Raw genomic sequence first — 71,358 nt, forward strand, 5'->3', positions numbered from 1 at the left:
GCCTCATTTGGAGTCCTGTGGGCAGTTTTGGTCACCACAACACAAGAAGGACATGAAACTATTAGAGAATGTCCAAAGGAGGGCAACAAAAAAGGTGAAGGGCCTTGAGGAGAAGCTGTGTGAGGAGCAGCTGAGGACACTTGTCACAGACATCTTTTATGAAAAATCCTTTCCTTAGGATTTTTTCTCCTGAGAAGCTGAGAGGCCCTAGGAACAAAATGTAAACATTGATTATCTGCTGCTGTGGAATGCAACAGGGGGATCTGTGATTGGTCTCATTAGATTGGTTTCTAATTAATGGCTAATCACAGCCCAGCTGTCCCAACTGTCACGGTCAGTCACAAGCCTTTGTTATCATTCCTTTTCTATTCTTAGCTAGCCTTCTGATGAAATCCTTTGTTCTATTCTTTTAGTATAGCTCTAATATAATATAATTAATAAAATAATAAATCAAGCCTTCTGAAACATGGAGTCAACATTCTCATCTCTTCCCTCATCCTCGGACCCTATGAACACCACCAGGGACACTTGGTCAGTTCAGCCTGGAGCAGAGGAGACTGAAGGGAGACCTCATTGCAGTTACAACTTCCTTGTGGGGAGGAGGGGCAGACACTGATCTCCCTCTGTGTGACCAGGAACTGAGGGAATGGCCTGAAATTGTGTCAGGGGAGATTTATGTTGGATGTCAGGAAAAGGTTCTTTCCCTGTTTCCAGTTGGGCACTGGAACAGGTGCCCAGGAAAGTGATCACAGCACCAGTTTGAGTTCAAGAAGTGTTTGGACAATGCTCTCAGCCACATGGTGGGGTTTTTGGAGATTTCTTGTGCTGGGTCCGGAGCTGGACTTGATGGTCCTTGAGGATCCCCTCCAACTCAGGGTATGCTGTGATTCTGTGAGAACAATCTGATCCCTCCATGGGCTCCTCACATTCCCCCACACCTGGAGTGAGCTCCTTGCCACCCTCCCACCCCTGAGCTCAGTGTGGGGTGAGCTGAGGCACAGCAGTGAGGAAGGGCTGATCCTCCTCGTAAGGCTGGTGGGGATCCAACACCTCAGCTGCCTTCTCCATGGGGGAAATGGATACACACAAATGTCCAGACCTTTCCTGGTGTACCCATCCTACCCAGAGCCCTGGACTGGGAGGGTCTGTACCACCCTGGACTCATTTTTCATATCACAGTATGAACTCTTTACTGCAGGACTGATGATCCACCCAACAGCATAAAGCAGATGTAGACCAAATCACTCCAGTGACTCAGAGTGCTCTCAATATGTGATTCAACTCGTCCATCAAGAGATGATTTCTAGATATTTTCAGAGGAAAGAAGCACTGAACAAAAGAAACTCAACCAGACCAAAGTATTTTTAGAGGTAAAGTTTACCGTCAGAACGCAGCAATAGAAGTTAAAAAAAAAAGAAAGCCACAAAAGATCTAAAATCTTGTGTTGAGAATGTACAAAACAAAGTCATAATAAGAAAAAAATTGCTTTACAAAGTCTCAAAATGAATTTAAACAGTAAACATGTAGGAAAGCATGGAAAATCTAAACTAACGGGTTTGTGTATAGTGAATAATAAATTACAATTCAAGAAATAAAGAAAAGAAAGCAGTAACCATTCTGACTCGAGAATCTTTTATAGCATCTTTCTTTGGGGGAATGGCATTGATAGTAGCTGTAGGTCTTAGCTTTACAATTTCCACTATCATCAAACACTTTCCAGGAACTGAAAAACAAACTGATAAATAACTCCCTCAAGTCCAAGAGTGACAACAACTCAAGATTTATTTTTTCCTTTTCTTTTCTTTTCTTACTGGCTAAGAGAAAACCTATCCAACCCACCCATCAATATGAGCTTGTGTGTATATATATATATATAAATATGTATACGTGTGTGTGTAGGATGCCTTCTTAGAAAAAGAAGGTGCCATAAAGGTGTTTGTTTGCCAATGACCAGATTGATTGTTCTTTAATTGATCCTTCCTTCAAGAGTAGTTCAGAGAAGCCCGATCCAACACCTCCAACCACCCCCACCAAACATTCTAGGGGGAACTGCCCTAAGGTGCCCATGGATGGATTTTCCCCTTGTGCTTCTAACAGTGCCAGGACTCTGGGTTGTGGTGCAGCACCAAGTCTGTTGGGTTGGCCAGGTGAGGGCTGTTCTCCAGTGCCAAGGCAGGCTGCACTTGTCCTGTCTGTGTGCAAACACCAAGACGATGACCCTGAGAAGTCCTTAGGGTGCAGGTAAATCCCTGTATGTAATGTGGATAAAACAGGAGAAATGTTTATCGTGGCCTTTCTCTTTTGTCTTACACAGTCCTCTCTTGTTCTGCAGAACCTCCTATTTCTTTGGCTTGGAGTTGCCAAAGGTGACAAAGACCACTCCTGGCTCCTGAAAACTCCCATTGGTGTGGAACTCTTCACCTGGGCTCTTCAAGTACCTGCGAAATACAGGTGAGGCAGAGACCTCATACTGGGGGTGAGAGCCCACATCGCGCGTGGAGGACGTTTGTGTCTCGGACTGCTTGGTGACCGTGGTGGAGGAAGTGATGATTTTGTTTCCAAACTGGTCCATCTCCTCATACTGCTCCATGACAGTCCGGGTGGCTCCGTAGAGCTTGGACCCATCAGGCCCTGTCTGCAGCTCCAAAATGCTTTTCTGCCTCCGTGGATTTTGTGGGCTGGGGGTGTTCAGGGAGCGGTATTCCGAAAAGCTGCCTTTCATCCCACAGTGGCAGCTGTCCTTGGAGGAGTCCAGAGAACCCTTCTCTTTGTCACTGGTTGGATGGCTGGCATTGCCAAGCGTGTGCTGTTTCATGGAGCTCAGCCCAGCTTTTGTTTGGACAGGGTCTGATCTCTTCTCTGAGGGTTTTGTGTCGTGCCCAGCAGACCCTGCTGAGGGATGGTTATAGGAGCTAAAGCTGTTCTGAGCAGAAGCCTCCCTCTTTCCTGGAGAGTCAACACAGTCTGGTGAGGGGCCATCCTGGGGGCAATGAGCTGTCCTGGGTGATTCTGCTGGTTTCCTGGCAGCAGACTCAATGGAGATGTAGGAAGGTGAGGAGGGAGAGCTGACTCGGGACTGAACAAGACGGGGTACCCCTAGCTCTGCCTTGGCTGCCTCTGTCTTTTCTGCCACCTTTGCACTTTCCACAGATGCTGCTTCCCCTGTCTCCAGCATGACTTCCTCTTGCCTGGCTTTGCTTGAAACAATGCTGATCTTACGGATGTTGCTGCTGCTCACGGAGCTTTGGGCACTCCCCAGAGACTCCTTGAACAGCCCTGAGAGCCCAGCAATGTCTGACTCAGACTTGAGATTGGAAACGGAATAAATAGCTTTCTTGATGGCCTCCTCGATGTCCTGGATGCGGGCCAGTGTCTGCTCCTTCAGGTGCAGAATCTCAGCACTTGCTCGCTCCAGGTCCTCAAAAACCAGATCCACTGAGGAGACACTGTCAGCATCCCCCTTTGCCCCTGCCTTGTCCTGGTGCTTGGCCTTCTGCTGCACAACCCACTCGGGGACCTTCTCAAAGAAGCTCTTGAGAGCTTTCACATCCACTTTGCTTGTCTCCTCCTCAAACTCCCTCACTCGGGTCAAGATCTCTTGCAGCTGCTCCTGTCTCCTGAGGTTCTCAAAGATCTCCATAGCCTCTTTGACATTGCCTTTCATGATCTCCTCCTTGTGTACTGACAACCTCTTCCGACGCTCATCTTCCGTTTCTCTCATTTTTTTTTCTCTCATAACAACCACTGGCTTCTCCTGGGCAGGTGTCTCTGCCTCCCTCTCAGGACATTTCTGTTGCCTGCTGTTTGCCTGCTGGTGCTCCTCAAAGGAGGAGTTCATTGACTGCTGATGGAAGGACATTGAATGAGACGTTTGCCTCCTCTCATGCACCTGCTGCACGACTCTCTGGCTATCCCACGATCCATAAGAATTAGACACACTTTCCCTTTCCACCTTGGATGAGGCATTTTGTGCAGTGCCATCTCCTCTTTTTGGAGGGCTGTTGTGACCCACAGGGGAGGTGCTTGGCTCAGTTTGGCCGGGCACATCCTGTGCCTGTGCTCTGCCAGGGCAGGCTGGAGGTGACAGCGAGGAGCACCCCTTCTCCTCTTGGCATAGCTCTGTCTGCCTTTGATACACCTGACCTGGGCATCTCCTTGGAGCAGCTGCTTTATCACTCATCACTCCCTGCTTGACTTCAAAACCAACCCCTCCATTTTTCATTGGCTTTGAGGTCTTAGCACTGTCTGGTTCTACTTTTCCTTGTCCTGCTTTGCTGGCCTTGTATCTTTCTTCTGCTATTTGGAGAGGGGTTTTGGCAGTGTATTTTGGCATCTTTCTCTCAGGGTTTATCCCCTGAACTGTGACAGACTTCTTCACAGATGTCTCTGAATTGCAGCATTTTGTTTGAACCTCCTCATAGGCTGATTGTTCATGAACTTCCATGCAGCTTAATCCCATCTCTGTGGGGGAAGGCCTTGGCTTGTTGAAATCCTTAAAGCCTGAAGGTTTTGGAGGCAGGGGTGGAGGGATGGGTTTTGTTGATCTGCTTGTGCTGTAATTTGCAGAGGGAGAATGGGCTTCATGTAAGAGGTGCTCAGGTTTTGGAGGGGGAACAGGTTTTTTCTTAGGTGAGACAGTAGTTTCTGGTTTTGGAGGAGTCCTGGGCTTCTCTGCAGGACTCTGGTCACTGGGTTTACAGGACAGAGAAGGGAGAGAAGGAAGAAGGGTCTGGAGTAGAGCAGAACGTCCTGGGGCTTCATCTTTGCTGGTTGGTAATGGAAGGGCACCTTCTCTTGCCGCTTTAGTTGAGGGTGGGCAATGCTCTGCTTTCATCACAGCAACTGAGGGAGGAGGAGGAAAGTCATTATCAGCCTGTGACCCTGAAGCCACTACAGCAGGCTCCTTACTAGCGAGTTGAGTCTCATTTTTCTTTTTACACACAGAATAGGACTGCCCTGCATTTCTGTATATCATAGCAGCTTTAAAATCCCCTCTGGAGATATTAACATTAGACTTTTCCAGCGACTGAAGTGTGGCTTTTAAATTACCTCGGACAACGTCCTCCTTTTCTACCAGGCGCTGTTCTGTGGCGGCACTTTGCAGTGCTCTGATAGCTGTCTGCACATCCCCTCTGACACCAACATCTCTTTCTTCTTGCTCTGATTGCTCTTTGGAATCAGACTCAACACAAGGGTTTACATAGGTTTTCACGGGTGTGGCAGTATAAAGGCCATCCTTAATGCTAAAATCTCTACTGGGCACAACTTGGATTTCCTGGCTCAATAGTTGTCGTCCCTGTACTTCCTCAGAAGCACTGACCTTTTTGTGTGATGCTATGCTCTTCTGGGACACGCTTGTGTGGGTCTTGGATGCCTCCTGGACTCTGGTGGTGGTGGTCCTGATGGCAGTGCTGCTGCTCTCCTGCTTGGTGGATGAGGAGTCCTGCTGGTGTATGGTCGATTGCAGGGTCATGGTCCCCTGTGAGCTGACTGTCTGCTGCCTGCAGGCTGTGTGGACCTCCTCCCTGTTCCTCTGGAATTTGCTCTGGACGTGGTGCTGAATGTTTTTTGCTTCTGCTGTTGCCAGCCTCAGGCTTTGCATTGCAGCCTGGAGATCAGTCCCCAGAGCCTTTTCTTCTGTCTGAGTCTGGCTGGCTTTGCCAGCCACCACAGTCTGCTGTTTGCCATCCACTTCTGCCCTCTGAGCTGTCACTTGTGTTGGAAGTGTGCCTTGTATCATAGATTTTGGTTCCTTCAAATGGGCAGTGGTGGCTTCTTCTTTCTCTGCCTTCTTGCTGGCATCTGCAACCCTTTGGATTGACTTTGTAGTCACCTTAAGCCCTCCGGACAGAACTTCTTCCTTTCCCATCGCTGTGGGCAGGGGCTTCCCAAGACATTGCACAGTGGTGCCTGCCACACCTGCTGCATGCACAGCCTCTCTCTCTAACACACCCTCTCTGCCCACGCCTTCACATACAAATCCCTTTTTTGCTCCCTCCACAGCCCCTGGCTCGCCTCCTGCAATTACTTTCTCCATTTGTTCTTTATTTGTCAAGACATGTATGTTAGCCCCCTGCACAACCCGTGGGCCACTCTCATCTGCCCCCTCCTCCTCTGCTTGGGAAGAGATGAGCGATTGTATCTCTGACTCCTGCTGGAGATTCTTCAGGTAGCTGAGGTCTCCCTTCTCAATGCAGCTCGCAAAAAGTTGAACATTTCCCTTCTCGTTGTCCTCACGCTTGATAGTGGCTGCTGCTTTCTGCTCCTGAGAAGAAGCCAACAAGTTCCCAATTGTTGACTTCACATCCCCCTTGACGACTTTCTGCTGGACAGAATGGAACAGGAGGGAATAGAGAGTCATCTTCAGTGATCCTGACTTTGTCTCTTGTAGGACCATCCCCTTTTTGATGGAAGCATCTTGACTGAGGAGACCCTGCAAGGCCTTGGCTACATCTCCACTCAAGTCCTCTTTGCCTTTAACAGCTTCACTCTGGTCCAGCAGCTGCAGTGGGCTTACTTTGATCTTGCCTTCTCTGTCCTCCTCCACCAGCATGCTCTGTGCTTCCACATTGGTCCTGTGCAGGAGCTGCAGCATAATCCTTTGCAAGTGGCCTCCCACAATCTCCTCTTTCAGGATCTCTGGAGCTCCTGGGCTGCTGAGCTGATACTTCACCATCTTCACACTCTCCATATCATTAGCTTCAATGAGGATTCCATCATGCTGGATAGCCTGGCAAGTGCAGAGAGTCTCTAAAGTCTCCTTCATGGTTCTTTCTTTCAGTTCTACTTCTATGCCACCTTCAGAAGCACCAAATTTATCTAGGGGCGTGCTCTCAAACAGCCACGTTGTGCTTTTCACATCTGCACGAGGGATCTCTTCTTGGGCCTCAGTGCTGGCCGTCACTTCTGTGTCCTTAAGGGTGTCCATGGGCTGGGTTTCAAACAGCCAGGTGCAGCGTTTTACATCCCCTTTCTGGCTGTCCTCTCTCTGCACTGTGCTCATGGATGAGCTCCTCTCTGCGTCCCCATACAGGGAGTCCACAGGGTAGTTCTCAAAGAGCCAGGTGGATGTCCTCACGTCACCCCGCTGCACGTCACTGACGCTCACCATCCTCACGTACTTCTTCTGGCCCACTTGCTGGGACTCAAAGAGCTGCTTGTTGGACTGAACGTCTCCCTTCTGCACATCATCCACTGTTCTGGGCACAGACAGCTTTCCCCCTGAGAAGCAGTCGAGAGGCTCTGTCTCAAACCTCCACCGTGCAGTCTGGACGTCTCCCTTCTTGATGTCCTCTTGGGTGACAGCCCTAATCACAAACACCTCTTCTTCCTTCTTGATCTGATCCAGCGGCTTAGTTTCAAACAACCACCGGGCACCTTTCATGTCACCTTTCATGATTTCTTCTTTCTGCACTGAAGTGACCTCATGGTATCCCCCCTCTTTGTCCTGGATAGCGTATAAAGGTTGGCTTTCAAAGAGCATTGTGCAGGACTTGACGTTAGCTTTGCTCATGGTGTCTTTCTGGATCTTCTGGAGTTCTGTCTCATCCACTTTGTCATGGATTTGGTCGAGGGAATAGGTCTCAAATACAAACCTTTTTCCTCCAACATCTCCCCCCTTGGCATCCTTTTCAGGAGGTATTTCCTGGATGCCCTCAGAGTTGTCCTTCAGGGTGTCCATGGGGTAGTTCTCAAAGAGCCATGTGAACTTGTGCACAGACCCAGCCTCAATTGTTCCAGCATCCTTCTGGGATTTTGGCTTGGTGGCTGTGTCCAAGGGCTTGGCCTCAAAGAACTCTTTCACTCTGGACACTTCCCCAGACTGGAACTCCACACGGCTGGAGTACCGCATGGTTTTTTTCCTGTCAGCTTCACTGACAGCGCTGCTGCCCAAGGGTTCAGTCTCAAACAGGTGCCGGACAGTTTTGACATCCACTCCCTGCAATTCCTCCTGACTGTAGGCCTTGCTGACTTGCAAATACTGCTCCTCCTGGCCTTTCAGGGAGTCTAGGGGCTGGGTCTCAAACATCCACGTGTAGGACTTCACATCGGCTTGGGGCACGCTGCCATTCTCCTCCTGCTTCCTCTCAGCCTTCTCGTACAGCGTGTGCATGGGCTGGGTCTCAAACAGCCACCGGCAGGTCTTCACATCTCCCTTCTGGGAGATCTCCCTCTTCACTGAGGGGTGCTTCTCCCCTTCTGTGGCTTGGAGATGAATGACATCCATGGGCTGAGTTTCAAAGAGCCACTTGGCTGTCCTGACATCACCAGCCACCACCTCTTGCTTGGTGATCCCCCGGATTATGTCCACTTTCTTGATGCTTTCATCAAACTGGTCCAGAGGCCTGGTTTCAAACATCCACTTGTAGTTCTTGACGTCACCGCTGATGATCTGCTCTCTGCTTACAGAGGTGACTTCATGGAAATTGCCAAAGCTATCCTTGATGGCATACAGGGGTGTTGTCTCAAACAGGATTTGGTTGGCTTTGACGTTGCCAGCTGGAATCTTCTCCTCCTCTTCTTTGGTGGCAGGCTCTGCATCAGCCTGCTTAATGCTGTCTAAGGGGAGAGTCTCAAACAGGGTCTTGAAAGATTTCACATCCCCTTTCACTACCTCTTCCATGCTGGTGGCTGGAATTTCTTCCTCAAATGCCTTGGAGATGCTGCCAAGGGGACAGGTCTCAAAGACATGTTTTCTTTGCTTCACATCTCCCTTCTCCTCTGCTGAAAGCTCTACTTTCTTCAAACGTCCCACCTCAAAATTGTCTTTCAGGGTTTCCATTGGCTGCGTTTCGAAGAGCCAGAGTGTGGATTTCACATCACCTCCAATGACTTGTTCTTTGGCTACAACACTTTCTGAAGCTTCTCCTTTCAGGGAGTCAAGAGTCTGGGTCTCAAAGAGCAATCGTTGTTTAGTGACATCTGCCCCTGTGACAAAATCTGTCGAAGCCTGGAAGTCCTGTTCCTCAACTGTGATTTCTCTGATGGCATCCAGAGGCTGAGTTTCAAATATCCACCTTGCTCCACTGACATCCGGCCTTCCAATTTCTTCCAGTGAAATCCCACGGATTATCTGCACTTTGGAAGTGTCCTTGTTGATGGTGTCCAGGGGCTGGGTCTCAAAGAGCCAGCGAGCCGTCCTGACCGCATTGGTCTGAATTTCTTCTCGGCAGACGGACTTGATTTCATGGATAGTCCCACTTTTGTCTCTGATGGCACAGAGGGGCTCTGTTTGGAAGAGCCTGACAGTCTTCTTGACATCGCCTTTCAGCTCCTGGATTTCTGACTTGAGTTGTAGGATGCTCTTCTCCTCCACTGAGGAGCAGCGTCCTATGGCATCCAAGGACTGTGCTTCAAAGAGCTGTTTGGCCCCTTTCACATCACCTCCCTGGACAGGCTCCTTGAGAACTGCCTCCTGCACCTCAGTTTCATCTGAATACAGTTTATTTAATGTGTCCAGTGGTTGAGTTTCAAAGAGCCACCGGGCAGTGCGGACATCCCCTCTGGCAAGGTCTGTTTCCGACACCTTGGCTGATGTTGACAGATTGTACCCATTTATGGACTGGCTTTCAAACCTCAGGGAAGTGCTTTTTACATCCCCACTGGGAATGATCTCTTCTTCTGTCAGCTTCTTCGTGGCTTGATGGTCCCCAATGGAGTCAAGTGCCCAGTTCTCAAAAATCCAGCGCATGGACTGAACCTCCCCTGGGAGAACTTTATCCAGGTTCACGGAGCCCTGAGCATTGGGATCCTCGGTGTTAAGCATTTCTGCCAGGTCCTCAGTCACAGCTTCTTCCAGGTTCTTCCTGAGCTCGGGGTGCATGTGCCTGTAGAGCCTCTTCAGCTCGTTCACCTGGCGCTGCTGGTAGAACTTGGAGAAGGCTTGCTTTGGAGGAGGCACAGGGAGGGCACTGAGATCCTGAGCCCCTGGAGTGACAACCTGGACCGAGCCAACGGCTGGAGGGGGAGGCAGGTCATCTTCCATTTTCTGGATGGCAACTTTAGATGATTTCTGAGCCTCTGACATCTTTGGGGAAACAGTTTTAAACGTCAGCATCACCTCTCACCCCCCCCCATCTCCGTGGCTGTTAATGGAGTGAATGGCAAAGGGAAAAGCCAACAGGGGAAATCCATGCTCCCAGTTAGCTCCATACCTTTGGTTCAGTAGCACACAGCACTCCAAACCATCACATCACTGCACACGCTCCAGGCTTGCTGTTAGCCCTGGTTCCACAGCAAGCGAGGTCTCTAATCCAGGTGATGTGGTTAGTCTACAATTCCCAGGATTCACTCCAGCTAGAGCACAACAGAGGTGCCCAATTTGGGCTATGTGACCAAGAGAGAGTGACCACAAGAAGGATAAGGCTGACTTAGAAAAGTCAGGGAAAAGTTAACCTCTCCCTTCTGCTGCCCAGTGTCCCAGTGTCCAGAACTGTTGTGTCCCCAACTGAGGACCTGCAGGGAACAAAAGATCTGGGTGCAGGAGAAAGCCAGGGAGCTATTTGTGAAGAGGTCTCAGGAAGAAAATGGGGAGAAGGAACTAAAGTGCCAAACTGAGCTGATGAAGTTGGCTGGTGAGGTAACATGATGAGCTTTTGGTAGCACTGTGGGGTGCCCCTCCTCACTGCTCAGGAGGGAGGGCTTGGGGAAGGATGTTCATCTCATTAATGATTTCTTCTGTTGCACTCAGAAGTGTGCCCCATTTGCACAAGAGTAGATGCACATTTACACAGTTGGAGATTTAAATAAAGCTCTTCTAACTTATAGACTTGCACAGGCATGAGGCTAACTAAGGTTTGCAAACTGCTGGAATCAGCAGGCCTCATGATCTGTGCTGCCTGAGGAGGAAAAGCAAGGCTGAGTGATCAGAGGTTGGAGTAACACCTATAGCTAGGGGCCACGAAAGTTAGACCTGTTTATGCTCAGTCAGACTGATCTCATCTCAAATTCACAGCAGTCTTGGTACAGAAGTGAACAGAATGGGCTGCGCTTGTCCAGTCTCCCTCTGAGTCTCCATTTCTGCAATTTTTCTCCTCAGTTTGTGCATCCTGACCACTGAGCACTGAACTAACTGCCTGCAACCTGCACTGCCTGGGCATTTATCCACAGGGAAGGTAGCTGAAGCCTTTAATCATTGTCTAAAAGAGACTGCAGTCCTGGTGGCTTTCCTTTCAGTAAACAGATCTGTTGACCCTTGGCATGCCTGTGCAGTTACGTCTGCAGAGTTATGCCTGGAATATTATTAGTTGTTGCTCAAAGCAATGGTGCACGGTGTTATTTCACTCTGTTACACACAGATTGTCCTGGCTAAAAATAAGTTTTGAACATTAGTAAAAGAAACCCACACTCAGAACACCAAAATCAGCATATTTTGCAGCGAGTGAAAAATGCAAATCTTTTGCATGAGCCAATGTACTTGGAATGCACTTTTTAAAATAAGGGGTTTGTCTGTTTTTTTTAATCTGTGAAGTACTTCTGAATGTGGGGAAGGGCAGCTGAGCAGCTGATAGCTATATTCAGTATATAACTGCTCCTGGCTGCCTTGCGTGGGTATTTAGATCACACTCACAGGCCACAAATATTTGGTTAGATAACAGTGCTTATCTTAAACATTTCCTACCTTGCTTTTTTTCTGTCTGTGGGGAGAGTTAATGGAGTTGTCCTTCACAGTACTCTGGAAAAGATATGAGGAGAAATGCCATTAAACTACACAGCAAGACACATTATCTGCATATATATATTTATATACTTATGTGTACTAATGTGTATACCAATTACAGAGAACTGAAAACCACGCAGGTTTTCAGTTCATTGGTTCATTGGCAGTTCTGTACAGTTGAGAAAGAAGTCTTATTCCAAATTGATCATATATATGTTTCCTAATATCTCAGTCAACAAGCAAAACCCCGAACATATTTTTTTTTAAGTTAGGGGGAAAATAAAACTAGCACTGATTTCTCCAAGGTTTGATTTAGCCTATATTTTTCCTTATACTTAAATATTAAAAAATAAAACTGACCTACTGATTTGTAGTTGCATTATGAATTGTGTAATTTATTGCTTTGAAATTTTAAAAAATTTTCTTGGTTCTCTAACCAGCTATAATTTTCAAATGCAGTCTCCACTTATTTATTTTCAACTGATTCTGCTTCATCTGGACCTCTCCCTGAAAACACTCAAGAGACTGCATCTCTGAACGGAGGGCATATAAAATGTTCAGAGTGTGGGGAAACTTGAACGTGCCAGCAGGAAGAGTCCAGATATGAAATCCCATCCCATGTCACTCCTGGATCACCAGTGGAACTGGGAAAATGGGGAAAATATGCCTCATAACCCTTATAACCTGTATTATCCTATGGCCCAATGATCAGCCTGGAGTGGGGGATTAAATCCCTGTATCCCAGACTAAGGGATCTAAACAGAGAAGCACAGGTTGCACTGCAAAGTTATGCTTGAATGTGGCATATATGGACATATGTATATATGTCTCTCTGTGTGTGGCATTCACATTCTCTGATAAAATCCCTTCACCCAGGAATTTTTTCCTGGGAATCTGAGAAGCCTCAGAGAAAAGGAAAACAATTCTTATCTCATTTGCTTCTCCTTTGTTGTGCTCATGTGGAATGCGTTTGGAGATTGTTTACCCACAGGTGATTGTTCCATTGGATTCTGGTGTGAGTTGCTTTCACTCTTTGGCCAATCAGGGCCAAGCTGTGTCGGGACTCTGGAGAGAGTCAGGAGTTTTCATTATTATCTTTTCAGCATTTAGTAAGCATCCTTTCTGTATTCTTTAGTATAATATAGTTTAGTATTCTAGTATTCTATAATGTAATGTAATATCGTCAAGTAATAAATTAGCCTTCTAAAAGCATAAAATCAAATTCATCATTCCTGCCTTCATCAGGACATTCCCAGCAAATACAATATGTTTGTGCATGGGAATGGGGATAGCATGGACACATATGTGTTACTCTGTACTGATTATTTCCTCCATGGATGTATGTGAATATAAATGTGCAAATAAAGGGGAAATCTTAATATCAGTAAACTGTACAGGCTAGTGGATGTAGGGCTGTGTGTGTAATTTAATAAGTATGTGATATATGCATATGTTTGTACACATCTTACATTTGCAAGCAGCAAGGGAAAAATGGTCACTTTTGGGAAACCAAACGTGGTGTTTCCTTAGATGTACAGAAGCAGACACGTTCTGTGTCACCCTCTGACAGCCACTTGTGGAGGGGACATTGCTGGGATGCCGCTGACGGCAGGGAGGGGAGGACCCGGTCCTTACCGGCTGTGCGGGGCTGGCGCCGGCAGCAGCAGCTGTCTGTGAGAGATACAGAGCCGACAGCTCCTTCACGGAGAGTGTAGAACGCCTCCCTCGTCCTTGCTGAAGTGTGAGGCTGGCGCTGCCCGATGGGTCTAAAAGCGACCGTGCCCGATCATCTGGAACAGGGACAGAGGTGTGCAGTGAGCCACGGGCAGGAGGGCAGGGCCAGCAGCTTCCCATGGGCTCTGCTGGGCTCCTGGCACTGCACAGCAAGGTACCCCACAGCCCCCTCTCTGGTCCCCAAAACTTAACATCACACTCTTTTAGCTCGGGGAGAAAACATGGACATTCCCATCTCCTTGGTGGCTGAGGTGGATTGCTGAACCTGGATGAGAGTGACATTTGGCAGTGAGCTGATGGCCCCATTCCTGCTTCCCTAGGCAAGGCCATCACCAAACACGAGCCAGTCAGAGGACATGGAGGAGCTACACATATCCAACTTGAGCCAATTCCTACATTTTTGCTCCACACCACTTTCCTATGGATGTGCCTCACAAGCCGATACATCCACTTATTTTTTGCCTCTCTCCTGGAGCTCATTTCAGGAGAGATGAAAAGGTGAGACCTGCCACAGGCTGTACCAGGGAGCCCTTGGTAGAGCCTTCAAACCCTGCTCTGAATTTAGAGATCTGATATTTTGAGCTGCACCAGTTTCCATGGGGTGCCCCCTTTGAAAACCGAGTTCTTTCAGTTTTCAAAGAAAGAAGCAACTCCAAAATAGAGCCAAGAACTTTCTTTTTGCATTAATCTGCCAGATGTGAGGATGGTTATCTCCACCTCCCATCACAGACATACACAATATATAGAACTTTACACCTCTAGGGTGCCTCTCAGCCCTCCAGGTTAGTCAGGGCTGTAATTTCTCTGTTCCCACTGTAAAAACACCAGAAGGTTCTCCTGTTCTCTGCAGGGCTTGTGCTGCTGCATTTGGATTTAGTGAGGTATTTGCAATGTTTTGCTTTGAACAATGGGCTCTCTCTCCACAAATCCAGCTATTGCACAGGCAGGAAAGGGCTGATGTACTTTTTAATATGTGCACACTAGAAGCACTGCAGCCATTCCAGCATTCTTTGCCCTAAAACCTCAGCCCCCAGATCATGAAAACAACAAACCTAATGACTCTTCTTCTCTGTTCTCTGAATTTTAAGTTCAGATTTTGGAATTTTTTTCTCTAAAATACTGAAAGAAACTTACTCTGGTTTTATTTTAATTTGACAGGAAGCAACCCCATGCACTAAAAATGTGCTTCAAATTAAATACTAGTTCCTATAGGCACAAACATGCACCAAAAAGCCATGATGATAAGACCAGAGGGACCTCAATGAGTTGTCAGAGACCCTGCCAGCTGTGCTGCTGGAAGGCTCAAACCTCAAGATGTCTGTTGTCTTTTATTCCAGCTGCCCCTGCAGGTGTGCAGGCATTTTGATGCAGAACCAAGGCTAGATACATGGGGAAGCAGCAGGATGCAATACAGATTTAGCTGCTGGAGGTCACTAGGACACCAGAGGAGGAAATAGAAGGTATTTTCTTAATTTTTTTTTTCTAAATCTCCATCTAAATATGTCACCTCTCTCCCTGATTTCTGCTATCCACAGCTTAAACACTGAGTCAAAGGGAATTATCTGTCTACAGCCACTGCAGGCAGTGCGAGGCTGGGGCAAACCTGGTGCATCCTGAGATAGGCTGTGAGTTTGCAACCACCCTCTGGTTGCATCATTTGCCCCTAGTCTGCTCAAGACACCCCAAACTGTGACTAAATCCTGGATTTTTGAGATGAACAGCATCCAGGAAATTATAGATTGGTTTGTGTTGGAAGGGACTTTGGAGAACACTTCATTCCAAACCCCTGCCATGGGCAGGGATGCCACTCACTAAATCAGGCTGCTCTGAGCCCTGCCCAAGTGGCCTTGAACAATTCCAGGAATGGGACATCCATAACTGCTTTGGGCAACCCATTCTCACTACCCTCACAGTAAAGAATTTCTTCCTGATATCTAATCTCAATCTCTCCTCTTTTAGTCTAAAACTGTTCTCCTTTGTCCTAGGGACATCAAGAGGGTCCTTGCAGCAGGTACTGAACTGACTGCAGAAAGCTTTAGGTAATCTGAAAAAACTCCTTTTTGAGGAATTTGAAAAATCTTGTCTGGGAATGTCTTTCTTTCATCCTACATTGTTGAATTACCTACTGGAAAGGCAAAAACCAGTCCAATCAGTCTGGCAAAGAGCAAGTTTCTTCTTTGCATGGTAATGAGATTTGGCTAAGTCCTGCAGTAAGAGCAATGGGGAGAACTGGGCACAGTGAGCCTTCAAGGTAGAAAGGAAACCAAGCACACATTTTCAGCCTTTCTGTCTGGGAAAATGAACACAAGCCCTTGACTGTCTTGAAAACCACATCTAGGAGGTGGGAGCACCTCATGGCAAGGCAGGGCTGACAGAATTGTTCCTGTGTTTGAGCATTTTGGTGAGGAGTGCTTAGCAAAAGCATCCCTGTGTCCATGAGCTGGGCTGGTGGTGTTTGATGGCCTCCTCCCACCCCAGGCTCTGGGCGTTACTGCTGAGATGATTTAATTTGTACTGACCTATAGGCCTGTAGGTTCACATACTGCACAAAGAAAAGCAACATGCCCCTCCAGCCATGAACAAATAGTGCAGCTGAAGGAAGATTTGCAGTTCAGGCAGAGGGAAATAGCACAGTGTCAGTGTTGCCCGTTCCTTCACCCCTTGGATGGATGATAAGCCTCAGGGCTTGTTTTAATTACAGATAAAATTAGATACAAGGCTTTTGTTGAAGGCATCCCCTTATTGCTTCCTTTTTTGTTTTCTTCTTCCCTTCTCCTTTTTGATTTTTTATTTCAGTGCACAGGCTGTGCACAGCCCTGTGTTTGCTTATCACTTCTCACAAAGCCTCCTGCCTTGGAGAAGAGCTGCTCCAACCCTCTGTGCTGGCTCTGCGCTTGCACAAAAATCTGGTCTCTGCCTGACGAAACAGGCTGCTGCCTCCCTCTAAATCACTAATTATAGATAAGAGCCGAAGAACAACGGTTCGTTCTGCTAATGAGAGGGCTGATCTGTCATGTGTGCCGTGATAGTGACATCCCAGAGGCACCGAGGACACGCCAGAGCAAGGTGTGGCTCCACAGCATCCCCCGGGAGGGAGCGGGGAGCTGCCCGGCCAGAGATGCTGAAGCACAACTAAAGGTCGCTGTGCACCCAGGCTTAGGGTGATATTTATTGTGTATGAGGTGGAAGATAGTGTTGGGGAAGATGAAACAGGAAAGCTTTATAAATATGATTGCCTGGCAAAAGATTTTGAGAATATAGAAACTGTAAGTGAGATTGAAATGAAAGCAAGCTTTGAGATACCTCAGTTACTGAACAACTGGAAAACAATGGTGTGGCCAGCTGAAGGTAATCCCCTTTTGATAAAACTGTACCCTCTGCTTGCAGACAGGTCCAAGGGCCAGAGCAGACCCTACTAGCTTGGCAGAAGGGGCCCAAAGAGGAGTTTTTAGGGTTTAAAATGTAACACAATATGGTAATGTAATGATTCTTATAGGCTGTATCTAAATGCTATAGGATTTGTATCTTATACTAGATTGGTTAGTGAGAATTAGAATATTCAACACAGAAGAAGATTTATTGTATTGTAACGGGAACCTCGCTCTCTTACCTTTTTTACTCCCTTACTCTCTTACCCTCTCATCCTCTCTCCCCCTCTCTTCTCTCGGGCCTGCTCTGAGCTGTGTCTGGCAGCTCCCAGCAGGGCCCTGCACCCAGGCCCTTTGCAATAAACCAAAAGTTCCAAGACCAGAAGATTTATTGTATTGTAACGGGAACCTGGCTCTCTCATCCTCTTTGCCACTCTATCTCTCTCTCCCTCTCTCAGGCCTGCTCTGAGCTGTGGCTGGCAGCTCCCAGCAGGGCCCTGCACCCAGGCCCTTGGCAATAAACCCCAAGTTCCATGACCTGGCTTCAGAGATCTCTCATCTCCTTCCATCCTGACCATCCTAGCCCCTGTCACTCCTACAAGCCAGCTCTGAAACCAGGACTGGGCTCCACATTTCTGCCCTGCTGAGCAAAGGGCTCCGCTGGCGCGCTCGGCATCCACCCCAGCGCTGAGCGCTGCATCCCGCGCCGTGCTGATTGACTGCGCCACTGGGGCCCCAGAGGTGTTAAACATGATACCTCAGGCATTAAAGCATCCCCTGTGAGCTAAAATAGGAGGAAAAGATCTCCTGAATCCCCCCTCCTCCTGTCCCACACGGTGGCTGGCACTGTGCTGCTGTCCAAATGAAGGATACAGGGAACGCTCCTCCCTGCTGGTGTTTGTCGGCAAAATGTCCTTCGTGTCACTGTCTGGCGCCAGATGAATCTGCACATTTTGTGTCAGGGGCTGCAATGTTTGGACTGCTCATAAGGAGCAGCTGTGGGTTTCTTGAGTTCTTCCCATGCACAGTGTATGTGCAGGTCGGGCTTGGTTTACAGCCTCTCTGCCCTGTAAGTCACACCCCAGGCAGGCAGGGAGGAAACTTGCAACAGGGGGAAATAATTCCTTGTATTCTTTTGTACTCACTGATATTTCTAAACACAGTAGGCAAGGCAATGGGGGAGAAAAGATTCATAAATATTCATCTGAAAGTTCACTCACTTCCTCTCCAATTATTGCCCATAAATCACTCAACTGCTTTGTCTCCTGCTGGAGATAATATTGCAGGTCTCTTGAACCAGAATCATCTTACACCTGGCAGCCAACTCCTAACAAGTGGAAAAAAATCACCAACAAAACCTCTGCCCCCTCCCTCCCCCAAGAAAACCCCATCTCAGCAGTAGCAGAGCAGCTCTGAATCACTCTATTTTCTATTTAAACCACTTTATCCAATGAACAAACAACGCTACCCACCTGTTGGTGTCCACCACCTCTGCTGCTGGCACTCCTTCACAGCCCGGCTCCCACCACCAACCCCAGTGAGCTACCGAGCGCCTGAGTCACCTATTAAAAAAGGAAGCTGCAAGCTCAGCACCAGTCCCCTGGGTCGCCTGGCCAACCACATGTCATCAGCTGTGCTCCCAAAATCAGCCACCCTGAGCAAACACAGCTGCTAAGCAAAGCCCTTTGTGCCGCCCCGCGCACCCCACGGCGCTGCGGGAGCTGGGCTTGTGTAACGGGGCCTGGGAGCAGATGGGGGCTTGCACAGGGCTTGTAAAAGTCAGGGATGGGCCTGTGAGGCAAGTTCTGCCGGGGTTCTGTCTTTTTCCATTGCTCACTGATGGGAGCAGTGCTGCAGAGAGCATCTCCTTCCAAATCCAGCATCCTCTACCCCCTGCTCAGTGTCTGCTAATTTGTTGCTCTGCAGGTCAATTTTGGGTTTGCTGTTTTGGCTGCTGGGCCTGGCCTGTCCTTGCCAAGGAGCACAGATGTGTTGGGGTTTCATGCCTTGGCTATGCCATGCCTCCAGTACCACAGGACATTTGGTGCATATCCCATGGTACAGGACCCAAACCCAGTTCTCAGGGGCCAGTAGGAGCAAAGGGACTCCTGTCCTGGAGCTTCTCAGCACTGGGGCAGTCAGGGCAGGAAAACAAGTGAAACCTCAGATTGTGAAAGCAACTTTCTATTCCAAGAGGATAGAGGTGAATTAACAAGGAAGTGTTGCTTTGTGTCTCTCTAGGCTGGTTGTTTCCTGGGAATTTGGGGCTGGTATTGCCCCCTGTCTGGGATCAGCCATGGGTTACCTCCATCACACAGTCACTACCAGCTCAGCCTCCTGACTCAGGAGTGTGTGACACCCCTGTGTGACTGGACATGTCCCCACCTGCTTGTCCCTGCTGTTCATTCCAGTGAAACATTAGCACCCCACTGACCTGTCCCAAAGCTGGAAGCACATCCCTACAGATGGGGACCCCATTTCTGAGTGCCTCTGCCCTTGGAGGTGGCGGCTGCATGTGCAGAATCACATCTGTCCCATCCTCCTCCCAGTTCTTCTCCCCAGAGAATCAATTTCCTGACCAAAGTGACTCCTAAATACCAGCACAGCTCCATGGCTGAGCTGGGGGAATTTGCACAGTTGGGTGAGCACCCATAAAACCCGGCTGGGAAACCAGTGCTGCTGCTTAATCCAGGAGCCAGGCAGCCCATTGGGGCTGCTCAGCCAGCAGAGAAAGGTTTAAATCCCTGCCCTAACCCCTCTGCCAGCAGCCCTGGTCCACAGGGAAGCTCTGCCAGAGGGGACGCATTCTGAGGGAGGTGTGGGAAGCAGGCCAGGCTCGCTGCTGCCCCAGTTTGGAGGCTGCTGAAAAAGTAAGTGGTTCTGGGAGGCTTCAGTGATGGGTGGGCAGGGAAGGGTGGTCCTGGGACAGAAAGCATTTGGGCAGGAGAGTATCTCTATCTGCTCCTCATTGTCCTCATGACCCACTCATGAGGCTTAGAGAATGTTAAAATAGCACCTGTTTTTTTCTAAAGGAAGGGGAAAAAGAGGTAGGACAAAGATGTAACAGGAAGCATGGATGGGATTTTAGAATCTAGCAGAGACTGAGGACAAGTCATGCTCTAAAACACCCTGCTCACCCTCACGGGTGCTCCCCCCTGTGATCACACTTTGTTCTCTTTTCAAACCACAGTACTTTCTCTCATTTTCAGTCCTACAAAGGACCGTGGGTGTTTGAAATTCAAGCTTTTTCTTTCTGCCATTGATCAGCCCATTATGTGCCAGAGTGGCAATTGTAAACATGTTCTTTTACATAGAATTCATGTGCTTTTTTTACATAGAATTCATGTGGTTTGGTCCAAGAGTACCTGTTACAGCTATACATTCTAGGAATTGACCTTCAAAAGTAAGTACTGAGATTTCCTCAAGCTCTCCTACCAACTCAGATATAAGAACAGCACTGATTAGAGCTGGATGATTAATAAAAATCATACAACCTAACGAGGCTTTTTTTTTCTGATTCCAAACTTTCATGAGCACACCTTGTCCTTTCAAATAAATTTGTCCAGCATCACTTACAATAGATCCCTGATTTGGAGGTGGGGAATTCTGCTGCCATAGAACATAAATGTAATGACTAACACATATCAAATAAACAGAAATTATTCCCTTTTGAAAGGGTTTAAGAGAGATTTTGCCCTGTTTGCAAGCCATATCTTGCAATTATTAGAGGAGCTCTGGTACACAGAATTAAAAGGTGATTTCTGGGGTGGGAAATGGGCTGAAAAGAAAAGCACCAGAAACAGAGGAAGGTGCTAGACAAAGAGGTAAAATAACATAATGTAACTAAAGACCAACTGTGTTGAAGAGGAAATAAGATTTAAATTATCATTTCATGCTTTTAGGCATTGTCCACTAATTATAGTAAAATAATTAATGTTTTGCACACATGTAAAGTTGCATTTGCAAATCTGAGAGGGTGGAAAAGGGTGAAGGAAAAAAAACAGTTATTGAGAAACATCTTGTTTCCTGCCTTGATTTTCAAAATCAGATCTCTTTGCAATTTCCAGCACCTCCAAACTGAAGGTTCATGATCTTTGGTCACTTCTGCAAATGTTTTTGGCTCTTTGGTATCAGCTAGAATGTCCTTTGCAGGAGCAGCATCATGACCCCCCAGGTAATTTAGAGAGCTTCTGACCAGAGCTGGGAAAATTTAGCCTCAGGCAGAGCTGAGTATCTGCCCCAGGGCGGCTTGGGGCTATTTCTGGGCATTGCAAAAATCCAGGAATGTGGAGGACTCTATTCTGGGCACCAAAAAATGCCAAGAAGCTCTGCTGAGAGACAGCTGCGAGTGGCATTGCTGTTTGGGGACGTGGCCTTCCCGCGTGGGCCAACTGCTGCGGGCTTGTCCTTCCTCAGGGAGGTTCCAGCATCACCCCAAGGTCTGGTACCAAGGGCCTGGGGGAGGTGGGCGCAGCCCTGACTGTGCCCTGGGCACAAATTGCCCTGTGCCCTGGGAATTGCCTCGTTCTCCGTGTCCCTCTGCTGTCACAGACATATTTTATGAAAAATCCTTTTATTAGGATCTTTTCTCCTGAGAAGCTGAGAAGCTTCAGCTTCTCCATGTTTTGCTGACTTGGAATGTGATCTGGAGAACTGTTTACCCAGCATGTGAAATTGTTTTTACTTGATGACCAATGACAGCCACCTGTGTCAAGGCTGTGAGCAGTCACAATATTTTATCATCATTCCTTTCCTTTTCCTTTCAAGGTTTCTGATGAAATCCTTTCTTCTATTCTTTAGTATTGTTTTAATATATCATTTTCTTTTAAGATAATGTATATCATAAAATAATAAATCAGCCTTTTGAAACATGGAGTCAAAATTCTCATCTCTTGTCCTGGGACCCCTGCGAACACCGCCACACTCTGCTGACTCGATAAAGGGTTAATCAAGGCCGCGGGATGTTTAGTGACTGTCCCTGTGTGTCACTGCCCCTGACACATCGTGGGTCACGCCCTGCTCGTTCTCGTACCCTCCAGTGATTCTTTATCTGCCATTCACAGAGGGGTTTTTCACTGCAGTCATGACAAACACCCCTGCTCAACATCCATTTCCCCACTTCTCTGTCTCCTCTATCCCACCATCAGCACTGGTATGGAGGGGCTTGGCATGCAAGCAAAGCTGAGTTAATAGAAGAAATAACAATTGATGATTTTCCAGTGTATGCATAGCAAAGGAGAAAAGGCTGTTAGCATAGAAATAGATTAGAAAAGATACAGGAAAATTTTTGTAAGCTAGACTACCTGCATATGTAGATGTGTACATTAAATAGTAGATAAGTAGATGTGTAGATTAATAAGTAGATTCTTTATTAAATTTCTGTAAAACTTTTACTGATTATATTGATGCTAATTGCTTTGCACCAATAAATATAATAAATTATTGTGATGCATTTAATGACTTAAGATCACGCTCTTTGTTAAGAGCGTGATCTTGAGTTATTATATAATGTTATTATATAATATAAAATATAAAATATAATATAATGAAAATATAACATATAAATATAAACATAAAATATAAAATATAAAATATAAAGTAATTATATAAGTAGATGTGTAGATGAATAAGTAGATGCTTTAGTAAATTTCTGTAAAACGTTTACTGATGATATTGACACTAATTGCTTTGCACCAATAAATATGTTATTGTGAAGTAGTTAATAACTTAAGATCATGCTCTTTGTTAAGAAAGAAAGCTGGAGAACAAAATAAAACCTTTTTTCTTCTTAGACTCTGATCACATGTGTGCATATCATGCCCAACCCAACAGTAACACACTACTTTTATCCCTAACCCCTCTCCCAGGATCTGTTCCCTCATCATCCCAGCATCTCAGCCCCTACAGCCTGGAGTTCAGGATGGCCATCCATGACAGCAGCTCCCCTCCCTCTAAACCCCCCTTCCCCAGGAAAAGCAGCTCCCAGCTCCCACTGGAACAGCCTCAGCCTGGGGAGAGGGCTTCTTGGCATGCCACACATACCAGGCCTTTTAAGGGAAGCCCTCTCTCACCCCTGTGGAAAGATCCCTTGGGAATGTGTGTGCAGGCATCCGTGAGCATCCCCAGCCCCACGTCGTGCCTGGGATGCAGGGCCCAGCTGGGATCAGGGCTCTGCGTCTCTCAGCACCTCTCTGCCATGCCACGGTGTTTACGTGGGGGCATTGCAGGGATGCCACGTGCCCTGAGGAGCTGCAGGGCCCTGCTTTGCCTTTCTATTCCTGTCCTGGTGTTTCCATGCTGCTGGCAGCTCGGCATTGCTGGCAGCCAAGAAAACTTAAAGCTGTTTTGGATGAAGGAGTCACACCCCAAACCAGTTTGGCAGTATTCTTTAAAGAGAAAACCCCAAACCCACTTGTAGCTACTGAGATTTCCCAGGGATTTCCATTTATTTCTGAGTGAGGCAAATTGCCAGTGAGAATGTGGAAGAGGAGAGAAATGGTTGGCTCGGAAGTGTAGGATACCAGTAAGGCACAGTACTTCAAGGAAAGATTCCTATTACTCTCTTCAGACCCAGTCCTGAGATTTTCACCAGTGCTAAAGAAGGATTTTCTCCCTCCCTGTTACTACAGGTTTAGGGTATCCTTGCCAGGTTTCCCCCCAAAAGGAAGCTTTTGTATCCTGTAAAATACTGAGTCTATTCAAGGGCTGAAAACAACTTTTGCAAGATGTTCCTACAAATTTCCACCCATGCTGAATCCCTTAATTGCCACTAGTGAATAATTTACCACTTTGCCTGAACAAGAGTGTGGATTTTTAATATTTTGCCTCTTCTCACAAAGTGATACCTGTATCTGAGGCCTAGGGAAAGGAAGACAACTCCACCTTTCTTTCCCTAAATTTTTCTAACAAAAGTCTGAAGATAGTTCATGGTTGGTTTTTTTTTTTTTTTTTTTTGATCCAAAGACTGGAGACCTGGAGGGAACTGGGGAAAGCTACAGAATTTCTCTGAAAATCACAGAATTACAGTTTTACACTGAATTACTGAATTTCTGTTATTCTCACAGCCATCATCTGGACAATAATCTCAGAAAGAAATATTGGCCATTGATGAATACATGAGCTGAAAAAAATACAACTTTCAGCTGAGGTCAGGCCCTTCCCATGGTGACTGAGGGGCATCCCCAGGGCTGGACCTGAAGTCCTGGCTCTCCTGGTGACCACGAGACAGCCCTTAGAGCCAAAAGGCAGATGGATGATCAGGTGGGAGGCACACATATGCACACACAGGGGCACATTTCTGCTCCACCTTAGAGTGACACAGCTTTTTGGAGTGTCCTTCCACAAATGTGAGCACAAACAGGGAGTGAGGTATGGCCACATTAGTGCTGCTGACCCCCTCCTGAAGCCCTTTGTTTGGTTTAGGGACACAAACACATTTTTCCACCCTCTCTGGAGACAGAGATTGAAGAAAGAAGGAAAGAAATTCCCCCCTTAACTAATCCTCCCTATCTCCTGTTCTCCAGGGATGTAAGATGAAGCAAAGCTCATTTCCTTCTGAGCACTTCACATTTTGCTTCCTACCTACTACCAGCCCTGAGCAGGATTTGGGTCTGCAAGGTGTCCCCTTCACCTCCAGCATCTGGATCCCATACAGATTCTTTCCCCTATTTGTGCTCAAGGTGATCATAAATAACAGTATTTTTGTCTGGGAGAGAGTAGACACTAAGATCTGTCCCCATGAATTTAAGCTTCAAAGCTGAGATTTTCAGTATTTTAAGAATTTTTTTCAGCATTTATAAGAAAAGCACACAGTTACAATGCTCTGTTTCTGTCTAGAACACACCCAGGTGCCCTAAACCATGGTCATGAACCAAACCAAAGCCACCCTACATGGAGCACACCTGCAGCACAGAGCAGGATTTACCAAAATCCAGGCCAGCAGAATAAAATCCAGGCTTTGCATGAGCTCCAACCCCACTTTCATAGCATGAAGCACTAAGCATCCTCCTTTCCCCTGCTTTTTAGGATCAGTCTGAGGTTCATATTCATGCAACACTTCACCCCATTCTAATCTACCCCACGATTACTTACAGGGAGGTCTCTGCAGTCCCAGCAGCTGAGTGGTGTCTCAGACAGCCCCAGTGGAAATTCTGTGTGAAGCCCAGGGCCAGGCAGCCCTTTGTGTATCCCAAAAGGAGCCCAGCTCCACACTCCACACCCTCAATCCTCCTCACTGCCTCCCAGTGGTCTCTGGCAGCTGGTTTTATCTCAGGGAGCTGGGCTATGTTGAGAGGATGAACTACTTGGGCTATTTTTAGGGAACAGTGAAATGGCTCTTCCACCAGGCTGAGTCAATCATGAGTCCCAGCAATTCTGAGCAGGGGTTTGGGAAAGGCTGGGGCCCTGGCTTATTTTCAGAATTTATTCATTCAAAATACCCCTGGTGTAACCTGGTAGGAGACGGGGATGCAGCCAGGCAGTGCTGCAACGGGGACGAGGCATTTCCCTGACTCACTGTCATGTCCTCAGGCTGTGATCCTCACAGCCAGGCCCCCTGCCACCTCTGGCCACAGCCAAAGTTTGAAGAGAAATGCTGGGAAGGTGAGAGGTATTACCTACAATTTCTGGTTCCCTATTTCCTCATCAGTTCCAGCATTTTAGAAGCAAGAATGAAAAAAAAATTTCTTTGGGAAAGTGACTAAAGAAGGGCAACCATTCTACCTGCTCTATGGTAAGCTGGGAATTGCTCCTGTTGTGGGGGACACAGGTGGCTGCTCTGGGAAGTGTTTGGAGAGGGATAATAATAATAAAAGCACTCAGACCTGGAGGACTCTCGATGCCCTCAAAGTCCAGCTGGGCAAAGGGTACTATTTTAGCTTGTTAATGGTGTGCCAGAGCTGGTGATGCTGCCTAGCCAAACTGATTCACAAATACAAACATAACCAAACACTCTGGGCGTGGTTTTCAGAGCCCAGCTTTAGCAGGCTGAGACACAATCTGACTGATGTACCCAGTAATATTGAATCAGGCCCAGCTGTTCTCTCCTTGGTTTGCTTTTCTGACACCTTTAGAGTGTTTATGTTTGAGAACATCACCCCATGGCAATGGAAGATGTGGGTTGGCTGTGCCAGTGCCACAAAGCCCCATCACCTGAGATAAAATATCCATGCTCTTTGTTGCAAAGGGCCAAGCAACTGATACTGATTTTCCACTTTCACAGAATCCCAGAGTGGTTTGGGTTGGAAGGGACATTAAAAATCACCCAGTTCCCAACCCCCTGCCATGGACAGAGACTCCTTCCACTAGACCACGTTGCTCAAGGCCCCATCCAACCTGGCCATGAGCACTTCCAGGGATGGGGCATCTACAACTTCTTGGGCAACCCATTTCAATGCCTCACTACCCTCTGAGTAAAGGCTTTTCCCCCATAACATCTAATATAAATCTCTCCTCTTTTCGTTTTAAATAATTCCCCCTTGTCCTCTCACTATGCCCCACATAAAAAGTTCCTTTCCCTCATTTTACAAGCCCATTTTAAGCACTGAGAGGTTTAAGGCTTTTCATGCACTTCTCCTGAGTAGTTCTGTTGGACTTTTCCTTTTCCAGGGGTGTTTGGAGGGGCTGCTGCCCCTCTCTTTTCTGTGGGTCCGCAGGTATCAGGAGGGAACACCACACATCACCCAGACTGCAGCTCAGCATGAGGCGTGGTTTCCTTGCCAATATCATGTGGCATCACCTCCATCACAACCTGTCCAGCTGCGGATGAACATCTGTATTCATGAGGCTCCTGGAAGGGCCCAGCTCCTGTCTGCCATCGCCCAGTTTCTTTCACCATCCTGCAGGGCCATGAGCTGCTCTTCCCCTCTGTCTGTGCCTCCGGAGATCATCACTCCTCCTTCTGAAGTGGTCTCTGCATTCTTTGTTGCTTCCCTCCGTAATGAGGGTCAGAAAAGGAGCTGCCAGGAGGGTCATAGCAGGTTCTGGATGGCCAGCCAGGTTTTGGGGCAGAGGGTTGGGGGTGGCAGGGGCTGTCAGCAAGCACACACCTGCTCAGGTAGCACCAAGTGGGTGGCAGTGGTGCCTGCAAACACAGTGGTGCCTGCAAACACAGCAGCACAGTGGGAGCTGAGATATCTTGTTCTATTGCACTAATACAACAACATATATATATATGTATATAGTATAGATATAGATATATAGATATGTATAATATATGTGTATATATATATATAATAACAGCCCCGGGATACATGGATTTTACAATATCTTATTTATTCCATGTGCATGGAGGGACATGAATGCAGGAGGCAAATGGCAGAGCAGATGAGCTCAGTCAGCAGCTGGCAGTGGGTATTTGTGTGTCATGGGCTGCCTATGCCTGGCAGGAGCACACAGGGGGTGTGTGTGTGTGTATTTGTGTGGAGTTCTGTTCTCATCTGCCACATCCGTGTGTTGTGTCCACACACAAGGCTGGCTGTCACACTCCTGCTGTCCCTCTCCATCCCCAGGTGAAGGACCTGCTCTGCTCTGGGCTGTCACCTCCATGTGTGTCCCCTCAGTGCCCCTGCAGCGCTGAGAGATCTGAGCTACCTGGCAGCTCTGCACAGCTCCTGGGGAAAGGGTTTTGTCCTCCTGTCTGAAAGACAGCAACTAATTAGAAGGCAGGAAATGAGAAAAAAATAAATCACAGAGGCACTGGGGTGTTCTGAGAGGCACAGAGAGTGTGAGGGGAGAGATGAGCAGCCCCAGGGTCTGGAGCAGAGGGCAGCCCTGAGCCCTTGGCCATGGGGTGGCTCCTGCTGGAAGCCCAGGGAAGAGGGCATGAGGGTCTCAGCAAGGGAAAGGCTCTTTAGGTTAGATTGAGTGAAAGCAGAGCCTGGGGCTTGCAGGAAAAGCCAATTAGGAGGCACAAGCCTGTCTGCTTTGATTGTTGGCAGACCTCAGCCAGGCTGAGCAGCAGAGGCTGATCCTCCCCTGCCCTCCAGGAATCCCTGGGAACTACTGTGTGCTCCCATGGCAGCCTCCCCAAAAAATGCCTATGATCCCAGCTCCCCTAATGGGTCACAGGGGCTGAGAGAGGTGACAGGGATGGGTGGCATGTCCTGCTGCCCCTCCTTTCTGTGATGGGGCACAAGATGGATCCCGTGCTTGAACCCCAAGTTTCCCTCCTGCCTGAGTCCAGCAAGGGCTGGACAGATTGGCCATTTACATGAGCCCTGACATTCAGCTCCAGCTTGTTGTGCCCATGAAAAGCAACTGCTGGAAGGGAAATGAGCTTTTAAGGATTATTTTGATTGTACCAGCCTCTATCATGGCAAATGCCGGAGCTTCCTAAAACTCTGGCGTGAGCACAGCCTTTTATCTTAAATCGGCATTTTCCCCCGCCTTTCAGGGAGCATTTCAGACATTTCCAGTTCACTGGCCATGTTCTCCCAAGCCCATCTGCTGAGCAGCACGGTGCAGAGGGCGGAATGAGGGTTGCAGAGCCCCGGGTCAGTCACCGTGACAGGGAGGGCGGCACTGCTGGGACGTGGAGCCCGCAGCATCCTTGTGGAGCCCGCAGCATCCTTGTGGAGCCCGCAGCATCCTTGTGGAGCCCGGAGCATCCTTAAGGAGCCCGGAGCACCTTGTGGAGCCTGGAGCATCCTTGTGGAGCCCGCAGCATCCTTACAGAGCCCGGAGAATCCTTGTAGAGCCCCAAGCATCCTTGTGGTGCCCGGAGAATCCTTGAGGTGCCCAGAGCATCCTTGTGGAGCCTGGAGCATCCCTGCAGAGCCCAGAGCATCCCTGCGAAGCCCGGAGCATCCTTGTGAAGCCCGGAGCATCCCTGCAGAGCCCAGAGCATCCCTGCGAAGCCCGGAGCATCCTTACGGAGCCCGGAGCATCCTTGCGGAGCCCAGAGTGTCCTCGCATAGCCCGGAGCATCCTTGCGGAGGCCGGGTTTGGGATGGAGGAGAGCCGGTGCCGCTGTCGCTAGATGGCACCGCACCCCCTCGCAGGGAACGAGCGGGGCTGCAGGGGATGGAGCCTCCCCGTTTGGGAGCTGGGGTTGTTTAGCCTGGAGGACAGAAGGCTTAGAGGTGACCTGAAGGAATTCAGGACATTCCTCTGGCTGTCCTGGATTGCCAGAACCCCTGCCAGGGGGCTCAGAGATGCTGGCACAGAGCCCAAGATGCCCCTGTGAGTTTGATTACAACCCATGGAGCAAGTTGCTAACCTCATATGAAGATCTGCAAGCCACAAAAGTATAAGTAGAATAATAATTAGTTTATCACAGGGCGAAAAAATAGATTTTTGGGGTTTTTGGAATGGGGGTTCAGGGGGCAAGATGGAGCAATCTGGGCATGTCCAGCCTTTCTCCTTCTTCTTCTTGGCCTCCATCTTCTGCTGTGATGTTGGCACTTTTAGATTGGTTTAGAGTAGAAGCTCACTGTCTAACATAGGTGATAGGTATTGGAAAATAATTGTGAATATTGTACATGTAGTTTTTAGTATAAAAAGATAACACTACCTGGAAGCAGGCAGAGTGTTTCTGTCTGACCTGCTGAGCAGATCTCTGCAGGCCAGGAGAAAGAATTTTATAGATAAAAAACAATAAACAACCTTGAGACTGAGAACTGAGGAGTTCTGACTCCTTCTTCGACTGCTGGGCTGGGAAAAGAGACTTTCTAACTTATCTTGGGGTCACTCTGACCAGCAGAGTCCTGAGGGTGACCTTATTGCTCTCTACAACTTCCTGAATGGAGGTTGTAGACAAGTGGGGTTGGTCTCTTCCATGAGGCAGCACTGACAGAACCAGAGCACACAGCCTCCAGCTATGTCAGGGAAGGTACAGGTTGGATATTAGGAAGAAATTTTTCACCGAAAGAATAATAAAGTACTGGAATGCTCTTCCCAGGCAGGTGGTACAATCACCATCTCTGGATGTGTTTAAAAAAAAGACTGGCCATGGCACTTGGTGCTAGTTGAGGTGTTAGGGCATAGGTTGGACTTGATGATCTCAGATGTCTCTTCCAACCTCATCATTCTGTGACTCTGTGATTCTGTCAAGCAAACCCTTGAACCAAACCCGAGTCTCCCTGCCTGCAGTATGGGGATCCCACTGTTTCCTGCCCTCTCCTTCACCTCCTCTCCTTGCTTTGAAAATTCCCCTTGTGCAGAGGTCGAAATGAACATAGAATAGAATAGAATAGAATAGAATAGAATAGAATAGAATAGTATAGAAAAGAAAGGGGGAGGAGGGGTTTGCAGGTGGGTTTGAGGCTGCCTGGATGCTCTGTAATTTGCAGTCACCTCAGGCTCCTGTTTCATCTTTGCACTGAGGTAACATCCCTGTGGGCCCTTCAGCTGGAAGCCCTGGATAATGGAGCAGTGTTAATACACACACACACTCAAACCTGTGTGCATGTCCCTCTTCCCTCTTTCTTGGCCACAATTCCCTCTCTCTGATTGCCAAAATTCATCTAGAAGTTGTTGATTTTTAAATCCAGAGTACTCAGAAGATTCCACCTGCAATAAATTTGCTGGTGCCTTCTCCTTTTGAATATTAAAGGACTCAAGCTTTCAACTATTTCCCTTTGGGAAAAAATGGTTCCTTGATTTGCCATCTTCCTTCCTAGGAAGAATTTTGTTCTGCTGTGCAAGTCTGCCAGCGCTCAGTTTAATCTCATTACTGCAGACTACAGCCACTTGGACCTCTTTAATCAGTGACTTGGTGACGTCCTTGGTGGCAGCTTCCTCCAGATCATCTGATATCACCAGCGTGACCAGGGGCACACAGCCCAGCTGGTTTGGCTGTCTGGGAATGTACTTTTCTAAGGGGTATAAAAGCCATCCCCTGGAGCAATGAATGCTCAGGCCTGCAGCAGTGTTTCAGGTGTGACTGTGCTGTGCCTGGAAAGAGATGCAGCCAGTGGTGCTTAGACTTTTTGTGCAGTTATTCAGCTCCACACTGACGTGTGTTTGCTGATAAACCCAAGTCAGCAGAGCTGTCTTGAACACTGCCAAGCTCTATATCAGACATCCTAGCCCCTGAGAACTTTGGTCTGTGCTTAGCTTGTGTTATTGTGTGGCTTCAAACCACTTGGCACTGCTTTCCCCATCCCAAGTTGGGGCTGTCCCCTCGTGTTCCAGATTACAAGGCAAAATGTATCCTATGACCATCTGTATGGTAGTTGTCTTTTGTCAAGTAGGCAGTTTTCCTTATTTCTTCCACAATCACTCCTCCCTTGGGAGGGGACATTGCTGATAACAGCTATTGAATGTCACTGCATGACTGATAAGAACTACAGCATGCCACTGGGAGATGTGAGCCCAGAGGGAGGGGCCAAGCATTCCTACTTGGATATAATCTGGAGATTCTGGAACACCGGCACGGCTTCTCCACTGGATTCCCCAGAGGAACAGCAGCTGCCTCTCCTTCCACTGGATCTTCAGAGGAAGAATCCATCCTTCTGTACAGGATCCCTGCTCCAGCAGAACCACCCCTGACACTGCAGGAGGGCTGAGCCACAATTCCAATGAGACTGCTGCCAACACCCTGACCCACAGGGTGTCAGGTTGGGTTCTGACTCTGTCAGTGTTGTTTTGATTTACTGCATTGTTTATTTTATCCTTTTATTTTCTTCCCTATTAAAGAACTGTTATTCCTTCTCTCATATCTTTGCCTGAGAGCCCCTTAATTTAAAATTTATAGCAATTGGGACGGGTGGGGAGGGTTTACATTCTCCATTTCAGGGGAGGCTCCTGCCTTCCTTAGCAGACTCCTGTCTTTCCAAACTGAGACACCTCCTCACCCCTCAGGAAGGGCAGTGGGGCTGCCCCTGTGGGGGATGAGGAGGATCCCATGGAAGATCTCCCTGGTCACTGCTGGAGCTTGTGGAGCATCAACACCTCTCTGGCTCCATGGGAATGACAGAGCACAGCACAGGTACAGCCTTGGGTGTGTCTGGTCCCTGAGAGATTTGGGACAGCTGGCTCCTGGACTTTTTTAGGAAGCATTACAGCTCCTGTCTCGAAACAAATCCAGCACCCACCTCAGCGGGAGCTGTGGCATTCCCAGCTCCCTGGATGGAATTGCCTCCCCAGAAGGACCTCACACACAAAGCCCTTCCAATGAAGCCATGGCTATTACAAGGCCTTTGAGTCAGGGGCTGGGGAGTGGTGTAAGGCTCTAAGATAGGCCATGATTCACCCCTGGCCAGCCAGGGAAAAGACATTCCTGGTGCTGGAAAAGGCACACAAAACTGTGATAGTGTTGAGCTAGATAGTCTGGTGACATCATGTGCTCTGATACTAAAAAAAAATCCCAGCAATGCTGTGGAAACCCAGCAATGCTGAGGAAAACTCCATCATTTGTGTGCTCCTGTAAGAGACTGCTTTTCCCATGCAGCTGGGTAATTAAATACAGGGTCTCAAATCCAGGCAGTGTGTGATCCTTTTCCTCCTCTTGTGTGAAAGGCAAGAAAGAAATGGAAAGAAAAAAGAACAAATCCTAAATACATGGTCTAAGGGGACCCTGGATCAAGGGCCAAAAATCCTGGGATGGCCCAGAGGTCTCTAATCCAGTCATTATGGGATTTTTTGGAGACCTGTTTTTTTTTTCATGATGGGATTTTTTGGAGACCTGTTTTTTTCAGCACCAAGTTAAACAGCAGACTTTGGTAAAATTCTGCTCTTTCCCATGCAAAGCTTGGATTTTTCACTCTTGACAAATGCCCTTTGCCTTGAAATATCCCTGACCTGCTTTAGTCCTGATGATATCATAACATTAGGGATCACTTACATGCCCTATCTTAAGCCAAGGATGACTCTCTCTCATACATCACTGCTGCCAAATTCAAAAAGGAGCCCGGCCAAGGCTCCTTAGTTAGGTACAAAGGAACCTCTCCCTCTTCCTCTCCTCAAGGCTTGAGGTGCAGGGACATATTACTCATCCCAAACTAAACATGGATGTATTTCTTCCTTGGTATTTAATAGCAGCTATTTTTAACTGCTGGGATAACAGCACAGGGGGAGCCAGCATGGCTCTGTGGACTCATCACTGGCCCAGATCCCAGCTGTGCTGGGATTTGCCAGCTCTGTGTGGTGGGACTGATCAGGGCTGCAGCCAAGGGCTTGTCTGCTCCCTGTGCTCCCTATCCTTGGCCACATTCCTGAGTGTCCAGCCCTGGCAGGACCCCACGTCCCCAGGCAGCATCGCCTGCTCAGTGTCTGCTGTGGGGTTCTGTGGGAAACACAGGTCCGTGTAAAGACCAAGCAGAGCCTTCCCAGCTGCATCTCTAGAGGTGGAAACAGGGTAGCAGTGATGCCTGGAAACCAAAATAAATCCAACTCACAGCTCCTGCCCGTGGCTGAGTCATCAGATGCATCCGGCACCGCGGAGATGATCCCCTGCCTGTCCCGGGACTCCTTCCCTTCCTGTGTGGGAGCAACAGCAGGGAAACAGGTAAATTCCCAGAAATAGAGGAGAAGAACTGCACAAAGACCCCGTGAGGGGAAAGTGACACCACCTGACTTTCCAGAGACAAAGGTGGCTTTTTTTTTCCCCTGCAGGACCCAGCCTTGGCTTTGCTGTTCTCTCTAAGGGCGGTGCTTCACAGTTTTTTGATGCTCTGCCTCATTTCCAGAGCTAAGTGGTATTTTCCATGCCTGTCTTTGATTTCTGAGACAGGATTATCCATCCATTTCCTTTACCAGCTCCCACAATGATTTTTGTGCCTCAAACCCAGTAGTGATGGGAGTTGCCCTTTGCTGTTCTCCCAGTGAAGGACCAGTCCCTCGTGTGGGCTGATACCATACAGCAAAGAGATGAACAAGATAATTTCTGATAGAGTCTCATCCATAATTAATATTCCAGATGATATCAACATGGTTGATAGACTTTCCCATGTATTCTGGGTGTAGATCTCTCTCCAGGCTGCCCATTCCTACCAACCCCTTCCAGGAAGAGGATCACCACGAGGAACAGTTTGTTAACATCTGACCCCTGCCCCTGGTGCCATCAAATCACCCAGGGCTAGATGGCACTAGAAATAAACATCCACATGGAAACCTGGGCATAGGGGGTCACATCAGTGGGTGATGAAACACCACCACGAAATCCAGGATATATAAGGATAAAATGCATTTCCAGAGCTTTTTGAATCACCTACTGACCTTTGCGGCGGATTCCTTCCCTGGGGTGGTGGCAGGGCTCCATCGTGCCTTCCTCTGGATGCTCTGGAGAGGGGAAGGGAAGGCTGGGTCTCTGTGGGCTTTGCTCTCCAGGCTCAGGGGCTGGACTGTGGTCAGGATGCTGGTGAGATCAGCCTCCCTCTTCCTCACAGGGCCTTTGGGAGATGGAGCCTCCAGTGGGGCACAGGGTGAGCTCCTACAGTGTGGGGTGGTTTTAGGGGTGTCACAGCTGGTCAGGAGCCCTCTGAAATTCCTTGCTGGAGCACCAATCTTAGGGATGGGAGCACCCTCCATGGGCTTGCTTGGGCACATGGCACAGGGATGGCTTCGAGGTAAGGTACAGTTTTTCCCCACTGGAGTGGCATTGCTCTGTGATGCATATCTTGCTTCCATGAGCTAAAAAAAAAAACGCAAAAAACCAAACCCAAAATATCAAAATAAATTGTTATATAATTTCAATAATAAACCATGTGAAATATTTATTTCCGGCTCTTCTACTTCAAGCATCACATCTGTTGATTTCTGGAATGAAAGAGTATCCACCCTTTCTATTTACTCTGAAATAAATGTTGTTGAAGGGCACAATAGCTTGTTTTTTTCACTTTTGTTTCAGGTGAGCCCTTCTGACTTGTCCATGAACATGCAAGAAAGCCTTGGAGTCAAAAATATATGGCCAGTGGTTGTCTCTTCTCTTGGATCATTGCTTTATTCCCATCTCCATCCTCCTAGTCTATGAAATTGTGTTTTTAAACAGGAGAAAATCCCTCTCTCTATCATTTAATAAGAAATCTCCAGTTTCTTCTTAAAAACTTGGACTCAAAATAAAAAAAAATCAGATTATGCCTTTTGTTTAATTAGGTGGAATTCATTTTTCTGTGGTCAGTGGGAATCAACCCCATTTTTAGCACAAAAGCTAGATAAAGTCCAGAATATCTGGCTTCTGGTGTGTTATCTTATCTTTTTTATTCCGGGTTGCAAGGGGCCCCTTATCACAAATCAGGGTCAAATGAGCAAACACAGAGCTGAGAACTGCAGATTATGCCAGTGAGTTTGCAATCAAAATGTGAGGAACACTGGCAGGTGGGAGGGTGTCCCTTGGCCATGATGTGAGAACAGCAGTCACAGCTTCTGGCTGGGGGGAATTCCATCTAAGATCCTGAACTGCAGACCCTTAAATGCAAAATCTACCCATAAACTTGGTGTCAAAGTCCAATTACAGTAAAAATAACACCAAGAAAGTGCTAGAATGGTGGAGTAGAATGGCAGAAATGACACTAACATCTAATCTGAGATGCAGAGGGCAACATCAATAAACCTCCAGCTGGTGATGGAGGAGGGCAGAGATGTCCCAGAATCATCCCTGCCAGCCCAGTGTGGCTCTCTGGGTGCATTCATGACATTCAAGCCAGCACTAAATCCTCTGCTGGGTCCTTACTTCTTGATTGTCTTCTCTATCTCCACAATTTTTTTCACTCCGCAGCAACCTGAATATCATACATGAAATTTCCATCCTGGAGCATCATATGTGTGCCAGTTCCTCTGTATATACTAAGAGGCAATTGGGTCTGACCTGTTCTGGGGTTTCTCAGAACAGCACTGGTTATTGCAGAAAATTCTGGGATTTTGTTTGTCTCTCATTGCCAAGAACTGCAGCTCTGTGTTGTGAGGAGAGTCTTGACTCTCACCTTGGGATGTTCTTGCTTGGTCATGCTTTTTTCACCGTTCAGGATGTGCTGGTACCTGCAGGGAAGACAGGAGATGGCACCTGAGTCCCTTTGCAGCCTGAGTTTATTTTTGCATATTGTGGACGGGCTTGTTCTGCCTTCCCCTGCCCTCTGGAAAATATCAAAGCCAACAGATCCCAAAGGGAAGTTTGAAGAGAGACAGAGAGGTGAGAAATCTCCCAGACAGGACTGGTTTTAGCTCAGGGCTGTGCTGCCAGAGCCATTGTGAGCTCTCTCCTCCCAAGCTCCATGCAGAAGTGTCCCTGGAGCATCCATGTCCCCACTGGTGGGGGATCTGTAGGGGGTTTACATTGCCTGAATGAGGTGTATTATTGCACTTTGCTGATTTATAGCTTGGAGATGAAGTCAGGCTTTCCAGGAGGTTGATTTATTCAGCTTTAACCTCATGTAAAGGGATTTATCAAGTCAGTACCTGACCTATTATAACACCAGTGGTGAGTGAGACCTTTGCAGAATAAACCTCCTTCCTGCTCTTCCGTGCTCTGGGGAATGCACTCTCAGCTTTCTCTAAAGACCCTGTCAGAGAGATGGCTATTTGCAGTGGAAATGAACCAATTTTGGGATATTTGGAACTAAACTGTCCCAGGGGGAAGTTCAAGAGACAGATTTAACAGCTGCTCTGCCACTCTTACATGGAGGGAGATGTACTTTGGGTTCTGTTCCTAATCTTGTCTCACGCTTGGCAGAGCTTTGGTCTGATCTCAGTTATGGGTTGTAACGAGAACAGAAATCAGCCCTTAAGAGGCTTGGGCTGAAATGTGATTCTCCCTGGAGCTTTTTGGTAAGAGACAGTTGAGAGAAAGCAGGAGGGGATGCAGTGCCCATACCCCTCTCTCCTCCCCATCAGCTCATCTCTCCAGCATTTGCTCCTTTCCCCTGTGGCACCTCACAAACTACCAAGATTAAAAACTTAAATTGTCCACCTGGGAATGCTCCAGTCCTCGGGGTCAAGGGCAAATTCCTCTGTGTCATATTATTTAGTGAAGATTGCTGACTGTGTCTGGGTTTTAAATCAGGATTTGTCTTCTATGACACAATAATGCACTGGAAATATAGAACAGAGAGGAGCCCTCGTGACAGAAAACACACAGCTCTCACTTGAACCTGGCAATTCGGGGTGCTGTGCTTGGGAAAGGTCTGAGTGAGATTTGTTTGTTACAGAGGTGGAGAGGGAAAGGAGAATTCAGATCTGGAGCCCCCTCAGATTTGACGTGAACTTCACCCACAGGTTAAACAGCACCCACCTGGCCACCAGCTCTGAGACAGACACAGCTTTCCTCAGGAGAACTGCCCTGAGCTCTGGGTTGCTCCTTGGAGAAGGGCACAGGGAAGGGAAGGACTGGGCTGGCCTCAACCTCTCAGCTTTTTCCATGTTTTCTGTCTGCTGGCACTGGAACAAGAGAGCAAAGGTTGTGGTGCTGGATGAGAAGGCTCAGGGAAAAGAGGCCAAAAATTGGTGTGTCCATCTCCACTCAGGGCATCAGCAAAGGGCTGTGGAACAAATGCTGCCTTCATCTCCATCTGCATCTTCATCTGCAAACCTCATCACTGAAATGCACTTTTGAAAAACAAAATGGGGTTAAAGCAGACACAAATTAAATTAAATCACACTTAATGCAGGGAATTGGTCTTTTCTACTCTGTCTACCACTTATCTCATTCTCTTAGATCCCCAAGTTCATCTCTATGACAGTGAGAGATGTGAAGGAAGAAAAGACGTGAAGAAAATTAGCTTTAAATAATTTAAAAGTTGCTTAAGATAATTTGCATATGCATCTTCAGTTAAATTTTTCTGATGTTTCCAGTGTCACACAGACCTGAACCAGCTCTGGATTCAGACAGTTACTGAAGATTTAAGTACCCCTTGGCCTCTTCTTCCAACAATGTTCTTGTTTTCCAGACTTCAAAAATGTGCAGCAGAAGTCTCAGGCATTGTATTTGCAGTGACTGATCTGACACTTGGAAGTACATTAGGTCATCTAGGGTTCATTTTCTGAATGTAGACACAGCTCTGGGGACCTACAAGTTATATGTAATTGCTTTTTAATTACTGACACAGACATTTGAACTACAGGATTATTAAGTACTTGTATTTACATTTTGAAAGTATTTGTTATAAAAGCCACGTTGCTCGCAAAAAAAAATGTTTCATCAGCAATTTCCATGGCTCTGGCCTGAATATTATTTATTCGGTGTCCAGTCATTGTCCACCCATGTTTGGGTGTCTACTTCCAGATGCACTCAAAAGGGACAGATTTTTTGGGGGATAAGAATGTAATTCAGCAACTTGTGAATATCTGCTTCCATTCCCATGCCTGTTGAGACATCTGAAATAAAGATCAGAGGGAGGGAAATACGTCTCTCACTAGTTGATTTAAAAATTTCTTTTCCTTTTTTTTTTTTTTTTTTTTTTTTTTTGTTTTGTTTATGTTTTTGGGTTCTTTGGTTTTGTATTTTTTGGGTTTTTTTTTTTTTGTTTTCCCATGGTCATTCCCCATGGTGTTAGAGAAGAGACAGATCTGTCAGATCACAGGCTCCCACCTCCCATAGTTAAAGGGTTATTTCCCATTTTTGTGGTGGTGTCTAACATTGAACAATTCCAGGTTAAGGGCCCACCAGGGATTTACTTTGTGGCAAAATGAGCCTGTTAGGGAGAATTATTCCCTATCCCTCCTTTCCCTTAAATACAGGCAGCAGATGAAAATACCCTTCTCAGCCCACCCTGCACAGTTCCCACAGCCAGCACAGCACCCCCTCAATTGCTAAGGGTTTATAGGATTTTTCTGATATTAATTCATTCCATCTCCTGTGATCTGGGAGGGGTTTTTGTGTAAAATCACTTACATGCTAGAGCTGTTCCCTCTGCCTGAGATCTGCCATTTGATATTCTCCTTGGGGCTCTCCAGCACCACGCTGCTGCCTCCTTCCTCTCCCCCTCCTGAGCACGAGAGGAGGCAAAGTCCCTTGGCAGAGCTGCAATTAAATATTAAAAGCTGATGTGCAAATGGGGATGGTGTTGAATTGGAGAGCTGACACTGAGGAGCAGAGGATTTGAAGCCTCCTCCCTCCTCCTGTCAGCTTTTTGCCAATTATTGAGGTCTCATTCCTCCCCTAAAATCATCAGGTAAGCTCAGACCTGGCTGGGCACCCACAGCCCAAAGCTGGAGTCTGATTTAGGTGGGAAGGTGCTGGAATCTGTGTTCCCACCTTGCCTCAGAGTGAGCCACGCTGAAATAAGGGGATTCTTTAAATGGATGTTTCTGGCACAGGTCACACACCCACACTCCAAACCAGAGAATGTTCTCAGTTCAATTTGTAGTCCCCTGGGCTTGTGGCTTTGCTGGGGAGGCTCTGCAGGAGCTGCAGGAGAGGGTTTCTCTCTGGGTTGTTGAACACACTGCTCCTCCTGGCAAAAATGAAAGGCAGGCCAGGGTCCAGATGAAATGAATTGAAATAATTCACCATTAGTGGAAACAAAGGGCAGGACTGTCTGAGGAGATTTGATTTAGCCAAAGTTAAAGTTTGATTAAAGTCAGAGTCTGGCAAAAGTAGCCTCCTCTTCCTCTCAAAAAGCTCTGTGGCACAAAAAGAGCTGATTTTCACTGGGTTACTGCAAAGTTCTCCCTGGGATTTATTCTGCTCACGCGGGAAAGTTGATCAAGCAGCAAAGCCAATGCACAAATAAGAGCAAATCACTGTGTTGCTTTATAATGAACAAGAAAAGCTACATTTGACATCAAAAGCTGGAAAATAATTTACCCAGAAATGACTAAGTTAAGCAAGAAACCTTTGAGATGGGAAGCCAGTGAGTCAGGGCAAGGCAGAGATCTGGATAAACAACTGGAGTGTCCCTGTCATTGCTGTAGGAAATAATAGCTTGCACTTCTCCATCTGCTCTGATTCAGCTCTTACTGGAACAAACCTCCTTACTGAGCTTTTATTTCAGCATCTGAAACAACTGAGAAGCACTAATGGTTTCAATTCTCTGTCCTGTGGGTAGATACAAGTTTGGTTCCACATGGTGGACTCTGGTCATGGTGTCAGTGCTGTTCCTTTCAGCAGTGCCTGGGACCAGCCTGGAGCTCAGCCCTGGCTTTGTGCAAGCCCAGGTTTGGGCCAGGCATTCTCCCAGGGTTTCCCTGAACTGATGGGCAATTTTTCTTGGAGGACTGTGCAGGATGCCCTGCATGGTAATGGGAAAATTCCAGTGACTCTGGCAGCTGCTGCGTTATCAAGAGACAAACCTGATGGAGGATGGAAGGATTTTAATTTTGTGGGCAACCCAAAGCTCTGAAGCTGGGATGCATCCTTGATAGTTATTTATTTTAGTGGATGAGGATTTGGCTGCCAGAATGAAACAATGAGCACTTCAGTCCTTCCAATAGTGAGTAATAGAGGCTGCTAAAAGCCTCATGAATTATTTTGGGGACTACTGCTCTCCAGCTCCTCTCTCCATAAAAGGCCTGCATGAAACAATTCCCTGCACAGCTCTGAGGCACCCTCACGAGATAAAGTGTGTTTTGGAGCTGTTTTTGCCAGGATTACAGAGCCCCAGGCTGATTCCTCAGCTACTGTCTCTGCTGGGAGCCTTGCTCATCCCACAGAGATTTCAGCCTTCATCATTAGTGGTGCTCTGGGTTTGCTCTGCTGGCAAGGATCTTTGGGAAGATGGGAAGGAATTCTTGATGCTGAGATGTTACTAGGAAGAGGGGCCTGAATCACACTGAATTGCCTCCAGGTAGCAAATCAAGGCCATGGGGGAATAGTTAGAGGGTGGAGGGATGGATGCACCAGCCCCCAAAACAAGTTTTCTTCCAACATCCAAGGAAGGGAAAGAATCACTCTTGAAGACTCCTGGGGTTTGTGTCTTGTCTTGTGAGAAGCTGGAAGAGATGCTCTGAAGAAACTGGAAGCTTTGCTGGGATGTGATTTTTGAGCTTCAGCAGTTCCCCCAGGTGGAGGACAAGGGTTAAGGAGATGCTGTGAGGATCATTCAGCAACCTCTGTGGTCCCCAAATTCTCTTTCCAGCAATCCTTGGCATATCTGGGACACAGATTGTGTTCTGGCTGCTCTGCTCCTGTTCTCCAAGGGAAGCAAACAGTTCAACACTGCCTTTCCAGGTGTCCTTAACTCTAATTAAAAACTGGTGGCTGAGACAGAAAGAGCAGCCAACCTCAAATACCTCCTCTGTTTCCAGCAGAAAGGTGGGAACCACCACGCTACTTCTGTGTATCTCTATCCTGATGACACCTGGACAGAAAAGGCAACTGAGAGGTTTTAAGAATCCAAGCTTCCTTTTCTCTCCTCTAGTGACAAAACAGCCAAATCCCACCCTTTTCCCTCAGACAATGGGGGTTTCCCTGCAGAATATGAGAAGGGTGATAAAAGTCCTCCAGGTGCTTCCACAGGCAGCAGATGATGCCACTTCCATGCTCCTCCTTTGGATCACACCTTTACCTGTTAGAACCACCCACCCTTCCTTGTCCTGTGGTTTCATCCCAGGACTTTTCCAGGGTAGGGTCTGGAGTTTTATTCCAGGCACTCTGAGGCCTCACTGCCTGCCCAGGACATCTCCTCACCACTACACTAAGAAGAGCAAACTCTGCTTTTTGGTTTTGTGTAAAAGCCAAAATGAGGGATGCAGGACTCCAGGCTGCTCTTCCAAATGCAGTTTATTACATCTCAGATGTTACAGCAGTCCAGGGTCATGGGTGACAGAGCTGTGCCTACAGCTGTCAGCTCCAGCTGCAGGCAGGCCTGGACACCCTTTGGTTTTGGTTACAGTGCATTATAGACTTTTCTTTGCTGAGCATCTTAATACAGAAGAACCAATCTATCATCGCAGACATCTTTTTATGAAAAACCCTTTCTTAGGATTTTTTTCTTCCTGAAAAGCTGAGATGCTCCAGGAACAAAATGTAAACAATGGTTATCTGCTGCTGTGGAACGCAACAGGTGGATCTGTGATTGCTCTCGTGTGGATGTTTGGATTTATTGACCAGTCACGGCAGAGCTGGCTCTCTGTCTCTGTCTGAGCCAGCTGCCTTTGTTACCATTCTTTTCTTTTCTATTCTTAGCTTAGCTAGCCTTCTGAGATAAAGCTTTTCCTTCTATTCTTTTAGTATAGTTATAATGTAATATATATATCATAAAATAGTAAATTAAGCCTTCTGAAATATGGAGTCAAATCTACGTCTCTTCCCTCATCCTGAAAACCCCTGTGAACACTGTCACAATCTATACCTTAACTATTATCCATAGCCTATCATAAGTACTATAATTACCATATTGATGTTACTATTCTCCAATCACTAAAAGTTAGTACATTACAGTTTAGGCTAGAAGTTGTTTTTCAGTTTTCTTGCAGTGAAAAATTCTGAGACCTTTTTTCTACTTGAAACATTGTCAGAATTGTTTGCCTTGTGCTATCTTTCTGCTTGGTAAAAACATCTTCTTGTTTGGGATGGGTTTATCTTTTGCTCTAAGTCCTAAAAACCCCTTCTAACTAACACACCCTTTGCCTCCTTGGTTATCCAGTGAAACTGGCTCAGCAATTCAAAACTTCAATATCAAATATCAATATCAAAAAACTTCAATATCAAAAATTCCATATCAAAACTTGCTTCCATCTCTATTCCTTCATCAGACTCTACATTCAAAAATCTTTCTGCCAAGCACACATATCTGTGAGACTTTCGTGTCAAACTTTCATCCTTTCCAACAGTTTTGTTTGCTATAGTCAGATTCTCTGTGGGGAGCATCCAGGCTGGAAGGGGAGGTTTGGTGCCTCATTCCCTGCTGGAGGGCTGAGCTCTGGACATGGACATGGACATGGACAGGGCTGGGCAGTGCTGCCTGCATCTCACCTGGGGCAGACACAGGGAGCAGAGGCAGCTCACAGGGAACTTTGAACTGGGAGCTGCTAATGGTTAACACAGACAACTATTTCTAGCTGTGTCAAACACACTGACCTAAGCCCACAAGAGATTTGTGCTGACCAGACAGGGACCGCAGTTTACATAATCACCTCTACTTCTTTTTTTTTCGTTTTGTTTCTTTTTTTTTTTTTTTTTTACTTTTTTCCCCTTAATTGTATAATGTTGTTTTGATAGCTGTATTCCCACTAAAAACCTGTGTGTTCCTTTCTTTCCTCCCCATGTGCCCAGCTTTGCTGCACACAGATTTGTACTCTGTTTTTCTGAGGGGTGGGGAGAGTGAGCAAGAATGAGAGAATAAATCAGTTTGGGTGTGAATAGGGATCTGCTATTTGTTACAAATAGATTGATGCATAAATGGTTTTCTGAAAAATACTGATGGTGATGTTTGTTTCCTCCAGATCTGATCCCCAGCCAAGGAATTCACAGCAAACTAACTACAAGCAGTTGAGGGAAGAACCAGATTTTGCATTCCTTCCAGCACATTCTCCACATTTTTTGGGGGTGAGGAGAGCCATTTGCCTGTGTGGCCTCAGGGCTGGATATGTGACTGCACAGCCAGATTTTAATCCTGCAGCTGAAGGCCCTGTGCAGCTCCAGGGAGATGAAGCTCCCAGAGCCAATTCCTCTCCTTTGCTCTGCTGAGTGGGGCTCTGCACCAGCAGTTTGCTGAGGATGGCTGCATTAAGGGAGGAAAAATCCCTGCAAAGTCTCTGGTATTGCTCACTCTCCCTGTCTCTCCTTCTTCTTCTGGAGACTATCTGGATCCTCACACTCATTTCCATAATTATTGGTTTCACATTACGTAACACAGAAAAAAAATTATCTATCAAACGCACATGTGGAACTAATGGGGCTTATTTGAAAGGACCTGTCTTTGCATTTGCAGCTGGCACATTTCTTGGTCCATTGGAATGAGTTTTCACAGTCCTGGCACGTGATGGGGAGGGACCCAGGGTGATCACCCTGTGCCCCGTGGGACTGTGGGGCTCCAGTTCCACCCCAACATGTAGGAACACAAATTCCCTGTCTGTGGGAAGCACAGGAAAACTGCTGCAAGAGCCTTCATGAATGCACATTCCCTTTGAATATTCCCTGATTGCCAAGTTTTTATTCTGATTTTCCTTCATGCAAGGTGGAAAGCTTGGATTTTTTTGGGGAGGAACTTTGTAGTTGCTGGGTTTTGTGGTGGCAATTTCCACTTCAAGAAGCCCCTGGTGCTTCCCCAAGGAAATGAAAAGATACAAATTTTGAAGATTTGTGGACTCCATGCTCTCAAGTTCAGGTGGTGGTTGAGTTGCAGAGGTGGCCAAGGACGGAGGGCTCGGGGTATGGGTGCATCCCAGGCCAACTCCAGCTCCTGTTTGGTCTCTGTAGGTGAAATACAGCAAATCTTGGACTTAGTGGAGCCAAGATGTGGCTCTCAGAACATCAGTGATAGATCCACTCACCACCACAGGGTGTGTGAAATAAAGTTCATTCTGTAAGAAATGGAACTCTGAAAGTGAAGGCTTCTGGTGCCCTTAGTTCAGAGTTTTAGGGTCTGGTTTTGAGAACAGTCCTGGCATAGCCTGTAGGACCTGACAGGGTTTCTGAGTAGATAACACCCTGAAATGCTGCCCAAATTTGACTGTCTCCTGTGTGGTGCACAAGACCAAGCTGTGGGACAGCAGCAGGTCTGTTTGGTGTTTGATGGTTTTGGTGTCTGATGGTTTTGATATTTGATGGTTATGGTGTTTGATGGTTTTGGTGTCTGATGGTTTTGATATTTGATGGTTTTAGTGTTTGATGGTTTTGGTATGTGGGGCTGCACTCACACAGCCTCCACCTCCCAGAGGAGCAGAGCTGGCCTTGAGCAGCACCTGACGATGTCTCTCCTTGCGACAACAGAGCCTCCCCCTCTGAATGAAAGAGAATTAGAGAATCATTCAGGTTGGAAAAGACCTTGAGAGCATCAAGTCCAGTCACCAACCCAGAACTGCCAAGTCCATCACTAAAATGTGTCCCTAAACGTCACATCCACACAACTTTTAAATCCCTCCAGGGATGGTGACTTCACCACTTCCCAGGGCAGCCTGGGATAATCCTGATTATCCTTTTGGTGAAGAAATTGTTCCAACCACAACCTCCCCAGGTGCAACCTGAGGCTGTTTCCTCTCATCCTACTCCTGTTATCTGGGAGAAGAGACCAATCCCCACCTCTCTGGTGCTCCTTCCAGGCAGTTGCAGGTCAGTCATCTCCACCATGGCCAGATGCTGCACCTCGATGGGCTCCTCTCAATGCTCACCCACCTCCTGTGGTGCAACTTAATCCCAGGGGTGTGAGCTCCCCTTTTAGAACATGAACTTAGAACTTAGAACATGACTCATTTCCTCAAAATGCTGCTGCTTAGACCCTGCTTTGGGTTTTAAGCATCCTTTAAAGCCCAAAACTCATCCTCCCAGGTGGATTTGTGCCCACCTCCATGGCTGTCTCCATCTGGGGGAGTCCTGAGCTGAATCCTCCCCTCCTGGATCCACTGATTGACCATGGATCTCCCATGCTGATGTTGGGAAGGGGAGCATCAGCTTTCCTCCACACAGCAAGATCCACTGCTGCATCCATGTCTGTGGATCAATGTCTCAGTACAGCACAAAATGAACGAAGCTCACATGCTGACATATCTAAGGTAAAAAAAGATTCATTTATTTCTGGATCTTGATATTTATAGAATTTTAAAAGTTAAAGGATTAAATTGCTACCTTTCTAACCACACTGGTCAAACTAACAGTTCATCAATACTCTCTTCCTCCAGAAAGGAATGCAAAACAATGATTATTTACATGAAAAGTGTGCAAGAAACTCCATTGCAAAAATATAAACATCAGAAAACTTAGAAGATCTCTAAAAGAACAACAGATCAACTCCCCACACTTTCCTGAGCTGCTTGCAAACTCAAATGACTGTCCCCAAAATCCCCTTAATTTCTCACATACCTTTCCATTGGCACAGATCACATCCCCTAGGTCTTCACCCACTTAGCCGGGAAACTGCCTGTTAATGTGGAAATAAGGAAGAAAAGAAGGGAAGGAAGAAAGAGCTACAGCTACCTTTATTTTTGAATGCAATAAGCCCACACAGCTAAAAGCTGGGTGACTCTCTTATGCTGAGTGCTCTGCTCATCCCAGGCACTGCTTTCTCTCAAGGGAAAACCTCATTTTTTCAATCTTTACTGTATAAACCATCATGCTCTGACTGTATGGGGCTGCAGTGTCCCTTCAGGCTGATCAAGTTTTTATTTCACAGGCTTTTTTCCCTGTGAAAAGGTGGGGGTGGGGGGATTGCCTGTGATGGTTTTATGAAAGTGGTTGGAGGTGGATGTTCCTTCCACCCTCTTTCTACCCAGCAAAATGAGAAACCACCGATTGTTCAGGCTTCAGTTTCTCATTGAAAAGTATCTTTTTTTATTTCCCCCCTGGGAAGCTCTGGAAATTAAAACCAGCAAAAATACATTTCTTGTGAGGAGGAAATATTTCCTGGCTGCCTCTAAGACACCATGGGGACTCTGTGTGTGTGTGTCTGCAAACTGCACAGTGCGCATACCCTGTGCTTTTGTACTCTCTGGGCAAATATGGGGCAAAAGCCACATAATATGAAGCTTATCCCTGTTTTGTTTAAGGGCCTGGAGCACACACTGCCCTGATTGATGCTAAAGGAAGGGAAAGGCAACAGCAGTCTCTCAGCATACCTGCTAAACACGCCCTTGTGCACAGTTTGCAGTATATTTTTGGGTTGTTTGAAAAGAGCGCAAAGGTTTGGTGTGTTTTTTGCACTAGAAACTCTTGGCAGCCCAAACTCTTGTACCTGAAAATGCAGACTCAGAGGAAAGGGAGCAGCTCTGGGAGATCTGGCTGAGCGGCTGCTGCCTGCCAGCCCTGACCACGAGCCTTGCAGGAGAGAGGTGAGAAATCTGTGAAGATCTGCCTGGGGAATGTGAACAAGGAGGAATCTGGGTGAGAGGGAGCTGCTCCCCACCCCAGGCTCAGCAGAGTGGGCAGGGAGCCCAGGAGCAGCTCAAGCCCTGCATCACTGCCCTGCTGCTGAAACCCCGGCAGCAAATGCGGCTCCCCTGGTCTCAGGAGGAGGGAAATTGTGCTGCTCCACTGTTCTCAGCTGGGCTCTGCCCTGATGCATCTGGAGCACAGGGGCTGTGTCAGCAGCCAGGGATGCTGGGGCACCTCCCCAGGGCCCAGCTCAGAGCCCTGCTCCATCCTCACCTCCCTCCAGCTGCCACTGCCTCCCTCCCCTGCTCCTCGGGCTCAGCTCCCTCCTGCTGCCTGGTTAGGAAAGGGATTTGGGCCAGAGGATGGGAATGGGGCAAAATTACATCAGTTCTCGATGTGGCAGCACTCCTGTTGCAGATTGCAATGCAAGTTGTTTTCCATTACCATCTGTATGGCGGATTACCTTTGTCAAGTGGGCAGTTTGCCTTATCTCTCCCTTTGAGTGACCACAATCACTCCTCCCTCGGGAGGGGACATTGCTGATAACAGCTATTGAATGTCACTGCATGATTTATAAGAACTACAGCATCCCATTGGGAGATGTGAGCCCAGAGGGAGGAGCCAAGCATTCCTACCCAGATATAATCCAGAGGTTCTGAGACACCAGCACGGCTTCTCCACTGGATTCCCCAGAGGAACAGCAGCTGCCTCTCCTTCCACTGGATCTTCAGAGGAAGAATCCATCCTTCTGTACAGGATCCCTGCTCCAGCAGAACCACCCCTGACACTGCAGGAGGGCTGAGCCACAATTCCAATGGGACTGCTGCCAACACCCTGACCCACAGGGTGTCAGGTTGGGTTCTGACTCTGTCAGTGTTGTTCTAGTGGACTGCATTGGTTATTTTATCCTTTTATTTTTTTTTCTTTTCCCTATTAAAGAACTGTTATTTCCTGCTTCCATATTTTTGCCTGAGAGCCCCTCAATTTAAAATTTATAGCTTTTTTTTTTCTTCTTCCATCAAGCCTAGTTTGACCTTCAAGATCAGACATCAGTGGAACAGTAAGGTTGAAAGGTGCAGATGTTTGGCTTTTTTGCAGTGGACTGCAAGGGCTTTCAGATTATAGATGAACTGGGTGGGTATCAGTTTTATTTCACTTTAATGCCTGCAAGTCCTCACTGAGGAGCTGTGTTCCTGAATCCTATGTAATTATCTTGAAGGTCTTTGCATGCCAACCTTATGCAACTGTTAAGGAACAGATCTGGTTTCATATCTGCATGCATCTTTGGAAAGATGCAAATAAGGAGGGAGCATTTGCATACCAAAGTAGGCTTCAAGTGAGATTTATTCAGCATTATTATTATTATTATTGTTAGTATTAACAGTGGCATGCTTCTGCGAGTCTCTGGAAGGCAGAAAAGGTAAAAATAAGAGATTGCTTCCAGCTCTTATTTTTTTCTGTAAATAGATTTGTGAAGCCTGAAACCACCCAGCCCGGGGTGCCACCATTAACTCAAAATACACAAAGTGCTCTCTGGCTACAGGAAATGGGGCATTGAGGGATTTGGGGGCTCTCTTGTGCATCCGACAACTGCCAAACATAGATCCTGGGCTTGTCCCCACCAGGAGAGAGTGTCTGCCTGCAGCCATGTGGGGACACATGGAGCAGTATGCTGGCAGGCTGTGCAGCCTCTGCCTTCAGGAGCTTGCTGTGCTTCTGACAAGGCAAAAACCCTCTGGGCCATGTGGGCTGTGGATGGAGAGGGGTCAGAGAGCCCAGAGCACACACAGCAGGGGAAAGGTTGGTGTTAGGGAAGATGAAACAGGAAAGCCTTATAAATATGATTGCCTGGCAAAAGATTGTGAGAATATAGAAACTATAAGCGAGATTGAAATGAAAGCAAGCTTTGAGATCCCTCAGTTACAGAACAACTGGAAAACAATGGTGTGGCCAGCTGAAGGTAATCCCCTTTTGATGGAACAACACCCTCTGCTTGCAGACAGGCCCAAGGGTCAGAGCAGACCCTGCCAGCTTGGCAGAAGGGGCCCAAAGAGGAGTTTTTAGGGTTTAAAATGTAACACAGTATGGTAATGTAATGATTCTTACAGGCTGTATGTAAATGCTATAGGATTTGTATCCTGTACTAGATTAGTTAGTGAGAAATAGAATATTCAACACAGAAGAAGATTTACAGTATTGTAACGGGAATTTTGCTCTCTTACCCCTTTCACTCTCTTATGCTTTTGCTCTCTTGCTGCTCTCACCCTCTCATCCTCTCTCCCCTTCTCTTAGGCCTGCTCCGAGCTGTGCCTGGCAGCTCCCAGCAGGGCCCTGCACCCAGGCCCTTTGCAATAAACCCCAAGTTCCACAACCTGGATCAGAGATCTCATCTCCATCCATCCCCACCATCCTATCCTACACCCTGAAGCTCTTACAGGTTGGGTTTTCCTTCTGCTCAACCACATATTTCTGCTGTCAGCATGGAAAACTCATAGTTACCTGTGGACAGAGGCTGTGAATAAAACCCCAACTGTAGAGCCTCAAAGCCCTGATTCATTCTCCCTTCTCCTTGCTTGTGACATCTTTGCATTTCTGAGCTTTGTTTCTCTCTTTACAGCCCTGTTCTCTGTCTTGTCTTCATGCTTGCAGAGGCAAATACTCTAAACAGAGAATTTGTAATGAGATTTGCCCACATTTTCCACAATCAATATTGGTTTGTTACAGTTTTTTCACCTCGAGGGACTGCTGCTGTTCACTGCTGTTTACTGCTCCCCTGACTTCAGAGGGCCCACTGTGAAATAGCCAACGGTGCCCCAAAGTGCATTTGGAAAGTTGGTCTGTTCAAGAAGGCTGACAATTGAAAATGGTAGGTTTTTAGGTTTTTTAGGGGATATCAAAGTGTTGTTTTCAGGTAGGTATTTTTCAAATAGATTTTTCACTGTGGGGGTTGTCCTAAACCACCTGCCCAGGATTTGCTTCTGCCTTTGCATGGAGACCTGCACCCACCTGCACCTCCTGATGCATCTCACTGAGCACAGGGCACAGAGCCCAGTTCATGGCTCCTCCACTGATGCTCAAGAGTCCTGCTTGCAAAGGTGTCCAGGTGTGGGAACTCAGCACATCGCTCCGGATGTCCAGAGTTGCCGAGATAACCCTTGGGGGACTCGAAAATCCTGGAATGTTGCCAGAAGTGCTTGGTGGTTGGATTTTGACCCTGCACGGGATGTGCCACCTGTATGAGGACAAGAGGATCACTTGGGGATAAGTGGTGGAGGAATTGATAATTCACAGGGTGAAAACACAGGTTTTGGGATTTTGGTACAGGGGGGTTTTTAGGAGACAAGATGGAGGAATTAGGGCATGTCTTGTCCTTCTCCTCTTCTTCTTGTCATCCATCTTTGGTGGTGATGCTGGCACTTTGGGATTGGTTCACATTAAATCTGCACTTGTTAATAAGGGTAAAAGGTATTGGAAGGTAAAGGTAAATATCTTATACGTAGTTTTTAGTATAAAAATAGAAGACCGCCCAGTGGGAGGTCAGTGTGCCCATGGCTATCTTGCTGGTCAGACCTCTGTCAGGCTGGGAGATGACTTTGTAGATAAGAATTAATAAACACTATTGAAGACAAAAAAATCTGAAGAGTGTACTCGTCCTTTCGAGCATGGGCTTCCCCAAAGCCATTCTGCGCCTAACCAGGCAGAGACAACAGGCCGAGAACGGAGATCCAGGGGCAAGTCAGAGCCTTGCTCAGGGCCTTTTCCCCTGCCCATCAGTGTTCCACACCTCCCTGCTCTCCCTGCACTTGAAGGAGCATTACACCAAGCAGAGAGTGGGGAGTGGGAGGTACCAGAGCAGCTTGGTTGGTTCAGGGCATAAAATCCTCCTTGGCAGATGCCCTGAGCCAGCCACCCACCATGTCCCACTCTGGGAAGGATTTAGAAGGCAAAAATACTCTGAAAACATAATTGTAGTTTATTTTTACATTCTGTGCGGTTTGTTTTCACAAATCCCCTCACTGCTGTCCCCCATCTGGCACTTTCCCGCCCACATTCTCTGCCTGAGTGTGGTGGGCTCCTTGCTGGCTGTCTTGATGTTGTGACAGAACCCATTTCCATTCTACCTCTGCACGTTTTTTCCCACTACTTTTCCAGTAAGAGATGGAGCTTTGCTTCCACCACACTGTGTCACACTGAGAGCACTCCCTGTCCTCCACCTTCTGAACTTAAGTAGCCAAGGTGTTTCCTACTTCTGCAAAACGATCTGAAGAGAACATCCACCCACCGATTTTTGGATAACGATCCCACGCAGCCTCCTCCAAGAGCACAAGAGGGCGCTTCCACCTCATTTTTTGGGAGCTTTTCTCCAGCAGGATTTTCTCTGCCTTCGCCCCATCAGCTGTGGAAGGTTGGGTGAAGGTCCTTGGAGCAGGGAACTTGTCCCTAAATGTGTTTGCAAAGCCCTCAGCTGAGGGGAGCTCCATCCTTGCAGCATGCCCAGAGCCTCACACAGAGCAAATGAAATCATATTTATGTGTATGAAACAGGGATTGTTCCACTTCAGGATCTGGTGGATTTTCAGAGGATATCTCAGAGGATCTCAGCACTGAGATGTGTCATTGGTTTTGATTGTTCACTGTGAGAAACACAGACGTGTCAGGGCATCATTGCTGGCATCCTCTCTGACTGTAACAGAACTGACAGGTCCAGGGGAAATCTGATTTAAAAACAAGAGCTGGGAGCCTTTGAAGGGAGAGAGAATGGATTTTGTGCTCACAGCCCCACTGGGTGAGGCAGCAGAGGGTGAGCAGTGAGCACATCACACATCTGACATCCCCCCACCAAGGAGGAGGCAGAACAGGTAAGAAAGCTGCCAGAGGCTGGGGAACCTGCCTGAATCCATTTAATCCATTTCCTCCTAGTGCTCTTTTCCTGAGAAGGTTGTTACCTGCTGGTGGCTGTACCCAGCCATGACCAGGGGATGGAGAGCACAGGACCCCTGAGCCCCACACACATCATGGCATTGGCACTGAAAGCAACTTTTTATTTTTGCTGCTGGGCCCAAGAGCTCCATAGCTGGAGTCTGAACAGGAGCCTGAAAGCCCAGGCTGTAGCACAGGGGTTGTACACAGGCAGTCTCAGGATTCCCTTCCTGTGCTGGCTCACTCCTGCAGCTTGGAGTCTGCTTTCCCTCCTCCATCATCCTTCAAGGCTGTTCCTAGAGAATCAGAGTTGAGGGATATCCATGAAATAGGAATGCATCCCTCATTGCAGCCATGACTACTGCAGCTGCACCTAATTACTGGCTCATAAATAAAGCCTAATTAGCCAGCACCCAACTTTCCTTCTGCACCCTTGTCCCAACCCTGGGAAAGCAGTTTTCCCTCCAGCTGTTTGGAATGGGATGTTTCTGCTACAGAGCTGGCAGAGAGGGACAAAGTGACCTGGAGAAGGCACAGAGTGTGCTGCCAGACACATCTCCTCATACAACCTGCAGGAGAAAATCAGAGTGCTGATTTTTCATCACAACAGTAGAGCTTTAGGATTTCCTGGGGCTTCATAATCTCCAGGATGTGGAGGTGGTGGGCTTTTGTGCTGGATGACATTGGATGGGTTACTGCCTGGTATTAGTTTTTTTTCAAAGACTATTGAATCCAGATACTTTTAAGATGTCTTTCAAAAACTGGTCTATGGGAGGAAAGGTCTTTCCTGCAAATCAGACCATTTTCTGATGTGTGAGCTGTGCTCTGGAACAGGATGTTCCCCAAACAATAGTTACATGTTAAAGGGTTTTTTCCAAGTGTTCTACTTTTTAAAAAGCAGCAAACGCCATTAGGAGAAAAAGGAACTGAAAGTGCTTGGCACCTTTGAAAATCAGAGTGCCTCTGTTTGGTTTTTCAAATATGGAGCTTGACACAGGCTCTGATTTCCAGAGCATCTGTGGATCCTTGGGGGCAGAGGTGGTGAGGGAGCTTCTGAGCAGCATTGCTGGGTTCTGAAATTGTATGTGTCTTTTTCAGCCACACAAGTGACCTAAACTGGACATTCCTCTCTGCTGCCCCAGTGGACTCTCAGACTCATGGACTGCTCTTAAAACCATGCTTAGGTGTCTTTAATGTGCATGCAAGGGTCCTGCAAAACCTGAACCCTTCCACTGAGTAGCTGATCCTTTCTGAAACAGGGTTGGAAATCTGCATGTGAGGAATCAATGTGGGGAAGAGCTTTGTCAATAATTAGGCAAAAACTGCCTGGGCAACCCTTCAGATGTATCTTATGCATGAGGTGTTGGTATTTAAAACTCCAAAATTCTCCATCAGCAGAGAAATGTGGCAACATTTCCCTCTTTATATTCCTGATGCTATCTGTTGGAAGGATCTCTGTCCATTTTTCCCTGGAGAAGTTGTCTGAACCCTCCTTCTTCCTCCTCAGCCTTCACAATTTCAAACCTTGACCTTCATATCAGACAAGAGGATGTTGAAGGATTTCATTAGGGGAACCTGCACCTATTTGTTTTAGTAAGGACTGGTTTCCTTCTGGGTTCTTTGAGGATCTACGTGCCCCATTTTAGTGACTTCTCCAGGAGTTGGCTCTGCAGTGTTTTCTTATTGTTTTTTTCACATTTGTGAGTGAACATTGAGTTGCCTTTTCCCACTGGGCTCCAGACTTGCACAGGAAAACATCCCAGATCAGAGACCACAGAGCCAGGGAGCAGCATTGCTCACCATGACCCATTTTGCAGTGTTTCCACCCATATCTGCTCACCCCCCTTTCACAGCAGGATGGAGGCATTTTGCTCCTCAGCTCTTGGCTCTTCCAACCTCTGCACTCCCAAGGATGTGCTGCCAGGCTTAGCTGAGCACAGATGTGACAATGCACTGCAGATATTCCCCAATTCTTCTTCACCATATAAGGGAATGTTGTCCCTCCTAATGCTGGGTAACAAGGGTAGTGTGAATAACTTTGAGAATTAAGGATGAAATCTGGAGTTTTTCTCCATTTCTACTCACGAGCTTGTGGGCTGGAAAGGATTGTTACCATCTGATGGGGTGGTGAAATGGGCTGGCTCCTCACTGCTCAGCTTTCCAGACTTGTTCCTGCAGTTGGCTGGGCTGAATGGATCTGGAGATCCAGCCCGGATGGAGTGCTCCAAACCAGGGCTGGAGAGTACTGAGACAGCCTGCAGACAAGATCTCACTGCAGCCCCACTAAAAAGGGCACTCAACTCTTCAGGGCTGGATCCATCTGGCCCTTCACAGTCACTTAAGCAGAAGTTTCGCACACAGCTGCCAGGACACCTCTCCTCTGTGCTTTGTATGCCCAGAAAGTCCAGACCTGCAAGGGACACGAATTCAGTGCCTACAAACCATCCTCAGCAGCTGTCCCAGCCAGGGAAACCTCGTGGATGTGGGGAAAATGTGGGGAAGGTGGTCCTGCAGTCCTATCTCTGCCCTGGGAGTTAGTGCAGGAGGGATTGTCACAGACACATTTTATGAAAAACCTTTTTTGCTAAGATCTTTCCTCTTGAGAAGCTGAGAAGCTTCAGCTTCTCCATGTTTTGCTGCTTTAGAATGTGATTTAGAGAATTGTTTACCCAGCATGTGAAATTTTTACTTGATGACCAATGACAGCTACCTGTATCGAAGCTGTGAGCAGTCACAAAATTTTGTTATCATTCCTTTCCTTTCTATTCCTATCAAGCCTTCTGAGAGAGTAATTTTCTTCTATTCCCTAGTATAGTTTTAGTATATAATTTTCTTTTAATATAATATATATCATAAAATAATAAATCAACCTTCTAAAACATGGAGTCAAGATTCTCATCTCTTCCCTCGTCCTGAAACCCCTGCAAACACCACCATAAGGGATAAGCTGGGAAATGATTTTAACAGCATCTGGGAAGTGAGTGAGATTCTGCCAGAACATGCAGAGCTGCTGCATCAATGAGAGAAGAACCAGAGATCTTGGACACTGTGTTAAGATGGTATTTGGAAAGGTTCTCCAAGGTGTTCCAGAGGGAGCAAAACTCTTCGGCACTGTGTTGGGATGACTGAAACAAAATTTAAGGTGTTCCAAAGGGAGCAGAGCTCTTAGGAACTCTTGGGATGACTGAAACAACCTCTGAGGTGTCCCAAAGGGAGCAAAACTCTTAGGAACAGTTGGGGTGACTGAAACAACCTTTGAGGTGTCTCAAAGGAAGCAGAGCTCTGAGGAACTGTGTTGGGATGACTGAAACAACCTCTGGGGTGTTTCAAAAGGAGCAGAGCTCTTAGAAATTGTGTTGGATGACTGAAACCACCTCTGGGGTGTCCCAAGGGAAGCAGAGCTCTGAGGAACTGTGTTGGGGTGACTGAAACAAGGCTGGATGACTGAAACCACCTCTGGGTTGTTTCAAAGGGAGCAGAGCTCTGAGGAACTGTGTGGAACTGTGTTGGAATGACTGAAACAAAATTTGAGGTGTTCCAAAGGGAGCAGAGCTCTTAGGAACTCTTGGGATGACTGAAACAACCTCTGAGGTGTCCCAAGGGGAGTAGAGCTCTTAGGAACTGTGTTGGGATGACTGAAACAACCTCTGGGGTATTCCAAAGAGAGCAGAGCTCTTAGGGACGTAATTGGGGTGACTGAAACAACCTCTGGGGTGCTATGAATGGAGCAAAACTCTTAGAAACTGTGCTAGGACTGTTTGAAACAACCTCTGGGGTGTCCCAAGGGGAGCAGAGCTCTGAGGAACTGTGTTGGGATGACTGAAACAACCTCTGGGGTGGCCCATGGCAGGTGAGAGGCTCAGCTGTGACTCCAGGGTGCTCCTGGTGCTGGGATTTCAGCGAGGTGAAGGCTCAGCCCAGGGCACCTCAATTCAAACCCCTGTGACCCAGATTTACCCCTGAGGCTGGCCACGTGCCTGCTGTGTCCATGCTGCCTGGTGTGGGCAACACTGCCAGCTCATGCTGAAGCTGGGCCACTCTCCCCTGGTTGTATTTTATGTCTGATTACTCTCCAGCCTTCTCTCCTTTGTGCTGTCAGTTCACCCCTGCTGGGAGCTGAACCTCTTTCCAAATGCCTGGCTGCTCTCCCAGAAGCAGCACAACACCATTGTAATGTGTAATTAGGCTGGAATTCTCCTCCAACCCCCTTTTTAATTTAAATTACACCAATCCCTGAGTATGCAAGAAGTTATAAATGTGAGAAGAGGCTCCTCACACCTTTTAGAATTTAGTATTTTACCTGAACACAGGAAAAATATCATCACTAATAAAGCCTAACACTGAAAGAGGATAAATTTTGGAAAGATGGAGTAGGGCAGTGCTCCTCTTGTGAATGAGATGCTGCAAAAGAAGTGTTGAGTGAGTTTAGCAAGGCCACCTGGCACAGGGAGAGTAAGAGGGATAAAAAAGTGGCACTTCCAAGGCCAGTCCTAATCCTCTGTCCCCTGTCCAACACCTAAATGACTCCAACATATGATCAGGGCTGCATCTTTCATGGACACTCATTCAAAGCAGACTGTAGTCAGACATCAGAACAATGCAAAATTCAGTGCAGCAGTGCCAGCCTGGACCTTGCCTGTGGTGGCCAAAGTCCAAGGAAAGCACTGAAGGATTTTCAGATGTTGCTTCAGACAAATCCCCAGACTCTTAAAGTCTCTGGACCATCTCTGACAAACTCTTCCACCAGCTGGGAAGTGGCAGCTGAGCCTGCAAGGCTGGTTAGTTACTGCAGTCACCCCTTCTGAAAACAGCAACTGCTCAAATTCATCAGGTGCTTTGACCTGATGTAGGACAGACAGATCCCATCAGAGAGCCCAGGACATTTTCAATGCCCTACAGGAATAATTGCTCTCCCTCTTTGGTATCCAGTCTGCACAACTGAAATGCTCCACACCAATCTCTGCCATCACAAAGACTCCAAGCTGCATCTGCAATGAAATCACAGAATCATGGAATGGTTTGGGTGGGAAGGGTCTTCAAAGATCATCGAATTCCAATATCAGGCTATGGGCAGGAACACCTTCCACTACCCCAGGGTGCTCCAGCCCCATCCAGCCTGGCCTTGGGCACTTCCAGGGATCCAGGGGCAGCCACAGCTTCTCTGGGCACCGTGTCCCAAAGTCTCCCCACCCTCATTGTAGAATTTCTCAGTGTAGCTCCATGTGCTCCAGTTGATGATGTGACCCTGGAGACAGAGGGTACCTTAAAAGAGAAGAGGTATTTCTAGGAATTTCCCACTTTGGCTGCAGATTTTAAGGGTACGTAAATGCTTGGGAAAAATACAGATATAGGCCAAGATGCCTGGAAATTGTCAGGTTCTGCTTATTCCCATTGCCTTGGGTTGGCCCTGTCCTCCACACTAAAGAAAACCAACATCCCCTCCAAAATGTGCTGGTTGGTTTAAACATCACCAGAGCAGCTCTCCAGCTGCCTGGCATGGTTGCACTTCATCATGTTCCTTGTCAGTGTTAATCTAATCCGTTTTAGCAGCAAGGCAAGTTACTGTGAAGATAAAGCCAAAGTGCTAAAGGGTGAGAGCCACATGAGAGGTTTTTTGTGTGTTTCTGTAGCAGTGACAGATTTTGGATTACAGCTCCAACTCAGTGTCTGTCAGGAGAAGGTAATTCTTGAGCATCATCTGACAGCAAGCACAGCTGAGATCCTCCTGAGTGTGACCCCTGTTTGAGATGTTCACACATCCCAGCGCCCTCAGCAGACCCTGGTGCTCACCAAGGAGGTGGTGGTCACACCTGTGGGGACTATTTGGGGGACTAACAATATCACCTTGGTGTCCCCTCTGCAAAAGATGTGAGTGTCTTGTGCTGCCTGTTTTAGGGTCATGCACGAGAAAGCCCAGATCTTCATCGTGATGAAGTTTGTCATCTCTATCAAACCTCAGAAAGTCCCAGTGCTTAGGAAATGTCACCCTTCCCCTCACTTAAATCATGTGCTGTCACTGTGGATTGGTACCAAACCCAGGGAAGGGCACACTGGGAGTGGAAGGGAGGGAAGTACAAGGTTGGTTCAGTCTCTTGGGTTGCTGTTGATAATCGCTGCCCCGAGATGTGCAGGGTGTCTCTGCTTCGGCCCGCGCAACTGAAGAACGAGTCTGGACCCTTCACTTTTTGGTCTTGAGGTTGTTTACTAATTCTTATTTATAAAATTTTCTTTCTGCCCAGTGGAGATCTGCTCAGCAGGGCAGCCACAGGCACTCTGACCGCCCCTGAGGCGGTGTTGTCCTTTTATACTACAAACTATGTATAACATAGTTTATTAATTATTTAGTTTATTAATTATTATTATTAATTAAGTAACACTTAATTCCCAATACCTATCACCTATGTTAGACAGTGCACTTCTACTCTAGACCAATCCCAAAGTGCCAACATCACTGCAGAAAATGGAGAACAAGAAGAAGAAGGAAGGCTAGACACACCCAGATTCCTCCATCTTGTCCCCATAACCCCCATACCAAAAATCCTAAATTCTACATTTTCACCCTGTGATCATTTTGTTATTACACTATTCAAACTTCTGTGACTTTCACGTCCTCATACAAAGTTGGCAACTTGCTCCAGGGGTCCAAATCAAATCCCCAGGTGTTCTGGGCAGCATGCCAGGGTCTCTGAGCCCCCCAATGGGGTCCTCAGCAACTTTGGACACCCAGAAGGATGTACTGAGTTCCGACACAGTCCTCCAAAAAGTTTCTCATCATCCAGGGAAGGAAGAAAGAAGAGAGTTTGGGAGGCTTGGTAACTTTTTGTAGCTCCCAGATGCTGCTTAGCGGCTCATGGCACTCAGTGACTTTCAGAAGCGCCTCACCTGGGACATCTGGACATCCCACAACACAGCCTGGTCTCTGCTCCATCCAATAGAACCTAAAACAGGACCTGATCCAAGCTCACCTTAGTCTGTGGACTAAGGTGAATGCATCTTATGCATCTTAATGCATCTCTGGATTTCAATTTTTTTGCTGTCTTTGACAAGACTCTCACTGAAATTAGAGGGATTGCCTTGCAGTGGTGTTTATTACAGACTTTTGCTGAGTGCAGGCTGTATCTGCAGCATGACTGTAGCATGTTAGAGTGTGTTGACCCTGACTGGATGCCAGACACTCATCAAAGCTGCTCTATCATTCTCCTTCTCAGCTGAACAAGCTTCTGTGGCTAGGCCTGGCAGAAAGGAACTATGGCTGGAAAGTGCTCAGCTGTAATGCACATTTTTGTCCCTTGGTGCAAACCAGACTGGTTTTTCAGTGTGCTTGAGTTATGCATCACCCACAGCCAGGCACAAAATGACATTGGACCTTTCCCAAGAATAAAATACTTATCTTTTAGTGAGAAGTAAGTGTTTTTGCCTAAATTCCTGCTCCATCAAGCACAACTCCCGAGCTGAAAAATGGGACTCACCCCTAAGAAATCTTCTTTCCCAATGTATGAGGCAATTCTTTGTTGGGTCTGATAAGAGCAACATGGACATATTGGTGTCATGAATGGATCAGGACGATGATATTGCTCTTTAGGGAGAGCTGGCTCTTAGTGGGACCTCTCTGTGCAGGCAGTGCCAGGTACATGTCCCCAGAGGGAAGATAAAAAGGACATTGAGGCACATGAAGCTGGCAGAGAAAAAAATGTGAAGGTAGAAGACTGACAAAGTAAACCCCACCCAATATGTGCTCCAGCTGGGTGAATTTAGGCAGCTGTATTTTATTTTTGAGCTACTGTAAGTGGTTTTGAAGTTGAAATGTGATTCTTTAGTTCTGAGAAGATGCTTATGACAATCTCCCTTCTTTACAGCCTAAATAATTCTTAGGGCTCTTGCTCAGCAGGCAGAGTATCAGAATATCTCAGAGATGTAGCACATCTATTGAAATTCCTGCTATCTCCAGGAAAGCAAAAAGAAATGGAAAGCCCTGCTCTGATTATTTTTTTCCAAGCCATATCTGGGACTATTTCCTCTGTTACAGTTCCTGCTATAATGTTTATAATCATGTCATAAATGGGGATGAGGATTTATTGCAGGGTGGCTGATTTGGCCGGAGCTGGTTCCATGAGACCAAGGACCCACCATCCTGAAAATAACCCTTGGGGTTCTTGGTTTTAGTCAGGACATGAACTTTCTCCTGTATCACTTGAACTCACCCCTGGGAACCTTCCCATCACAGCAGAGTTCAGATGTGGTGTTGGGTCCATTTCTAGGCACATAATCTGATAAAGTGTGAGCCCCATGTCCTGGCACCTCGTGTGGATGTCATGGTCCATGTATCTCCACTTTTTAACAGTTTCAATCTGTTATAAACCAATCTAAAGAGATCAAACCATTTTGAAGTGCCCATTGTGATTGTCACTGCTTGTTGGCTCTGCTCTGGAGAAACCACCCTTGATAGCTGAGGCAATTACCTATTTCTTTTTTTTTAAATCTATATGGACCATGAAGTGGAGCAGAGAAAAGTACTCCAGATAGGAGCAAAGCTAATGATTCTGTGTTTGATGGCTTAATGACAAAATCAGCTCTCCCTATCTGGGGGTGACTGGGACAGAAAATGTGGCTGTGCTGCTCCTGCTGAGGGGTGTGGGGACATCCCAGGGGTGTGTATGGCTGGGTACACCCCCACATGCACCTGCTGGAGTGACAGATGTCCCAAAGCCCTGCCAGCCCCACCAGGGCTCAGTCTGCTCACGGAGAATCCATCACCTTGCATGGGGAGTTCTGCTGCCATCCATCAAGTGATATCTCAGCTGTGACTACTTGTCAGAGAAATTTTACTGAGGATGCTTTATCCCCTTACAACCTCCAGTGGACACCTTGATTTACAGCTTCCAGCTCTCAGTCCAGACAGAGGAGGGGATGCAGCCTGAGCAAGCTGGGGAAATGCTGCTGTCACCCACTCCTGGGAAGGCAGCAAGGATTGCCTGCTTTCCTTTGTGCCTGGGACCATGGTGGCTCAGAAGGGCTGGACTGTAACAGGAGGAGAGAGGATTGGAGCTGGGGACCAGCTCTCTGCCTGTGCCTCATCCAGCAGGCACCTCCTGTGTGGGAACCCAGGAAATTCCTCTGGCTGTCCTGGACGGCTCCAGCCCCTGCCAAGGGGCTCAGATGCCTTGGCACACAGCCCAAGACCCCCCTGTGCCTTTGATTTTGACCCATCGAAAAAATTACCAACCTTACATGAGGATTTACAAGCCACAAAAGTTTAAGTAGAATAATAGCTAGTCTGTCACAGGGGTGAAAAGTAAAATTTTGGGGTTTTAGAATGGGGGCTTGGGGTGCCAAGATGGAGGGATTTGGGCATGCCTTTCTCCTTCTTCCTAGCCTCCATGTTCTGGGTTATGCTGGCACTTTTGGATTGGTTTAAGGTAGAAACTCACTGTGTAACATAGGTGATAGGTATTGGGAAGTTATTGTAAATAATGTACACATGGTTTTTAGTATAAAAAATAACACTGCCCTGAGGGTGGCCAGTGTGCCTCAACCCAACCTGCCAGACAGACCTTGGCAGGCCAGGAGAAAGAATGTTATAGATAATAGCAAATAAACAACCTTGAGAATGAGAACAGAAGAATCCTGACTCCTTCTTCGAGTGCCAGGCTGGGAAAAAGAGGCTTGTACATATGTGAGAGTCACTGTGACCAGCGGAGATCTTGAGACTCCTGCACATCGATCCTGTGCATAGCATTACAGCATTTTTCCCTGTGGGCTCTGGAGAAAGGCCCTGCTCCCTTTGCTGACCCTGTTCCCTGTCCAGTTCCTGCTGCGCCCTTTGGCAGAGGGTGACTGGCTCTGCCTCTGACTCCTCCTCCTGCCTTGAGGCTGCAAGCACAGGGCAGAGCTGCTCCCTCTCTGCATTCCCTGGGGATGGATGTGGGCTCTGGCATCCCCACACATCCCTGTGCACAGCAATGGGCTGGGGAGGGCAGCCCCACCGCAGGCACCAAGAGCCTCCCTGTGCCTTTGCATATCTGCAAACCTCATCCATCTCTGTCCCCTCTGGCACAGCTGATCCCACACATGCCTGTGACATCTCCTGGTGTGTGCTGGTTTATGCAGGGGCTGGAGCAGGCTGAAATAAACACGGGCAGGAGACCTTTCTCCTTTTTGATGCCTTTATTAAAAGTGATCAGCTCGGGTGGAGAGAACCCACAGGTCCACACTCATGCAGCCACTGCTCCCAGGAGGGACTTGGAGGAGGAGGAAGAATGCAGCTTTGACCACTGGTGTGTGGGCAGAGCCTGGTGTTCCACCCTCACACCTCACAAGACCATCAGGAGATTCCCTTGTTTTCTGCTTTAACATTTGAGGTTCTGTGTCTAGCTGACATCTTAGGTTAGTGTGAGGGGTAAAAAGGGTCTTGGTGGCTACTGGATTCTGTTCCTCACGTCTAGACATTGCTTTGATTCATCACTTTTGTGTTGGCTAGTTGTTTTTAGGGGTTTTTAGCTAGGTTTGGTGAGGGGTCCCTCATGTTGCATGCTGGATCCGACGTCATTTGCATGTCGACTCAATGTCCCTTCCCCTTCATCGTCTCAGGTGCCACCCTTCAGGAAGCAGCAGGGTGTCACTCGACAAAAGGGGGAATTCTTAACCATCAACGACAGGTAGTTAATGAAAACAGTGATTACAATAACAGTCAGAACTCCATCCTGGCAGCAACTGGCCCGACCTGTGAACTCTGCAACCTTTTAAAAAAATGGGCAGCTTTTCTACTCATAACAAGGCTGTGAGGATGTGGCTGGCCAGGGCAGGCAGGGAGGAGAACACCCCTTGTATTCACAGTCCTCTGGGGCAGGTAGGAAGGAGATGATTTTCAGCCAAAGTGTGGTAAATATTAATTTCTCATTGGCCAGTGATTAGCACAGTGTTGCAGGCAATTTTTATAAAAAATCCTTTCCTTAGGATTTTCCCTCCAGAGAAGCTGAGAGGCCTCAGGAACAAAATTGATTGTCTGCTGCTGTGGAATGCAACAGGTGCATCTGTGATTGGTCTCATGTGGTTGTTTCTAATTAATGGCCAATCACAGCTCAGCTGGCTTGGACACAGAGCCTGAGCCACAAACCTTTGTTATCATTCTTTCCTTGCTATTCTTAGCTAGCCTTCTGATGAAACCTTTTCTTCTATTCTTTTAGTATAGTTTTAATGCAATATATATCATAAAATAATAAATCAGCGTTCTGAAACATGGAGTCAACATTGTTGTCTCTTCCCCAATCCAAGAACCCCTGTGAACACCGTCACAGCACAGTGTTTGCAATTCTCTAAAACCACGAGGCAGATTTTCTGCTCCTGCTGGAGGTGCAGAACAAGCCCTTGTTAGCACCTCTGGGCACAGCCTGGCTCTGTGAGTACCCCTGTATGGCTTGTGGTGAGCCAAAAGCCCCACAGAGAGGCAGGAGAGGTTAATTCAGCCCCAGGACAGGTTAATTCAGCCCCAGGATGGGTTAATTCAGCCCCAGGACGGGTATTGCCACTGTGCTGGCTGTCTGTTTGCCCAGACCTGGCTGAGAGCTGTTTATGAGGCACTGTGACCCTCTGCCTGCAGAATCTGGGCTCTGCTGCACTTGTATCAGCCCTGAAGGACTCCTGAGAGAGGGGCCAAGGCAGGGGGCAGCTGGAGAGGAGCTAACAGGAATGACCAGGTTGTATTGGTAATCAGCACAAACCACATCAGGTATGCAGGATATGGAGAGCAGGGCATTGATCATTATTAAAAATCCCCATTCCTTTGTTTCCTTACCCAGGTGCAGGGTGTGAGGAAGAATTTCTTGGCTGGTGTTTGGGCCATCTCATTATTCAGGAATGACAGAGTGAGGCAAAGGGAGTGAGTTATGTTGGCCTTTGCAGACAAGTGGCAATAAAATAAGTTTATGGCACCGCCTCCTGTACCATCACATATTTATGTCCCATATTTATCTTGCTTTTTTAGCTGTTTGTGCTTGCTTGTCTTGCAAGGCCACCCCACCTCCATTCCCTGAGACCAACAAAGGGATGAATTCTGATATTGCAGCTTGTGTTAGGCAGCACTGGAGCTCCCAGGCAAAAATTCTTGTGGCATCAGTAAGGGACAACTGAATTTTATGCTGGCTCCCTATAGGTTCAATGTGGGATATGGATTTTTAGAGAGTTCTTAGGGTCTGACAGAAGGCCTGCACAGTATGCATCCATATGTAAACTTTGAGACAAGAAATGCTGATTTAGAAATGCTAGGGAATAGGACAGATATTGTTGAGAGAGAAATGGAACTAGAAAAAAGCCAAGTGGCTCTGCAGGCCCTTGCTGGGGCTGAGCCCAGCCTCTCCCAGCAGTTTGGGACAGGACCTGCTCAGCAGCCTGATGAGATCTTGAGCCACAACTAGTGCAGCCCATGGGTCCCTGCTGTGGAAGGAAGGGATTAATTGAATATTTGTGCCTTATTGTGTCCCCATGGCCAAGGACAGTTTGGTTCCTTGAGATCTGGCAGTACCAGAGTTTTTGCCTCCTGTGGAAGGTCCAACATCCATGTGTCAAATCTGCTCAGAGGGAAAAGCACTGAGGGAAGAGGGCACAATTCTGTCATCTTTAAAGCCAACAATGAGATTTTGGCCATGTGCCCAGCCAGAGGGGTCAAATGCATGGTTTTCATTATAGATCCCAGCTCTGTTTCCCCCCCAGTTCTCTGTTGCCTGGCTGGCCCTCCATGTGCAGCAGCAGCACAAAGACATGAAAGCTCAGCCCTTTGTGCCTCTGACAGCAGCACACAGCCCCCATCTGTCCCCTGGGGTCCCTGTGCAGTGTGACCCTGCCATTGTGCTCCAGCCCTGTCTGCAGGGCAGTGGGCTGGCTTTGCACTGATGGATTACCTGTGGAAGGACAGACATCTGTAAGATGCACAGTAAACACACTAAATTCTGATAAACAAAGCTTTTGGTTTCACTTCATGTGGGTGTAGCAATGACTGTTCTCCAAGTTGTCTCTGCTTCCCTTTTCTGAGTTATTGACATGTATTTCCTTTTGCTGCCAGCTTTGATGGCTGCTGCTAACTCAGCCAGCACTCATCTCTCAACCCTGAATAATCAAGTGACTGGGACAGCTAACAGAAGGACAGTCTCCCTCTAGGACATGATGGTCCTGATGTTCAAATGTGCTCATGCACAAAGAGCTTGAAAAGGAGAGGACCAGGTGAGCAAAATGTGTATTTTGTATGATAAAATTTCTGCTGCAATATTAATCCTCATGACTGCCTGTTTCAGCCCTGCATGCTCAGTGTGGTTCTGCTCTGTCCAGCTCATCTGCATCCCCTTCCCAGCCACAGGAGAGGCTGCAGGAGAGCCAGATTTATCCTTTCCATGCCAGATTTGTCCTTGCCATGCAAGATTTGTCCTTTCCATGCCTCATACAGTGGTTCTGGACAAACAAAATAGTGCAGTTCCAGTTCCTCAGTGTTCTGTCAAGAGGAAAATCCCATCCCACCTGCAAGGATAAGCCCTTGGAGAGCAGGGATTTAGTAGCATTTTAGTAGTGACTGCCTCACTCACTCCATCACACCAACCCATCCTAAGTCTTAGGTCCTGCTACTTTTTACCAAAATGCTGAATGATATATCTAGATAATTGGAAATCCTGTGGTGTTTCCTTGCTGTTGTTACCGTGGAAGACTCAAGGAGTGTCACCAGATTCTTATTTCATCTTGCTCCTCCCTTGATGCTGTCTCTCATATTTGCACTCCTGCCAGCCAGCTCCAGAAATTCTGCCCTGAAAGAAGTCATGGATGTGCCCAGCAGGACTTGCCTACACACAGCAAGTGGTTATGTGCCTGCAGGAGCCAAAATATTCCCTTTCCCACCGAGCTCCCAGAGTGCGGAGCCAGGCGGCTGCATCTACCTGGAGCTCTGGAAATTTTTAACATAAAAAAATTATTTGATTGATTTGGGGAGGGAGAAAGAAACACAAAAGGCCTTAAGAGTTCACTGATTTCTCCTGGGACTCTTTTCTGTACACAAAGAGTTTCCTGCTCTGTTCTTGGAAGCATTACCCTTGGCTGGGCCTGGCCTTTAAAACATTACCAGCTGTATGCAAAATAGAGTGCAAAGCGCCAAAAAGCCCCGCGAGCTATTTACATTTGGCTGGGGCTTGCTGTGTTGGCCAAGCTACAGAGATACTTTGTTCATCAGCCTTGCAAGGAGAGCAGCTACTTCAAGCTGTTTGGTGCTGTTTATACACAGAGTTACCATGGAAGGCCCCAGGCCCCACAGCTTCGCACACTCACATCTCCAGGGTGTTTTTTTCCAGGACCTGATTTGTGTCCCCTCTCACCTGGCCAGCATTTGGTTGGAAGTTCTGGGATGGGATGCGGGATGTAAACCAATTTATTTATGTCTGTGGTGAAGGATTCCCTGGGTGCTGTGTTGATCTTTTGATGCAAGCAAGAGCAGGTGGAGCAATGGGATAAGAAGAAGAAGAACATTTTTCTAGGGTGAATTTGGGGAAAAATAGCACTACCAAAAAAATTCATCACAAACTCTTGCAGCTGTATGGAAAGAATAACTTATAATTGTATTGGGTTTTATGTTTACAATAAATAGATATACATTACCTAAAGTGTGATGATCAGCTGAATTACAAAAATACATAAAATCAAGGAAGGTCTACATTAATTTCTTCAAGATAAATTGTTATGCCCATGTATCAGTGCATTTTAAATATTATACTCCTCTTGATGCAAAAAAGAGCAGGTGGAGCAATGGGATTACCAAGAATATTTTTCTGGGGTGAATTTAGGGAAAAATAGCACTACCAAAAAAATTCATCACAAACTCTTGCAGCTGTATGGAAAGAATAACTTATAATTATATTGTGTTTTATGTTTACAATAAATTGATATAAATTACCTGAAGTGTGATAATCAGCTGAGAGCACCCTGAATTACAAAAATGCATAAAATCAAGGGAGGTCTACATGAATTTCTTCATAATGAAGACAATTTATAAATTATTTATTATTATTTATATATGAAGATATATTTATGAAGAAATAAAGATAATGTCTTTATTTTAAATTGTTGTGCCCATGCATCAATGCATTTTAAATATTATATTGAAGGCTCTCTCTCAGAGTATTTATTATATTCTAAAAGCTCAATCTAGATGAAACCTCCATCTCATCAAAGTCAAAAGTATGAAGCGCGTGGCAAATCCCACAAAAATGGGCATAAGAATAGCTAGGGTTTTTTTGGGAAGAGTTCAGGGTAAAGGTAACAACCCTTGCAATATTTCTGGTTAAGATTGTTGAGGTTTTCTTGAATCCTTGGGCTACCACCTCAGCTAATAAGGATGTGGCTTCCTTGACTTTTCTTTCTGCTATTATTTGTTACTTTGGCTGTTTTATTAGATAGACTTCTCAGAGCTGAACACTTGTCATTAATCACCTCTTGCCAGCCTGTCACAGGCACACTGACTAATGGCATGGCTGGATTTGAGGGTATGGCTGGAGATCCTCTCCTGGGTAGCTCTGGCTATCCAGGTTTGGGAATTTCACATCTCTGCCCTGGCAAGCAGTGCTGGGGAAGACTAAAACATTGCTTCCTTGGCCTCATACCAAGGGCCAGGATTATCCTGTGTGCTTGATGGAGTAGTTTGAATTTGTCCTTCTGTACTTAGCTCTCAGTGAGTGTTCAGAGGGGAGAGGGGACACATCATCCTCACAAGCTGATGGTAAAAATCCACTCCTCCCTGTGCCTGAGATCTGATCTCAGAACATGAGTGAGGTCAGTGGGGACTTTTCCCACTCATTTTTGCAGGGCAAAGGTGTTACAAACATGTGGAAGGGGAGCAAGGCTGAGCCAAACTTTCCAGGCTGGCCAAAGTTTCCAAACCCAGCTGGCTGAAATACAGCCTGGACAACACAGCTACACCTGTGCAATGAAGGTTCTCCTTCTGCTTTGGCTTTCAGACATCCTCACTCAGGAGCAGAAATGCTTGGGAAGCAAACCAGCAATGTGTCTGCTGTCTGTGCAATTGCTCTCTACCAAAGAGGGAGTCAGCCAAGCCTGGAGTTCATTCTGCCTTGGCCAATAGTTAATAATAACCCTGCAACAGCCTTTTTTTTTTTTTTGGTTGTTGCAAATCAAGGGCGGATGAATGGCCTGGATAAAATTAGAAACTTCTTCCTGAAAGGCTGAACTGAGTTTACAAAGTTGTAACTCCACTGATATCCCATTGCAGCTGGGGAGTCCCAGCTGCTCTCTGGAGGGTGAATAGCTGATAACAAAGTGCAAAAGTGTGCCCTGGGTCACAGGGTCCCCCTCTTTGTGCTGGCTTCACATCACAGCAGCTTTGAGGAGGTGGATGGGGGGATTCCTGATTTCACATTCCTTTACTGCCAAGACAGGCAGCAGCTCTAGCAGGGAAGTACACTGTGGGGTATTAGGAGATGGGGTTGGATGTGCATTGGGTGGACCAGACCACAGGGGAGGAAAGAAATTCAGGTTTAAGAAGGAATTTGAGTTCCTTGGAAGGTAATGCCCAGGCACCTGCTGGATAGGGAACTTTCTATGTGTGGATAGCCAGGCAGAAATTTGGGAGGCTGTCCCTCATCCCATCTAGTAAGTACTGTGACTCCTCCCAGGACTTTCTGCATGTCTTTGATCCACTCTGGCCTCTTATCCTTGAGGCTGCATGATGGAGTGGTGCCCATGTTTTGAGTGACCCCGACCCTGATGGTCTTTATAAAAAACAGTTTCTTTCATAACTGTGAGACCCAGAGCTCCCAAGAGTCTCACCCATGAGAGACGTGAGCAGCAAGAGCTTCTTTGTGGAAAACCCCACCTTTATTCCCATGTCCTCTTTGGGTGAGGGCTGTAAGGTCACAGCTGGGTATGACTGAGCTGCTGTGACAGACCAGATGTCCCCTTCAGCTGGCTGCTCCCACATCATTCCCACCAGAGAGGCTGAACACATGAGCTCAAACCAGCCTGACTCAAGATGGACAACAGCTGGCAGCAGCTGCTTAAACCACTGTAATTCCCATTTGATGGTGCCACCACAGCTCTGGTGAACGTGGACTCTGAGCCATTGAGTACAAGCTTTATTTGGATTTTGCTGGTGTCTAAAATTAACCACTGAGGTCAGTAGAGATGATGTGCACCAGCTCAGTATCAAGACCATCACTTTCTGCACAGTATTAACATTTAGATCCTCTCTGGAATGGATGGAGAAGGCACAGGTTACCTTCATAATGAGGTATTAATAAAAAATTCCCCAAACAACACAAGATATGTTTGATACCTAGAAGGTCTGTCTGCTGGTTTCAGAAGTCATTCTGAGCCCTTACATAACAGTGCAGTTAGCTGACACTATAAACTTGTTATGTACCTGCTGGAACACAACAGCTCCTTTGAAGCAATTCAGATCTATTTTTATGATTATAGAATTAGGCCACATGCCATACTTGGAAGATTGTGCAAAGGGGAAATCTCTCCATTTCAAAGTGACTGAGAGTTTTGGTGGCTACAGGCATTTTTTTTTCAGCTGGCCAGCAATTAAAAACTGTAGAACTCTTCAATATATCACTCTCTGGCTGAATTAAGCATGCCAGGAATCTCCAAGGGGGCCTGCAATGTATTGACAATAAAGAAATTTCTTGGGATAGTGCAGAACTTGCTCTGCACACTGTCAAATGTGATAGGATCTGCCACCTCCAGATGCAATGGCAGGAAACAGAAAATACTGCTTATTGTTTAAATTTCTTTTCTGAGGCTTCTCAGGAGAAAAATCTTAGCAAAAAGATGTTCAAAAAATATGTCTGTGACATCAAACCACTGCCCTTCTGGATATGTCACACCTGGTGTGAGGGACACACATATTTTGAGCAAGACACCCTGACCCCCAGTGTCCTCCTTCAAGAGTCTTGGTTCAGGTGAAAAGAGACAGTGGTTTGTAGTTTGGAATTTGGATTTAAAAGGAGTTAAACTGTGGGATGTGTTTGTGGAAGGGTTTTGAGGATGTGCTGCAGCAGAGCCTGGGACTCCCAGGAAGCCACGTTCTTGTCCTCAGTCCCTGCATTTGAAGCCTGGCCCAAACTCTAAATGGAAGGGATTGTTTCTCTTGACATCAGTGCTCTGGTGGGATGAATCCTCAGCCTGGATGAAAGCTGAGCTGCCAGCCCAATTGTCATTCATCACACAGTGCAGAAATGTCATTTTTTAATGATCAGGCTTCCCTCTGGAGGCCGTGCTGCAGCGATTCCTTGACTGAGTGTCTCAGAAGATGTGCTCCAAGGGGGGGTGTGTCTCTGGTGGCATAAATCCTCATTTCCTCATTATCTGGGCATTAGTGGAAGCAGGTCACTTTCTGCACAGCACTTTTGAGAGTGTATTTGCATATAGATGCAGTGGGTCAGATTCTGGTGCTGGTTTAAATCCTGAATAAGTTCATTAACAATCATGCATTAAACCACATTATTTGTGAAGTCTGAACCTTCTGAACACAAAAGGACCATAGCCAGGGTCTTGCAAAACAGCAAACAAATTCAAAAATACATCTGGGACCTTTTATAGAATATTTCAGCAAATTGTCCCCATTCAAGATTAATTTTTGCCGGTCTAAAGCTATGTTGTTTTTTTGTTTAAGCTTGTGCATGGACACAATATTTTTTATTAAGCAAAGCTGTGCAAATTACTCCTATGAACTAATCTGACCTGCCTAACAGCCTTGAATATGACATATATATATGTATATATATATATATATCTCCTTGATTATGACATTATATATATATATAATGTCTATATATTTTTAATATATATATTTTATATATATAATATCTATATATAGACATTTATATATAGACATATATAATATATATAATGTATATATATATATATGTGTATATATATATATATGCATGCACACCTACATATGTGCACACATACATAGACTGCACAAAAGAGATGTTAGCTAGGAGATGATACAGCATTTCCCATCCCCTCCAAATCTACATTTTTCCTGTCACATTTATGAAGGATTTTCCTTGCTATCTCCTGCTGAACTGAGGACCTTGAAGATGAAGTCAAGCATGAGGTTTAACTGAACCATTTTGGCAGCCCTAGAGGGTTCTTTAGTGCTTTTCTTTGGGTTGCTCCAAGATTTTCTTCTGTGTCCCCAAGGAGAGTTTTGCAAAGGAGTGAGGGATTTTCCCAGCCTGTTAACCTGGGGTACACAGAGGAAATGAAAATCACAGATTTCCCAGTGTACCTGACTCCCTGCTACAGAAAATCTGTCCCACCCTTGAGTCCCTGAAATGTGCAGAGCATCTCCAAGAGTCCTGAGGTCTGTGCTGCAGGACAGCCCTATGGAGAGAAGCTACCAGGGGTCTAAAAGTGCTGAAATCTGACTAACCCACAAAAGAAGGAAAAGTAAATGTGACAAAATGTTTGGAACAGTGAACAGTGGCAGTAGCAAAATAAAAAAAAAAAAAGTTTATGTTTTTCCCCCTTATCATTTTAAATCCTAAAATGATGGCATGGTCATATATTTCATGGGGCCGTTGCTGTCCTTGAGAACTCTTTAAGCTTATGTGGGCAAAAGGGTCTGGAAAAAGGGATTATTTATGTGGGTATCACTGCAAGCATCCCATTTCCTTGGGAAGCTCTCTGAAAGGGCAGGGTTTGTATTTTCTTTTTTCTTTTTTCTTTTTTCTTTTTTTTTTTCTTTTTTTCCTTTTTTCTTTTCACTTTTTTTCTTTTTTCTTTTTTTTCCTTTTCCCTTTTTTCTTTTTTCTTTTTTCTTTTTTCTTTTTCCTTTTTTCTTTT

At 46.8% G+C, this 71,358-nt stretch overlaps 1 protein-coding gene across 1 annotated transcript; it reads right to left on the reverse strand.

The window, feature by feature from the left end:
- Positions 1 to 1,368: 1,368 nt before the first annotated feature.
- Positions 1,369 to 38,594, reverse strand: XIRP1 (xin actin binding repeat containing 1). Its single transcript, XM_058808005.1, has 8 exons — positions 38,525 to 38,594; positions 36,926 to 37,071; positions 35,622 to 35,676; positions 33,919 to 34,332; positions 33,099 to 33,180; positions 13,295 to 13,449; positions 11,621 to 11,674; positions 1,369 to 10,027 (listed from the first exon to the last, which is right to left on the reverse strand). Exons 2-8 carry the CDS (start codon positions 37,051 to 37,053, stop codon positions 2,339 to 2,341), a joined length of 8,577 nt encoding a protein of 2,858 aa, XP_058663988.1. The 5' UTR covers positions 37,054 to 37,071; positions 38,525 to 38,594; the 3' UTR covers positions 1,369 to 2,338.
- Between the last annotated feature and the right edge of the window lie 32,764 nt (positions 38,595 to 71,358).

Source organism: Ammospiza caudacuta, chromosome 1 (assembly GCF_027887145.1).
Source record: "Ammospiza caudacuta isolate bAmmCau1 chromosome 1, bAmmCau1.pri, whole genome shotgun sequence".
NCBI classification, from domain to species: Eukaryota; Metazoa; Chordata; class Aves; order Passeriformes; family Passerellidae; genus Ammospiza; species Ammospiza caudacuta.

Coding starts and splice junctions, on each gene's coding strand:
- XIRP1 (XM_058808005.1), bottom strand. CDS start 37,053: ATGGAAAAAGCTGAGAGGTTGAGGCCAGCCCAGTCCTTCCCTTCCCTG. Junction 11,675..13,294: donor GCGCCAGCCCCGCACAGCCG/GTAAGGACCGGG, acceptor TATCTTTTCCAG/AGTACTGTGAAGGACAACTC. Junction 10,028..11,620: donor ACAGACAGAAAAAAAGCAAG/GTAGGAAATGTT, acceptor GTTTCCCCAAAG/ATGTCAGAGGCTCAGAAATC.